The sequence below is a fragment of the Poecilia latipinna genome, unplaced genomic scaffold, assembly GCF_001443285.1.
Source record: "Poecilia latipinna isolate Pla-1442-1.1 unplaced genomic scaffold, P_latipinna-1.0 Scaffold1774, whole genome shotgun sequence".
Taxonomy (NCBI): domain Eukaryota; kingdom Metazoa; phylum Chordata; class Actinopteri; order Cyprinodontiformes; family Poeciliidae; genus Poecilia; species Poecilia latipinna.
Window position 1 is genome coordinate 25145 of NW_015114390.1, and position 67729 is coordinate 92873.

At 40.1% G+C, this 67729-nt stretch overlaps 3 long non-coding RNA genes across 5 annotated transcripts in view; all 3 read left to right on the forward strand.

Moving 5' to 3' along the window:
- LOC106965140 (uncharacterized) overlaps positions 1 to 466 on the forward strand; it is a 5315-nt gene extending 4849 nt beyond the window's left edge. For all 3 annotated transcript variants that reach the window (XR_001428560.1, XR_001428561.1, XR_001428562.1), the window contains 2 exons: positions 158 to 259; positions 330 to 466. This is a non-coding gene — a long non-coding RNA (uncharacterized LOC106965140). The remainder of the gene's footprint in view (positions 1 to 157; positions 260 to 329) is intronic.
- Positions 467 to 15143: 14677 nt separating this feature from the next.
- On the forward strand, positions 15144 to 22575 carry LOC106965142 (uncharacterized). The gene is made up of 4 exons (XR_001428564.1): positions 15144 to 15154; positions 15928 to 15929; positions 20871 to 20957; positions 21294 to 22575. It is a non-coding gene; the product is annotated as an uncharacterized LOC106965142 (long non-coding RNA).
- Positions 22576 to 32245: 9670 nt separating this feature from the next.
- Positions 32246 to 50075, forward strand: LOC106965143 (uncharacterized). The gene is made up of 3 exons (XR_001428565.1): positions 32246 to 32347; positions 33964 to 33967; positions 50065 to 50075. It is a non-coding gene; the product is annotated as an uncharacterized LOC106965143 (long non-coding RNA).
- Positions 50076 to 67729: the final 17654 nt, after the last annotated feature.

The window sequence follows — 67729 nt, forward strand, 5'->3', positions numbered from 1 at the left end:
GTAGTATAAGAAATCTGAAAAGTTTGATTCCCCTCCCCCACTTCACACTAATAGTTTGTTGTGTCAGTGAATCTCATAAAGCATCAGTAAAATATGTTGTTGTTTATAGTTTCAGGATATGTTTCAGTGAACAACCACATTGTGTAAAACTCCCCAGGTCACAATGTGAGGCGCGTTATGTGGGTCCGTGTTTCTGTTGAGGGTCACAGGGAGTTTGCTCACCACACTGACCCCAACCAGATCAACCCGTCTCACCGTGGTGAGAAGAACTGCAAGTGCTGTTATTGTTACAGTAAAATTACGTTACTGACATGCTGCCTGCATTCTAGCTACGCCGGGGGAAGCTGTTCCAGCTGTTCAGTTCAGACTCAGGGTGTAAAGCTGGGCCAGTATCACTTCAGGTTTGAGACAGACCAACCGCTGGGGAAATGGACCTCACCTGACGCCATTACTCTGGATGTAACAGGTAAAGCTGCTCAGACATCTCAACAAAGTTTCAGTATTTAATGACTTGTGTTTGTCTCTGTGTTTCTAAAATTTGTTCTGTTTCCTCAGCTCCTCCACTCTCCTGTCAAAACATCAATGACTCTCAAAACGGACAGTAAGGTTTCTGGTGCCTGGCTGGAGACGAGATTCTGATTATTCAAATGCCAAAACAAAATATCAGAATAAATAGTTAGAAGGCAGATTTGTTTTCTATTCATTATTGTTTTCATTATCGATGGTCCATAACGCAGCTTTACGGCCTGCTGCTTTTTCTTCAGTTGCTGTGAACCAGAGTGACAAACAGGATCAGTGAGCAGAGAGAGACGGCGCCAGTCAGGACGGCTTCCACCAGCAGCACCGTCCAGCTGCCCAGCATGAAGACATGAACCAACAACCTGCAGACACGAGAGAGACGGACGTTACTGACAAAATAATGTGTCACAATAAGAGTTTGGCTGAAATATTTTTGAAATGATTGAGAAATATGAAAAAAAAAGCAAAAAAAAAAAAAACAATCAGACTTAATCATAAAATGATAAAGCTACACAATGGTCAACAAACAACCAAGACAGGAGCTACAAACCCTTAAGTCATTGCATTGTTATATATTTTATGTGGATTCTTTCAAACTAATATGTGAAAATAGATTCCTCTCATGAGACCAGATGAGACATGATCATGGGTTTGTAAGAACAAGGCAGGAAGTTAGCTAAATTGGGAGAAAATTAGAAATCCCCACTTTTCTGCTTATGTGAATAGAATTACAGTTTCACAAATCATTTTTTTTTTTTTTTTACAAAGAATTTATAATCAAACCATAACTCAGTCCAGGTTTGAGGACGGTGGACTCTTAGTATTCACAAGAGTTAGGGACCAACATGATCAGCTGAAATCTGTGAACACCTGAAACCACTTCAGAAAAAACATTCATTTAAAGCATAAAAATATAATTGAATGGTAGTAAGTTGTTTTTTTTCCTTCCAGCAGTCCAACCATCTGTCTCTCATCTTTTGAAAGCATTTACCGTTCACTTCTCGTCTCACTGCAGTTTCTCTGTGGGAGACTGAAGTGTTGATAGAGAAATTATTTGTGTTACTGATTCCTTATTTTGCCAAACTCATCATCCCAACCTCAGTCTTTGGCCTGGGGAGTCGGAGCCGTGGCCAGACTGGATGGACACACAGAGGGAGGTAAGAAGGGAAATCTTCTTCATTACAGAGAAAATGACTTTTCTGAATCGTCTCCAGAATTCAGTCTTGAACTTTTATCTTTTAATCAGAAAGCCACCAATTAAAAAAACAAACAGCATTTATAAGGTGCCATGTGAAACATATCAATAATATACTGTCATAAACTCATATCATACATTAACATTGGCAAATATCTTAAAATAACTGTCCTTATCATTTCGTGTCTTGACATTATTTTTATGTATTTATTCTTTATTTACACTGGTTGCCAAGGTTACTTGTACCTCTTCAACTTTTTCACATTGTTAAAACCACAAGGGACTTCTGTGAAAATACAGATTCCAGAATATGCAGAAAAGCTGCTATTGCAAATTGTTTAATACATCATACCTAAGATACTCAAAAGATTGCAGCTTTGGAAGATGAAATATCTCTGTGCAATGCTACTTCACATCCGATTGGCTGGAGTTTGCAAGGCAGCCAATCTAGAACCGCCACTTATTTTTCCTTTGTGCTGATTGACTGTATCCACAAGACCAGAGATACCGGAGAGTTTACAAGCGTCATGGTGGGATGGGTCAAAGCCCCTGCTGACCAACATGAATGTTAAAACATGACTGCTAACACCCAATCACCCATGGGAAGGTATGAAATACAGATATTGTCAGAATTCTAAATCAAGACTGACCACCAAAACAAAATGCCAGCACAACGTAGAAGAGCAAAAAACCTCTGAAGTCTTAAATAATAGCCCAGCCCTCATGAGCCAGCTGGCCAGCATCAATCTGTTGGCGAAAGTAGACGAAAAGCCAAGTATTTCAAATGTAAACACGTTAATTTTACTGTTCTCCCAAGCATGACAAAGGAAGGGTCAACTCAATGCTCACGCAGCACCGTAGTGAAAACCTTGACCTGTAGTGATGCACACAGGGTAAGTGTCAGTCTCTACATGGCTACTCAAATGACCACTGACAGTTTATGGAGCAACCATTTCCTTTGTGGTGACGTCGCACAGACTCGAGCCTTTAGATGACTCAGCACCAGACGTGAAGCTTTCATTAATTTGGGCCACTTAAGGCGATTTTCCAGTTAGGCTTGTTTTCTAATGAGGCAGGGCAGGGCAGTTAGGTGATTAGGGTTATGACAGCACTGTGCTTTTTTAGGCATACAGAAATGGACAGAATCTACCTCTCTGTCTAAACTGTGAAGGAGTCATTAGATAAATAGATGACAAACTGGACAGAGTCATGGACTCCGCACTTTTAAGGAACCGTTAATGTTTTATTTCTCCCGAGTCTGTTTTACTAAACGTGTGGTCGCAATCATCATTTTAATAACACTTCCAGCTAATAGGGAGGCTTGAAACTGTCAAATGTGAACAATTTCCTTGCCTAAACTGTGAAATAGAGGCGAGGACTGACTACATACCCAGTCGGTCCCCGAGAAGCATGTGAAAGAATAAAGAAACAGCAACAACTTTCTCCTCGGTGTCCTAGCAACCTGTATTTGTTACTTTTCCCAAGTATGCCTCAGTTCTGTGGCTTCCAGCCGTCCACCTTGTAACCCACTTTCCCTTTTCACCACCTTGTGAACACGTCTGGACCTGAAAGGTGAAAGCAGTCTTCACTGCGTGTGTGTGTGTGCATGGCGCTAGCCAGTGATTCAGTTTAGGATTGTTGTACCGAATGGAAACATGGTGCTGGAGGGCAATGGTTGAGGCTATGCCGACAAGCTGACCCCAGGGTGGTGCAGTGGCACTAACCATTGTCTATGAATGCGTATTAATCCCTAGTGATCAGCTGAGCAACGTGAGGATTTGTATTATGTTTTTATGTGTAGAAATACACTCAGCAAAATTATTAAGTCCACCTTCCTATTGCTTGTTAACACAGAGAATGAGGCAATCACATGTCAGAAATTCAATCTATACATGGTAAAAACAACTCGACGTTCACAACAAGCACCAGAATGGTATAGAAAGGTCAAGGAACGGCCAGTACTATGTAAAACTAACTTTTTTGAGCTCTACATTATGTTATACTAGTCCCTCATCAAAACATATCTGGAGTGTTGCTTTGATTCTTTCATACATGTTTGAGAAATCCTTTAATCTCCCGTGGCAACCGTTCAGCTGTGCAGAACACCTGGGTGGAACAGTTTCCAAACTTCTGCTTCCCAGAGCAGCTTTCCCTCGCGACTCCCCACACTCAGCTCCTACAGACTAGCTCCAGCAATTAGCAATCACTTGGTGGACCAGCACATCCCTGAGCTCATTATAGGAGCTGCTTCTCAGTGCAACACCGATAAAAACGTTGTTAAAGGGTTAACAGAGGAGCCATGTTGTGATGATGTGATGACTTCCTGAAGGTGGAGTTTCAGAAAGAGCAGGAGTTTTTAAAACAGCAGAGGCCCAAATTCAAGGCATTAAATTACAAAGTCAAATTTCTTTTAAGTCATATTTGATATATGTAGCATATTTTTACCAACTGAAGTTAAAATAGTTACATGGATGGCTATACGATGTCCCTGGAAAACCCATAATAATTCAGGTATTCTCACATTTGATAGTCTGGTAGACTTTATTTGATTGGGGAACAAAATTGCATCATTTGTTCCACTTTCAAATGGTGAAGTTAGCTTTCACACTGCAATGTGTCAAACGAACCAAACCTTGTGAAGAACTTGTTCACCAACTCGCCTGTGGTGGCGCTGCATCAAGAACCACTGAAGGAAACGACTAGAAAACTTCTGAAGACGACACTGTACGCAACTTCCTTTTTTCTTTGGAAAAAATAAACTACAAGCCATTTTTAACACTAACACTAGACTTGCACATTTGTTTTGGTTGTATTTACCCAGAATGCCCTGCTCTATATAGAATCGGTTTCCTGCTTATTTCAATTATGCACCATTAAAATCTAGAGTGGCTAATCTGTCAATGAGGATACTTATTGTTTTTAATTCTTGGAACAATTAAACTTAAATTCGAGAAAAATGTACAATCAGATCATTAATAAAACTTCCTCCCATTAAACCGGGGATAAAGAAAACAGGGCCACATCACAAAGGCGACACACTTCATAGACAACACTTAAGTTGTGAATGAATTACTTTCTTCACATTAAAACCCATGTAGTGTAAGTAGAACAAGACAAAACTGTTTGAAAAATACAGCAAACAAAAATAAATCAGTAAAAGACAGGTGGCAATCAGAGAGCAGAAGACAAAAAGACAACTCAAAAACAAAAGGCCGACTTTCAGAATTTTTTTTTTAGTTCTTTCACTTTTAATCTCGAAACCTCTTCTGGTAGCACAGCCACTTTCCTGGGCCTTGCAGGAGACCATTTTGGTAACGCAATTTGCAAACAGAACGTACAGCACTTAGAGCACTTTAGAGACTTAAACAGCAACCGTGTCAAGTTTCACAAATACCTGTCAGTCTCTACATGCAGTCTAACCCACTAATGGACCTGCGTTGGTTGGGTTTTCAATCTACTTACACCAGGTTCACATACCGACGGTTTGATAAAAACTGCATCATAAAACAAAAAGAAGCTCACACTAAATCACTTCACTGACTAAATCCACGTTCTATTTTAAAATGAGTTTTCAGGTCGGTTACGGACCATGGAAATAAACTGCAGTCTCCACCACCGCAGCGCGGCCTTGACGGAGTCCTTTCACTTTCTGCAGCCGTTGCCGTCACAGAAAAACTCAGGTAAGAGATTTACTAAACAAAACAGTGTCCAAATAGGAGAGCAAGGAAAACGAAAAGAGTGAAACATTACGAGAGCTCTCCCTGTGTTTACCTTCGCAATTTTGTCCAATTTGTCTAAATTGCTTTGCTCACTTCTATGAAAAAAAAAAAATGTTTAATGTCAAAAAAAAAAAAAGCAGCAAAATATGACTGATCACCTTCATTTTTGTCCGTTTGGCTCCTTGGCGTGAGACTCTAAATTGTGTATTCTTTCCATGGCGCCAAACCACCCGCCCTGCATTTAATTAATTTCCTCTTCTTTTATAGGCCGTGGCTACGACTCTACAGAGCCTTTCTGCAGGTATCGTTGGCTTTCCTCTCTCTGGAAAAGGCCCGGCTGTTGGTTCATCGCTATTTAAACCCAAAATTACATCTTTTTTTTTTTTTTTTACCTGTCTCTCGTTTTGTCTCTCCGGAGTCGTTTTTAAAAAGGCATGAGAAGAAAAAACAAATGGATTAGTTGGAAGATGAAATTACTGCCATCAAAATCAATCAGAGTAATGTCTGAGAACGTCTCTTGTGGCACTAAAACGGCTTCTATAAGTCATTGGAGGAGGGCAAAGATCTAGCCCAATTTCCCTGTTGATTTGGCTTCCCATGGATCACTGCTCAGTCGTTCTGCTGAAGGCAAGAAAGAGATCTCAAATCACTTCCAGGTAGCGTTTGGGTTTGAAGCGCCCCATCGAGAGTGCAAGTTTTTAGATCTAATCTTTATGTAATCTGCTAATTTAGCAAACCGGTTGGAACACGGATGACGAGGGCACGCTGACATTTAAAGATGGAGCCTGGCGCGGGTGAAACGCTCCTGTTAACACACCCTGTCAGCTTCAGCTTTTAAAGCCTGCAGCTCTGACCGCATTCTGGCCTCGTTTCCGTCTTAGCTAAAAGGTTGAATGTGTTTTCTTTCTCTGCTCCGTATTTATTATAATTCTGTGCTTGTTTATCTGAAGTTTTTTTTTTGTTTTTTTTGTTTTTTTCTAAAAATGAGTCACCACTCCATCATGTCCGGGATGGAGCCAAAGCTCGTTTCCATGAGGGTAACAAGGCCTTCTCTGGAGGGAATGCAATTATCGACCAACTTACATCTTTTCCCCAGAAAGTATTTGCAGCGACTCCACAAGTATGTTCCATTTTGATTCGAAAAGGGATTAATAAAAAAATTAAAACTACTTTTTTTTTTTTTTTTTTTTACAAAAAGGGCAGCATTATGTGCTTTCCAGGCACATTGTGTCATTTCATACCACAATCAAGTAACTATGTTAACTCCAGTTGCCATGAAATGCTAAATATATCAAATATGACTAAGAGGAAACTTGACTTTGTAAGTTTTTAAAAACTCCTCTTTCTGAAACTCTGCCTTCAGGAAGTCATCATAACGTCACTTCTCGATTAGCGCTGTAATGACGTTTTCACCAAAGGCAAGCAGAGGAGGGCTAATCATTTTTGACTTGTCATTTTTCAGGTCATCACCTCAATAAGACATACAGCATATATGAAACTTTGCAGGAATATATGAAACTTGGCACAAACCTCCATCGTTTTATCAGGAGAGCTAATAAATAAGTTTGACCTCGACTGAAACAAATGCAATATTAACCGGTGAATATTGCATTTAAATATCACATTCCTTACTAAATGAAGGTAATTTTACAAAAGAAAGCCTATTATGATGAAGAGTTAGACTGATATAGAAGCTCTTACTATGTACAACAATTCAGCTGATTAGAAAACTAAAAGCTAACGTAAAACATATATGCTTACTCTTCAGGTGTCCAGAGGAATGTAATGTTTTAAGGCAGGTAAAAGGATTACTGTTTTTCTGACTCATACCTCCACTGGGCTTTGATCTGAAAATAAAAGACCAAGACAGAGTGTAATAGTGAGACAAGTACATAAAGCCAGAAACAGTTCTCCCTTCCAGTGGAAGGAGGCAGAAACATGTTGGGGACCATCAGAGTGGCCCAGCTGAGCCTGCAGCTCTGTGTCCTTCCAGAAACAGCACTGAGGCTCTCTGTTTATTAAACTCAAACCTGATGTCTCTATGTGTGTAGAGGACACAGCACACACACGCACACACACACACACACACACACGCGCACACACACAAACACTCAAATATTACAGGAGTTTTCCTGCACTATTTTGGGCTTGGCACTGATTCAGCTGTTTGTGTTGAATATTTAACCACAATATATTGCCTCAGGCCACGAGTTTTCTTTTTTTCTTTTATTTTTGTGTCATGAACTTCACTTTAACACCTGTGATTAGTTCTCAACACAAGTCCAGTTTGTTCCTGTTTGGATGTAAAACCTAAAAGAACTAAGCTTTTTTGATGAGGTGAAACTGTTCCCAAAACCAAAAGGAGGGAGTTTAACCAAATATACATCTTGTAAGGATTGTGTGTGTGTGTGTGTGTGTGTGTGTGTGTGTGTGTGTGTGTGTGTGTGTGTGGTGGTTAGTAAGTTGCAAAGTTACACTGTCAAAAATTAACAGCAATTATTTTGGTTCTTTATCCCATCATAAGAGGAAAACTATGGGGGTTAATTTTACAAATTCACATTTTCACTATGTTAATCGTTTATAAATGCCACAGTTTAAAACAAAATATTTAATTTGCAAGTCAAATATGTAGTTTGCAATTCAAAAATTTTGTTCCAACTATTTAATTAGCAAACTAAATATTTAGTTCCAAACTAGACCTAGAGCAAGTGACATAAATATTTAGTTAAAAGCTAAATGTTTAAATCTAAGCTAAATATTTAATTCTGAACTCCGAGATAATCCTTGGTATTGCCGTGAAAACAGCTCAGTCTGTGTTTTAAGCTAAAATGTTGTTCATGTCAAGAGGAAAATAAACAATAATGTAGTAAAATGAGCAACAACTGGAGCAAATCAGTCATCAGCAGGAGTTTATAAAAAGATTTGCTTTTATTTTGGTAGTTTGCTTCCTTTTATTGGCAAAAGAATTAGCATATCGGAAAAATATCCAGCTGTGTCAAATATTTAACTTGAAGCTAAAAATTTACCTCACAAGCTATATATTTACCTTGAAGCTAAGAAAGCTTAGAAACTAAATATTTATCTTGACACTATAAATTCAGCTTACAAACTAAGTATTTAGTTTGGAGCTAAATATTTAGCTTACAAACTAAATATTTAGTTCTGATATATTGCAGAAGCTTGGGAATACAGACGCTCCCAGCATTCCCTGTGTTTCCAATGTTCTTTCTCAGCACCTCAACATGATCAGGTGATGTAGTTGAAATGTGTAAATAGAAACCTGCTAGATTTTCTGAGTTATGCTACAGATTAAAATTTTATCGGAGGATGATGTAACTGCTAATTTAGGACAAATAATTTGCAGACCAATTACATCTTTTGGTAGTTTTCAAAGACAAACTCGACTAATCGAGTATCGGCAAGTCAACGAGATTCAACAAATTGCGATTAAAAATAAATGTCAAAGCAGTGCATCTGTTACAACCAACAGATCAGCAATAAGAAATATCCATAACCAGAAACTGTATATATATATTTTTTTATCTTTATTAAATTTTATAAAGATTTACATTACACTTGTCTGTTTAAAGGAGAGCTTCATGATGTCATTTATTTTCTGAAAAGTGAGTCTTTCATGAAGAGACACTCACCCGTCCGCTTCTGCCTCGTGGTTTCCACACGTTCGCTGGACCGAGCGCCGCAGACCGAGCGGCTCATGCTTCTTCTCATGACAGACACGGAGTGACACTCGGGACATGCTCGGGTTCATCTCAGTAAGGCCTGGACTGTGTGGCCCGTCAGCGCGAATAACAACCCGCTTCCCAGCGAAAATATTTACAGCGCGCGACCGCGTCCAATTCACAGTGGACGCAATTATCCGCGCCGATGACGACGCCGGCGACGCCATGCATCATGTCGGTGGCAACGGGGGTTTGTGCAACATCCAAAGCGAAAAAGAAAATAATTCAGAAGTAATGCTGTTTGCTTTTCTGGTGGGGATCGGTGGACAGACGTGCGTGGAGCCGACGTTGAACAGGAGAGTTTCTCCGCAGCGCTGCCTTGTTTTCTTCTTTGTGATGTCCTTGTTCATGATTTCCATACGATGTGATAAATCACGGCGTCGGAGCCGGGATGGTTTTATGACATCATTCACGCTACATTTCCAACCATGAGCCACTTTCTGATTGGGGCTGTAAATCTCTTTCACCACCTTGTGCCTCTAAACACAAACAAGCACAAATGTTTTGATCCGTACTGATTTTCCATGAGCCGCAGAAAAGGGCGTTTTCAAACGTCTCACCAAACTGCATTATGATTGACTTTTCATATTGTTGTGTCAATCTAATGAGTCCGAAGTTCTTTTTAAAATGGATATGCATATTTTTCCACCTTTTTCTTTTTTTATCTGCATTCACACTGTCTGGGGGAATTCCAATTAAAAATAAACACATCAGCAGGTAATGGTGATGTCGACATTACAATAAATACATTTTGTTCACATTGTCTGCTGCAGGCTCTGATTCTGGTTTGATGGCTTGAAATGAGGCTCAACTCCAACTAAAACATCACAAATGTAAAGTCCCTATTTTTGCTAAACTCAGTTATGATTTTTTCATCCTTACGTAATCATGTCACTTTCAGTTTTTACAAAAAATATATGCACAAATATATTTCTTTAAATATATCTGACATGTATAAAAGTGCTACCTATATCAAAAATGTGAGTTAATAGAAACATAACTTGGTAATTTAATGCCTTGGAATTGGGCCTCTGTCTCTTTAAGAAACTCCTGCTCTGTCTGAAACTCCAGCTTCAGGAAGTCGTCACCACATGGCTCTTCTATTAACCCTCTAACAACATTTTTACCAGCGTTGCCTCATCAGTAGCTTGTCTGATGAGCTCAATACATGCGACGTTCCACTAAGTGTTTGCCAATTACTGCTGGCTAGTCTGTAGGAGCTGAGTGGGGAGACTTAAAACTATTCAAAAAGATTGCATTTATTGCTTCCCTTTATTAAAACACACCTTCCTTTACTGCCTTTGATTAATTATGAGTTGTCACTTATGTTTTATTAGTCTTTGTTGGATGTCTATGTTTTGCTTTGCTTTTATTTTTATTTTAATTTGTATGTACAACCCTTTGGCAAACTTGGCTCGCAAGTCAAGAATGGCACAAATCTGGTTTAGCAACAACAGGTGGTTGATGTAGCTAAGTGCAGGTGTGCAATTTTCACTAATGGAAGTAATTAAAAAAAAAGAAATTGCATTAACCATGTTTTTTTGCATCTAATTTAATTTGATAGTAAACAGGACTTTGACTGAAAAGCAAACTTGGGCACACATATTTATGGAACTTGGCTAAATAAAACAAGAATGAAACATTCTGTTCTTGTTGCTGAAAAAATACGCACACAAGGAAACTACAAAACATTGAGGATATTGTGGGATTTTTTTAATTTTTAACAGGCAAACCTGTGGAGACCCTGGTAATGTTTCAGATCTACAGTCATTTACAAATCCCTCTCCTACGTAGAGGCTACTTGGCTTGTTTCAATAGAATATTGTTTGTTTTTGTTTATGACTGAAGAAAAGAAAAAAATTAAAAAGCAATTAGGATTTGAACATTTCTGACCGCGGTGGTGAACAGATTGGACACCACTGACCTAGATCAAGAGTTATTTTCCAAATGATTCAGAAATTAGAATAAGCTTGAAACTGAACATTACCATTTCCTTCCAATCTGGGGTCACAAAATGCATAAATATTTTTATTTCCAGCTTAATAACCATGTCAATATTTCCACTAAGCAGAGCTCAGTGTTAAATGTTACTCAGCGGTCTCATTAGTCATAATGAGTGAGGTGTCGATGTTGACACGTTGGTGTTTCAGGATATGAGTCCATGAACTCATTTCATCGTTACACTGTCAGGGGTGAGGGATTCCCCCGTTTCCTCCATGTAGGTGCAGAACAGGTGAGGAACTGTGGTGAGTGAAAAACTCCTATCAGTCTGACGTGATTCGCTTCAAGGCTGAGCGTTGGAGTACGTTTGCATGTTTCTCGTCGTAGGACACACTGAAAGTTTCCACCTAATTACAGTTATGCCACTTTATTACCACTTCCCCGGTTTCTCCCTCCTTCATTACAGAAATCAGAAAAGCACACCCAGAATCCCGGCGACACAAAGCACTTGGTGGGGGGGAGGGAAGGAGGGAGGGAGGGGGGAAGGATAACCCCTAAACCGTCCCGACGTGTCTCAAATTCAAATTCCTACTGGCATTCCCGTTTCCCTCGTCTCTCGGCTCAGGTGTCAGGAAATAACGCGGAGTGCTCTGCTCCGGCCGCGTTATTCCGGGTATGGAAGGTAAACACAATGAGGAGCAGGTGGTTCAGGGGGATTTCTGCACAGACTTTTCTGTAATGTCTGGTGGCAATTAGGTGTAATACAGGATGTCAAAGCCTGCAGCCACTGGCTTCACATATCTGCTGCTTAGTGTTAGCTTTACAGATTCACTCTGGCGTACGGCTTCGGCTGCTCAGCCCAGGGCCAAATTAGCGTTACCTCCTTTCCCCTTTGTGGCAAAGGGCACAGCCAAGAGAGAAACTATGGGAGAACATGGAGAAACTTCAGCCACAGTCAGAATAGATTTGTGACTCACTGATGTTGAGCGTGAGGTGAACAAAAAGTGTTGTTCATCATGGAACTAAATCTGTTATCCAAAAAGCATTAATGTAGTAATAGAGCCAGGCCAAGAAAAAATATAGTAAAGATAGAGTAATAGAGTAAAGTCACAAAAAACACAAAAATAGTTGTAATAGTCTGTAATTTTACTAGAAAAAGGTTATAATAAAATGAGAATAAAGTTGTATGACAAAAGTAGTAATAATGCAAAAATATGTTATAACGTAAATAAAATCGTAATAAAGTGGAAATAGTTGTAATTTTACCAGAATAGTCACAACATTATTAGAATAAGGATGTAATAAAACAAGAATGAACTCATGATAAAAGTCACAATGATGCAAAAATAAAATAATATGGGAATTAAACCATAATAGTACCAGAACATTTATGTTATTAGGAAAGGGTAATAAATTAGGAGTATGGTGTAATTTTATGAGAATTAATCCAAGAATAAATGTTTAAAAATTATAAACATCTTGTGATGATACTTCAGTATCAGCTTTGTGAGGAAGGAAATACTCTGAAATTGTATTTCTAGATAATTATCACAGCTTTGCTCTCGTTAAAAGGACTTTGCTTGTAATTGTCTGACATTCTTCAGTTCATATTGCTTATTGGTTTTCAAAAAAGTACACAAGAAAACACTGACCACTCTTTATCTTCTTTTTCCCAAATCTACCCAGGCCTCAGACGCGTTTTGAGTCCATGCAAGAACTTTGTGGAATATTTATTTCACAGCATCGACTAAATTTTAAGAAATTAGACGAGCCCTTCAAATATGTTGGAGAATTAAGAAAGTCTTAATGTGGATGGAAATGATAAAAAAAAAGTCTGGTGGATTAAACAACCTATCACTTTATTATTATTGTGACATTATATTTTCAATACACAAAGTTCTAAAGACTTCATACAGGATGTATTAAATTCCACAAGTTATTTTTCATCAAACCCTTTCCTAATCTAAAACTGGATTTGATAAAATGTTTCTTCTTTTATTATATATATATATATATGCAGATAAATAATTAGAAAAGATGACTGAAAGATCTTTAACATTCACAACAAACTGTAAAACTCTAGGTGAAAAAAAAAAGAGCCTCTTCAGGCTTTAAATCTCAAACATTCATCAAAGTGACGATTATCCACAAATTTCATACACATGTTTCTGAAAAACTCAGATCTTCTTGATGTAAAGCTCCATTAGTCACAGTGTAAGAAAGTGTACACATTCACCAAGGCCTGCTTGAGTAAATAAAGGATTTCAAGAAAAATTACCTCCACTGTGTAGGCAGTGAATCATTTCTAAAGGCTCCATTCGCTCCCCGACATAAATAGTCAGACTGCAGAATTCATCAATTTCCAAAGATCCCATAAACCATCGGTTGGAGGTAAACGGCCATCATAGGAGCTTCTGTAGTTCAGGAAGTGTTGCTGCATTAAAGGCGACAGCCAAAGAGGAGTTAGGCTGGGCGTCCACACCCTCACTCTCATCCATATCTCAGTAAAATCTCCTCTGTCACAAAGGTGACAAAGCAAAGCTAATGGTTTGGTCTAAGTGCAATTATTAAACATTTTAATAAAGTGGAATTATTTTGTTACACATGACGAAATCTGAAAATTTCACAAAACTTTCATGTTTCGTCACGTTACAACCACAGTCTTCAACGGATTTTATTGGGACTCTATGAAATAGACTAACACAAGGTGTAAGAAAAAAAAATCAAATCCTAATAAAAATCTGACAAGTGTGGCATTAATTTGTATTCAGCGTCCCTGTCAAAATTGTGTTATATAAATTTTTTATGCGCGTTTTGTAGTGTCGGGGAAAATTTCAATTTTCAAAAAAAAAGAAAAAAAAAAGGTTCCACTTAAGGTGGTTTTTGGTTTTTCAAAAAACCCCCAAAAAAAACAAAAAAAAAAAAACGTCAATGCGCTGTTAACAGTTATTGGGGAAATGGAAACATATTTGTCAAATATGTATAGCTAGCTGGTTTCTGACTTCTACATCTTATTACAGCCGTGCTTCACGTCAACATCTGACAAATTAGCCTGTCAAACAAGGAACGTCAAATAGATATGAACTTACACCTTTACTGTTGAATGTCTCAATCTTTTATCAAACATTCCAGATACGGAGACTCAGCTTTGTCACTTGATTTCCAATCACAGCAAAAATCAGCTGAATTCCATGAACAAGGTAACCGGATGTGCTACTTTTTTTTTTTTTTTTTACATGTCACATGATGAACTGCATTGAAGTTTGTAACAATTTGTGGAAAAGTTAGAGGAAATAAAAGTCCAAGGCACAGTAATCATGATCATCCTGATCCACACTGGCTGCATGGAAGGCCATTGAAATGTGTTTCTGGATCGGCGTAAACCACAGAAGGAAGTTGGGAGTTGATGTCCTCCTAAACGTGAAAATGCCAGAACGCCTGTAAGGATGTCAGCACCAATCCATACGAAGGCAGTGTAAGGAGTGTGCCTCAGCGGGGTCTCACATGGTCTGCCACGCCCCTGACTGAGCCGTGTGAAAGTGATTTGACACGCCGCCAGGTACAGTGGGAGGGCATCTGCACAGCCTGACGGAGGGGCTGCTGACCAGGTTCCCAAATGTTTGGCAGGACCGCTTTATAACCATCTCAGAGCGATAAACTCAGGTTACAGGTCACCTGCTCTCCATTGGATACAATCAAGTGGCATTTAGTCTGAACAGACATGGGCTGTTATTGCAAACATATGTGCGACAGAGAGGGGAGTGTACGTGTGTGTTTGGCCTTGAATCTAACACACTGCTAGGACCATTTTCCCAGCACATGCGCTGTGGAGACCTACTGCTCCTCATGAGGTCCAAAGTCTGGGCCCCATAAGAAGAAGAGCTGTTTTTGAGTAAGGTTTAGGACTAAGATGTGAACTGAGTTTAGGTTACGTTTAGGATTAGGTTTGCACTGGTAACGGTTAGGTTTAGGGCAAAGGTATCATCAGGTTTTTTTTACTGATATCTAAAACATTCAGAGTGAAACAACAGGACCATGCGGTCTGCTTCAGTGGCCCTGACACCCGATCTGTCAATCACGACAAAAAACATCAAATTGGATCGGTTCCATCTTTTGTTGTGAACTGACAAAATGTGAAACATTTCAAGGGGAATGAATAGCTTTGCAAGAAACTTTAACTTTGGATTCTTCTTTTGTTTCAGCAAGTACACGTCTGGTATTCAGTTTGACTCACTAATGTCTGTAGCCAACACCACAACCACAATATTTATTGTGCTAAAATTGCCAAGTAATTATCAAGATCTGGAAGCTAGAAACTCTAGCTGTTAGATGATGAGATATGCTTGATATAGTCCAACGTTTGGAAGGAAAAACTGGCGCACTAATTCTCAAATTAGGATCTTTAAATATCAATTCTGCCAACCTGATTAACCAGTGAACTGTTTCACTTAAGTTTGGATTGGACAACAGTTTTGTTAAGAATATAACCAAAGCTCCATGAAACACTGTCCAAACGGAAAGCTAGACAAAGGTTCAGCCAAACCACAGTCGTCTTACCCTGCAACCCAACTGTGAATCTTGACAAATCGGGACATCTCAAATTTGTTTCAAATGAACCAAGATCTTCTCAAACATAAGCAGAAGATGTGCAGAAAAGCAGAAAGTAAAAAAATGAACAAAAGGCAAATTAGGCAAGAGTGGAGTTTAGACATTGGACACCTGAATCATTTGTTGGCTTTCATCATTTTAGCTCAAAAAGAAGATGCCATGATTTCTTTCTGCCACGTTGCATTTTGACTGGAGATGCATGTAGAAGTCAGATGATGATCAAAATGATCATCATCAACTGTTTCAGCCAGTAAGAAACTAAAAAATGCTATCTTTTATCAATTAGAGACCACACCGTACCTAACTGCTAAAAAAAAAATACAGTTTGTAAATTTATATGATTCAAGCCTGAAATATAAATATGGCTGAATGCAACAACCCTTTCCTGTTATATCTTTTGAAGGGAAAATGGTATTCCTATTTAGGTTATATGGAGTTTACAGTTAGACTAAGCCATCATAATGCAATTAGTTAATAAAATGATTTGCTTGAAATCCTTGTCCTGCATTTGATCATTATCAGAATCAACTACCTGAAGTCCAGTCACCAAATGATTTAGTATTTGTGTTTTTATTATGAATTTGCTCAAAACTTTATCAATGTTCTGCTAATGCTGAAGAAAATAAACTATTTTGTAATTGCAGCGTGCGTTTTGTGGGCTACAGTTTGTATGTGAAAAGAATTCAGAAAAGAAACAACCTGCAAACTACTGTTAGATTAGCTAATAGCAGCGGTAGCTAATCTACCACAACAATCACTTATTAATAAAACATTAAACCTAAAACATACCACTGCAACAGACTGAATGTTCTGTTCTTTGTGCAAAATATTTTAGTGTTTTTTGGTGTTGAATCCTGGAACACAGTGGTGTTGTTGACAGTTGCTATGGCAACGAGTCTGCGTGTAGCTTGGCCGACACAAAGGGCGGGAAAGAAATGCTTTCGAGTTGTACTTCCGTCTTTTCCTTTGCTATGGAGCATAGCGCGAAATGAATACCTGCATTTCCAAGTTTCATTGAATTAACAGAATTATTCTACCACAGCAGCGTTGCTATGGATGGCATGTAAAAGGATTGTCTTTTTGCCCTCCAGCGTTGTCTGCATGCGCGACATTTCCGTACGTAAATAATAACGTGTGGCGTCTATTTATAAATCGGACCAAGTCAGTGCCTCACCAGCTATGAATCTCACTGCACGTCACTGCGAGTTAGGCATCACATCGATACCAAAATTCACAGCATCATACAACCTTTTCAGCCAGTCAAAACCTTACAAAGCAGATCTGAAGTCGACCTAAATATTCTGATCAATGCATGTCCGATTATGTTACAACAGTTGTAGAAATTAGTACAGCTGTCCTCTAAACACACCCAAACGGTCCTACACATACTATTTATTTAAAGCTATGGACACATGGTACATTTTATGTGAAACCCAGCACTACTCTAGATGGATTTAGCTTTAATGCACCTTTTACTGTACACCTCTGCAGTAATACTAAGACAAATTGTGTATCTTAACCTAAAAATGGAAACAAATTGTGGGCTTTTTGTAGGTAAAAGTTTATACAAATTGAGTAAAGGCAGAGCGGAGCAGCTTTTACCGTTTTATTTTTGAAAACACATGGAGAGTGCCGCTAATGTGAGACCGCATCATGAAAATGGATCGAGTAGAAAAGGGTTTCTATGCCCACTTGCCCACGTCTGTGTTACGAGACCAGACAGAGGGTATTTTAAATAAATACAGGATGCCACAGAAATGTACACTTCCCTCTGGAGGATCGGGAGCCAGGACTGGATCTGCACACCTAAACACTATATTCATTATACCTTGGCTTCATAAAGTGATTACAGTAGAGCTTGATGATTGGGGGAGAGTTCGCTGCCAGGGAGAACTTTCCAAACAGAAAACGGTCACCCTTAATGGATTGCTCGCCAGGTTTTCCTGTTTTATCACTCTCAAACACCCAATTTCATTGTCAGTGTTGCTCTTTCCGCTAATATACTCGCTCTCTGTAAAAGTGTCAAGACGCACCCAAGAAGTTTTAAAGCTCAAAAAAAAAAAAAAGGGGGCTATTCAGAGGAAAAATCACCATGTAGATTTGCTTATAATGTTAGTTCTTGTTAATCTGTGATATTTTAGAGTGGTTCAGCAATTACTTTGTGATGAAGTGGCGTAATTTTGCTTTTTAGTGTAGACGCTTTCCATCCACCCGTCTCGTATGTTCCTGTTTAACTTTCATGCATCTGGATGACGGAGCGCCATTCGTTCAGCGTTGAATGAATGGAGGGCGTGCAGGGAAGTTGCACTTATTGCAGTCGTGTGGACAAACTACCAACATGACTGGGCTTTACCTCCCTAACACAAATGTGATATTTTACTGTTGACCCTCAGTTGTAAAAACAATAATTTTGTTCCAGGCTAAAGTAATTTGGTTTTTGTCTGAGTGCCTTTCAAGAAAAGCAGTCTGGAGTCGCAAAGGCTTGACGGCCAGCTTCACTAATGTTTAATGGAGATGGTGACGTCATAGCAACGATGGTGTACGGACAAAAGAACTTTGCTTTATAGTCTTCAAGCTTGAATGCAGATGAGCCTTCAATCCTATCCATCTCCCACATCATCCTACTGTCACTCATGAACAATCCAAGAGGGAGCCATCCACTTGCCTCAAAGGTACGAGTGGACTCCTCTTGCGTCTTTAGTCTAAACCACAATCCTCGAGAGCAACTATCCTGCAACTTTTAGATACATCGCTTCTTCAACACCAGAACCTAAACTGTGAACTACTGAAGTGTAAGCTGTAGGTCATGGCTTCAAAATGTCAACAAAAAAAACTATGTAATGCTTGAGATCTTGAAACTCTGGCATTTTAACAGAAAAATTAGTAAAAAAAAAAAAAAAAAAGGGGTCAACCTTTACGAGGCTAAACCCACACAGGGCGAAAGCTCGACTGTGTCTCTGGTAACTAAAAAGTTAGTTGCACTAATCCTAAAGCACTAATTACACACACTATTTCTGCTTCCGCTATAAAGCACTACACAAACATCACTTCAAAATCAGAGCATAAACATAAAGGTGTATTTGAAAAATTCCTAACAGTCAATAACCAAAACTTAAACACAAAGGTTGGCCTTTAAACTGTCAGCTGAAGATACAACCAAGTAAATTAACGCTTTAGACTTTAGAAAAATGTTATTAGTTAAAACTTCTAGACGTTTCCAAAGTTAGCAAATGCAAAGCAAAAAGTTAGGATATTAGCAAAAATGTACCAACCACTGAATTTGATTGCATAAAATGAATAAATTGTTTATTTTCAGGGCAGGTATATCTCCAATACCAGGTGTCATTGTCAAAGTTAGCAAAAGGGTGAAATAAAAAGTTAGCAGAAGTGTCCCCACCACTGGATTCGATTATGGCAATTTACTTTAAATCGTTTGTTGTCAGACTCATGCAGCAACTGTCCTGTGGCAAACAGCTAAATGTCGAACTTGAAAAAGGTAGGTCTGAAAGGACCAAAATGTCAAAGGTGTGAAACGGCAAATAAGTTAAATGAGAAGCAGCCTGACATAGCTTGTGTTCCTCTGCCAGTTGTGTATTAAGACAGTTCCAGATGTTAACTATAAAAGGTTTGCATGCGAGTTTTGTTTGCAAATTCCTTGTAGAATCTTCAAAATCCTAGCAAAGTTCTGGAAGCGACTAGTTCATTTGTTGTCTCCCAAAAAAAAAAAAAAAAAAAAGACATAAGTCTGGTGTCGAACTCACCTGACTGCCTCCCACTATGCAGACCTGCCACCACTCAACTGTTACTCCTGACCTAATCTTTCATGCATACACTAACACACCAATAAAGGTGCAGCTGTTTGTCTCGTGACAATAAAGAGCTTGTTGAGGGGAAACGTGATGGAGTGATGCCTGATGCACTCCCTTCTTTTAGCTTCACTGGTGTCAGGACTGGTTGGGATAAAGAGTCACAGAAGGAGATGGAAGTGAAACTTCACAATTTCATTTAGTTCTGGACTTTGACTGGGTCACCCTAGCACACAAATATGCTCTCTTTGTCGAGCTGGATGTATTTGTTGAGTTGCTGTCCTGCTGGAAGGTGAGCCACCAGCTGGTTTTCTTCTGGGATTATCCTGTCCAATTTTCCATCAAGTCTGAACAGAATCAGCTCAAAAAAATCCAGTCCTGCTGAATAAAATCTCCTCGACAGCATGACGCAGCCATCACCGTGACGATGGTGCGTTCTGGGAGTGTAGCGTTAGTTTTCATCCACGTATTCTGCCTCCATGTAGGGCAAAGTAACTAGTTTTGAAGCCCTGATTCTGTTGGGTGCTTCTTTTGTTGCCATGACAGCCGTTCATCTTGTGCAATAGATGCTGCACTTGCATTGCAGATGGACTTTTGCAGCTGTGTTATAAGGCGGTGACTGTCTTCCACAGGTGTCTCCCTCATAAAAAATGCATCAATGTCCATGCCTACTCACACACACACACACACACACACGCACACACACACACACACACACACACACACTCTCTTTTCCTCTGTTCATGGTTAAAATTATGAATAGACTCATTTGCGTGAGGGAGGAAGTAAACCATTAAGATTCAGTTTTTATACGATGTAGATTATAAGTAGTTTTATGTGGAATTTGCACATTTCAGCCAATGGGACTGAACGCTGCTGCCTCAGCCTTTTCCAAAAACCCATCCTCCCCCCTTCCTCTCGATTTTTCTAGAAAGAAACAAAAATTGTTTGCTGAAAAACGTTTTCAGCTTCCCTGTTTTTGCTCTGCGGTCTTCAAATCAAGCGTCTTTTTCGCTTTTTTTTTTCTTTCTTATTTTTATTTTATTTTCCTCAAGCCGCGTGCCAGACCTGTCGCCACCCGCCGGCCTGAATGCCTTCTTTCATGGGCCAAGTGAGCTGACCAGGGAGACTCTTTTTCACCGTTTAATATACTTTGCCTTCTATAATTTACTTTTCTAACATAAAAAAAATAAATAAAAGCATATACTGAACATTGCAAAGTATTCATAGCCTTTAAACTTTTTTTCTCCCAATTTTATGACATTAGAACCAGAAATATATGACTTGTTGACCAACAATTAAAGAAGTAAAGCTCCATCTACTGATCTACTGGTTGTGACAGATTAAGGTTGAGGAGATAATGACTTGATCAGAAACTGTGGCCGACAACTGCAAACATGCAGCAAGCAGGAAAACGAGCTGCAAACAGGTGAAACGGCACAGGAAAAGCTAAACTTAATTATCTTTCTACATTTTTTGTTTCATTTCATTGAAACCACAAAAAATGTTTCCAGCATAACTTCCAATTGTTCAATATTTTTTTTCTATCAAACTTTGAGTAGTGAGCAAGAATTACCCAAACATGCCTTGACTTTACTGATCCCAAAGGGAAATTAAATGTAGTTGTAGCTCATTAATTCAGATTCTTCAAAGAGTTATTGCAGATGGCTGATTGCTGTTGGCAGGGAAGATCTTTTGTAGCGGTCTGTATTTCAGCAAATCTGAAGAAACCTTTGACTGATGATACTCTGTTTTCTCCATACAGACTCATGAAGAGGATGGCCAGAGTTGTCCATAGCTTTTTTGACTCTTATGAAGAATCCTTCTTGGCATAATCTCCAGAGGTTCCACAGTCGTCTCCAGAACAGAACCAGAACAAATCCAGCCTTCTTCATCAGATTGTTGAGCCCTTTGAGGTTCCTGGCTCTGATGCTGCTGGACCAACAGATGATAGCAGAAGAGACGACCCTTTCAACAGCAGGCTTGTGGATCTGTAGCATCGTGCTGCAAACCTTGAAGGATATTAGCTTTCTTGAGAAGTGCAGTCTGCTCTGTCTCTTTATAGACGACTTCACTGTTGCGTCTCCAGTCCAGTCTGTTGTCAAGGTGACCACTGAGGTATTCATATTCCTGAACCACCTCCACATCTTCTCCCATGATGGAAATAGGGTTTGATCCAACCCTGTTTCTTCTGAAATCAACAACCATCTCCTTTGTTTTGTTTACAGTCAATATTAGATGATTGTTCCCACACCAGGCCACAAAGCGCTCCACCAGATCTCTGTACTCAGCCTCTTGTCTTTCTCTGATACACATAACTGCAGAGTCATCTGAGTATTTCTGTAGATGACAGAAGTTGGACTTGTGTTGGAAGTCTGAAGTGTAGAGAGTGAAAAGGAATGATGAGAGTACAGAGCCCTGTGGTACTCCTGTGTTACTGACCGCCTGGTTGGACACACAGTCCTTCAGTCTTACAACCTGTGGTCTGTTTGTCAGATAGTCACAGATGCAGGCGATTGTTGAAGCCTCCACCTGCGTCTTCTGGAGTTTCTAACAGAGCAAATCAGGCCTGCCTGCTTTGTCCAGATGACTGTGGGTTTGTTGAAGCAGGTGTCTGATGGCATCATCAACTCCAACTCCACAGCGATGAGCAAACTGCAGGGGGTCCTGATATGAGCTGCTTTCATCTGCTTTCTCAAGTGGGCCTCCAGGAGTCTCTCCAGGACCTTCATGATGTGGGATGTCAGGGCAACCGGTCTATAGTCGTTGATGACTGAAGGGTGATTTTTCTTTGGTACCAGAACCTGGCAGGATGTCTTCCACAACAACAGAACCTCCGCTTGGGTCAGGCTAAGGTTGAAGAGATGCTGCCGAATCCCACAGAGGCACTCTGGGACTGACACCATCTGGACCTGCAGCCTTGTTCCGGTTCAGCCTCTCCAGCTTCCTCTTCACTTCTAGATACAGAAAAGCTGGAGGTGGAGGCAAAGGGAGCAGCAGCGTTTCCTAATGTGGTTGAAGATTGAAGACAAACTTGTGGAAGCAGAAGAGTCCATGACTGAGGTGGAAGATGGAACATCTGAGGTTTGACAGGAACTTGGTCAGAGGAGGATCAGATATCCGTTTGGCTGGAGACAGGAGAGGATGATGAGCTTGTTCCTGGATGGAACCTGTTGGAGAATGTGTTCAGCTCATTTGCTCTGTCCAGAAACTAATATTGTTATTTTTATTTTTTAAAGTCATGATGGCATGTTTTATGTAATAATGTGTATGTAATGTTTGGAATGAAGAAGATATGCTGCATAATCTGATGTAATTGTGGCTCAGTGCAAAAACACACATTTTGTTGGCTTCTGAAGAGTAAAAATTGAACAAATGTATACACTTAAGGATTAAATTTATATTTCTCAGTCATCACAATGCCAAAGAAAATTCTCACAACAGTGTGAAAATCATGGTGTTTATTTACAAGACAAGAAGCGGGAGGAAGATATTAAAAAATGTAATAGATTTCACAGTGTCATAGGTTATTTCTATGTATTATGATGTAATGATACATGTATTTTTGGACTTATTGTATTCTGTTTTATACTTGTGTGTAACTTTCACTTGATTTATGAAAGCATGGAAAGTAATTAAGCTGATCGTAGAGTAAAATAATATTAAGTTGTGAGCAAATTCAATAAAAGCTTGTTTGGGCTTATCACATGCTATCCCAGTACATCACTATTTCAATACAAGGTGACAATGTGAAAATGTTCAAGGGGTATGAATGTCGTATAATCTTAATTTTACCAACTTTTAAACGTTCAGCTTTTCTTTGCATTTAAAATACTCCACACGTCTGATAAACTTGCAGACTCTTCCGGATCTTGCGTCTCTTTTTTCCCCCTCATCCGACGTTCCTTCCTCCTCTCTGTTTGTCGACCTCAGGTCAGGAGCCAAATTTATGGTTGCTGGTCTGTGGTGAGGCGCAAAAAAAAAAAAAAAAAAGGGCGTAGCATCCCTCCTCTCAAACCAGGTTTGGATTTCAAACGCATGCCAGCTCGGTCCAGTTGTAGGGAATGGCAGGAGTCGGACCACCTTGCCCCCCTATCTAAAAGCTCCGTCTGTTTACCGGACGAGGTTAGAGCGTGTGTGCATCTCGTGGGTGGTGAGTCCACCCACCACTTGACTTTTATATTTAATTTGGTTCTTGACGTTGGATGCTATTTCGATCATGGCCAATGAAGGGCGCTTTCCCGCTCTCTGACTTTTTAAGGTTTTCTTGACACCCGAGGGTGACATGCAGAGTCTGACCGTCTGGAGGTTTGCGGTGGGAAATGAAATGCGTCGCAGGACAGCAGAAGACAGGCACCATTTCTGTCTTTAAAAGCTTCGTCATGGGAGAGGCGGACTGGGGCTGGGAGGGTGAGGGGGATCTCCGCCTAGGTGGCCTGCGGATGGAAGCGTTGTGGTTAGTTGATTTGTCGTCCCAAATGTTTGCTAAAGCTTGCTGAAGGTGGAAGCAAAATTATTGCAATTTTTCATCGGGAAACACCAGTAATTGGCACAGCCGTGCTGCCAAACACCACAGAGGTTCCTTCAGATCCAGGCCTGGTGTGACTGTCGCCTTTGGAGTCCATAATTATGCAAATCGTAGTTAGAAGAGAGTCTCCGAGGGCGGCGGTTAAATCTGAGTTTAAATCAGCAACGCCCCATAAAAAGGAAGCATTCACAGCACCGATACTCCCCGTCAAAAGCATGAGGTGTCTTGGAAAGTGTTCACACCTCTTGGTCTTACCAATATTCTGTTAAGTCACATGCACAAACTCTAAAGCATTGTATGGGGATGGTTTATGGCGAAACAACAAAAGGCAAAGTGTTATTTTTTTTGTACAAAAATGTAAAAGAATCTTAGAGTGGCTTGAATTTCCTAAATTACAGCTACATGGTCTTTAGGGTTTGTTTGTCTCTACCAGTTTTACACATCAAAAGTCTGGAAACAAGATGAAAATCAGATAGGATGGAGACTTCTTAACCTGATTTAGATTTAGACATTGACTGAACCATTGTAATGTCCATTTAAACCTTTATTGAAAAAACACTGCAATAATAATAATAATAATAATAATAATAAAAGATGTTTTTTTTACATTAGTATGTAATGTATGCTCTTTGTAATGTCTCACCTGATGTCTGGTAAAGTTTGAGTATTTGGATTTTTAGGAAAAATATCTGTTCACTTATATGTTAAGCTGGAGGGTTTAAGGATTTTAATTGGCTGGTAGCCAATATTTGACAGGAAATGGGCAGAGAGATAGAAGGGGGGGCAAGACATGCAGCAACGGTCCCAGGTTCAGAAATTAAACTCTGGATGGCAGAGTCAAGCACTGACAGCCTGTCTATAAATTGCACCCGCTCTACGGCTACACCATGTGCCACCCCTAGGTTGTTGGCTTACTTGGATGTTTTGTGTTGTCACAGTTCAAAGAACAATAGTTTTGCAAACCTCTGTGCATGCCTTTTCCTTTCCTTCCCCTTCCTCCAAAATCTCTCCACTCTTCCTTTTCTGTCTCCTGGACAGGGCTGTAGCTGGCTAACATCTTAGGCTAAAGTCCTCCAGTCGCTGGGAAGTCTGCTAGAAACAGTGCCGGCTCTAACCCATACATCTCTGCCTGGTCGCCAGGCCAGGAAGAGTCACAGACCATTTAACTCACGTATTAATGACCAACAAGAACCCAGTGCCTCCAGAATGAGAGTATAGGAACCTACCAAAGTGTGTACAGAGGCCAAGCCAGAGGAGGCGCAGAGGTGCCAAGGCAAAGAGAAATGATGTGTGGGGAGGCGAGGCAGAATAAAAACAAAACACTGAAAACTGAAAAAAACAGATAAAGACTGAATGATTTTTTTTTTCTGTCTTAAAAAAAGTCATGTTTGGAGCAGAGTTTTGAGTTAAGGAAATAAACAAATGTCAGAAATTACATTCAGCAGTGATTCTCTGTCCAAATGGCCCCACAGAAAAGCAAAATAAAGATACCTCAAGATACTTTTCAAGTATGCAATATTCATGACTTGCAAAAGATGTGTGAATACCTCAGAAAATAAGCAAACTGAAAGCTACAACAGCTCATGTGAAGGTTAATGACAGGCTGTGTACAGTTCATCCATCGTATTAGTCAACTGTGACAATTACATTTTTTTTAAATTGAAATTAAAGCAGATTTACACTTCAGTGCAAAACAACATAAAATGTTCCCTCAATACCAACTTTAGCAAAGTAAAAAGTAAATAAGGTATGAGTATAGGGATAGCGTGGAAAAGTTTCAAATTGATACAATTCTCAGAATCTTCATACAGTTTAAAGGTCAGAGCTGCTGCACTTCCTCCCTCTGCTCCTACATACTGTTATAGTTAAGCCAAGGAGCTAAACGCTCATCATCTATCAGCTGTCAAAGGAGACGTCAGCATCTTACTCAGGTGTTGGAGGGATTTTACAGAATACGTTTGAAAGACACATAACTGTGATGTTGTGAGATTTCTGGTGGAGCCAGCTGCACATCATCTGAAAAAACAAACCATAATCCTCCTACCACTTCCTTTTGTCTTCTTTCATGTTTTTGCCAGTAGTAGCCTCCTGCTGGTGATCACATAACTCGTGCAATGCAAAAAAGGGGCTTCCATTGTGGTTTTGTGAAATACATCTATGTCGATACGGCTGACAAACCCCTGAAAAATGTGCTGCTTTTTTTTTAAGCCAATTTATTTTCGCTATTTCAATTTGTGCAATTTTGCAGTCAATGAAAACGAAGCAAGTGTGTGAAAAGTTCAGTTGGCAACAGTGGGGGAAAAATATGGGAGGTTTGTTGAAACAGTTTGGAGGGTCAGCTCCTCTCTGTGTCCAGCTGAGTCAGAGAGATGAAGGCACCTTTTAATCAGCCTCTCTCTGCTGGAACACTGACCTCTGACCTCTAGGCCAGACCACATGCTCCCCGCCGCCCCCCGCCCCCTGAGCAGTTCCACTGCTCAACAACAGACATAAAGGGCTGCTGGTTTGGCAGTGTTGAAGGGGTCACTGGGACCACTGGGGGCCATCAGAGGCCTGACGGCTCCCCACCGGACTGGGACGTCCCCTCAGGTGAATCCCAAACAAAGTAACTCAAACCTCTAGACATTTTGTCAGATTACAGCCATGAACGTTAATCCGTTTGCCTGGGATGTGATAGAGCGACACAAAGTAGAGCATAATTGTGAAGTGGACAGATCCATGGCTTTCACAGGTTTTTACAAATCAAAAGGAAGGAATAAATTGGTATTCACTTGTAAGTCTTGGGCTGTACATTTCTACCATCTTTACACATCTATAGGATGAAATTTATTGTTTCTTCTATGCAACATAATTTATGCTCAGAGAGATTGGATGAAGAGCATCCGTCAACGTCAATTTTCAAGTCTTGTATCATCTCATCAGGTGGATTTAGGTCTGGCTATACGAACACATGATTATGCTTTTTTGTAAAGTCGTTTCTCTTTGAGTCTTAGGATACATTCACAGCAGGTGAATGAAACCCAAATGCCAATGTTTTTGCCCATGTGACTTTTTCATGGCAGTCTGAATGGCCCAATTCTCATCTATTCACCCCATCAAAAAAATCTGATTTTCCCATTTATACTTTACTAAATTGCATACGTACCCGAAAGTTTTCAAAGCATCTGCAGTGAAAACTGTCGTGACGTGATTTACGTTTTACGTGATTGACAAGAGACAGGTGTCTAGAAGAAACCACATGGGCTAAACAACGGCTGGAAATTCTTATTCTAGAAATAAGAGCAGTCTGTGTCACTGAAATGGATCCCATCACAAACCCACCACTACACATCCAAACAAACGTCTCTGCAGAAGTTGGAGTCAATGCTCCCCAGAAGGCCATAACTATTAGTTGTGCTGTTTTTTTATTAGCTTCCTTTGTGTTATGATCTTGTAACAATACTGTTGGCTCCGAATAACTGAAATGGATCCATAGGCGGGGAGCATTCATTATTACTGTGGTAAACAGTGCTCTGCTGTGTGACTTCAATGCTTTGAGGTCGTATAGCATTCACACAGAAGTCTGATGGCAGTCGCATTCAATTTCTAGTATGAATGATCACGCTGAAGAAAAAAGATTGGAATTGAGCCTCAAGACCCGCGGCGTGAACGTACCCTCTGGATCAACTCCCTTTGTGTTCATCAGTCTCTCTCCTTTGGTTTCCATGGTTTCCTCCTGCCACATCTCCTTTATGTAGCTCATCTGGTCCTTCTGTCATTTTCTCAGGATTTCAGCTTCTGATTTTTCTTTGTCTGTTCTACTTGATGCCAGTTCCACTTTCTGTACAGTACCGTTTACTGTAAAAGTCTCTACTTCACCTTTCTGACTAAACGATTAAGCTGGTCTCTTTGGTCTTAAGTATTTACTGTAATTGTACTTCAATTACTGATCAACACAGAGACGGATTGAATCTACAATGAGACAACCTGTCAGGCCCTTTCTGAAATGTTACTGGAGCTGCTGCTGTGTAAGTGCAAACAGTGACACCAGCGTGCCGCACGTGACCCAGACACTTTAAATAATCACACACACACCTATGTGAATATGAAGGTGGGCCCACACGCAATCACAGCTTCCTGTTTCACCATCTGAGCCATGGCGCTGTGATGTCACTGATGAGGTCACCAGCAGCAGCAGCGCTCTGAGGCCACGTGGCCCCAGACAGCGATTATGACTTTTGTGGATCAACTCACAGTTGCAGCCACTCATGAGCAGGCACAGCGGCTCTCTGGGTCACCTTACAGAGCTCTCTCCATGAGTCTGAGAAATCTTCACAGCAGGTGTCCAGTCAGATCAGAACGCTTTGGGTGGAGAGTCGGGGGGTCAGGGAACTACTTCCACATGGCTTTAGTGGAAAAACTTGACAGACAGTATAATTAGAGCCAATTGTTTTGGCACACACACTTTTTTTTGTTTTGGCTGTGAGAGTTCAAATTATTCAATGTATTTTCATTAAGGCAGGTACTTGAATGCATTAATTTAAATTAATTTCAAGCAAATTTTAACAATCTATCTTTTTTTTTTAACATACAAAACTCCAGAGTAGGAACCTTTGCTGTGTGTTTCTGAGGATGAAGCTGCTTCTCTTGGTAAACTGGGGATTCATTTTTGCGTCAAACAATGATGTGATGAGACGCTGATGAAGGAAACTGTTGTGTTCAAGTTGTGCTAAAAGGAGTTAGCCCATCAGCGAAGCTATTCAAACCTAAAACAGCATCTCGATGCTGAACACTCATGTTGCAGCAGCATGGACGTCCCCACTGCTAATGTTAGCATCTACAGCTTTTCAAAGGTAGTTTTTTGGTTCTATCATTTTTTTCCATCTTTGTGTCCATCTTTCTTCCCTCATGTCCTTTATTTCTTGTTTTCTTCCTTCCTCTTCATTTTCCTTTTTCCTTCCTTCCGTTCTTCTTTTTTTCCTTCTCTTCGTTTTTCTCTCTCCTTCCTTATCTACGTACCTCATGTTTTTTCTTCCTTTGCATATTTCCATACTGAAAATCTGACAACTCCAGAAATATTTGCCATAAACTCACCATAAACTTTTTTTATTTAATATCTTAAGAACACCCATAGAGGACTATCGTCTTTGAGTCTGTAAAAAGTAAGAAAAGATTTGGATTTAGAGCAAAGCAGGTTCTGGAGACAAGCCAAGTTTTTCCTACCTCAAACAGTGGACCACCAGTACGCAAATATGTGGACTTCACATAACCCATTTACTCTCTCTATGGAGGCAGCTGGGTTGTGTGTGTGCGTGTAGTGGGGGGGGTGTGTGTGACATGTCCTCTGTGTGGCCGCGTGTTCCCAGCGGGGCCTCAAATGAAAATGACCTCTGAATGCAATCAGGCTCCGATCTGCAGTAATGGACTTTGTATTAGGCTGCCCCCTTGCCGTACCCTAATTACACACAGGAGGCTGCACGCTCCCACTCTATACCGCCCCTACTGTACAAGCATCCATGCATGTGAGTGTGTGTGTGTGTGTGTGTGCGCGTATGACATCATGGTCGATTGCAGATTAAACTTCTCAGGGAGCATAATGCGCTGTGGAAGCGGAACATGTTCACATGCACACAACGCGACCATAGAGTCATTTATCTGCCTTCATGCAGGTTCTACAAACACACTCAGTCATTTTCACGTATCAGTTATCGGATCATCTCTCTGCTCCTTCTATAAAGTTTCTTAGATGCTCTTTTGTATTTGTGTCCAAGAATTCTTTTTTTTTTTGTATATTTTCTGTTGTATGTTTATAGAAAAAAGATTTGCCATGTTTTCTGGTTCTAGCCGTGTGAGGAAAATGGTTATAGTGTACGTCTGGCAGCCGTCCCACTCAGGACATTTGACCTTGGGGGAAAGTTTTTTTTTTTTTCCTCCACTTTTTTTTTTTCGGCCCCTCTTTCCTTTTCCCCTCTCGCAGAGGCTAAAAGGCTCAAAAGGGTGGAAAGCTAAATATTTTCTTTAGTCTCCTGGACGCCAGGTTGCCTAAAAGGTTCCAAAGCCGTTTGCATCAAACCTCGACCGTCAAAACCACAAATTCTGTTTTTGTAGCCATAAAACTCCCCCCACCAAAAAGAGGAGGCAAAAAAAAAAAAAAACAGATTTCCATTCAGTTGATTCTTATAAATTCAATAAAAAGAAAACTGGTGTACACCTCATGGGAAACACGATGTTACATACATGTTTCAGTGGCTCTGCTAGTGAATGCTCTCATTCTCGTAACACTTATCTTTAGTGAAATATCACTCGGAGAGATTTGGAGTTGCAGTTTTAACCAGTTTCTCAGAAGTGAAATTAACACATCAGCACTGAAAGTCACTTTACAAAGTTTCTGAATGGGCCAGTAGATTAACAATTAGAGCCAGAGTTGGGTTTTCTGTATTGTTTTTTTATTTTAATAGAAGAAATGATCATTTTAGGTCTGCCTCAGAGAATCTATAACAGAAGATCAAGACATGTCAAGAAACATGCAGTCCTGGTCACCAGCACTTTTACCAATCCGTGTGCAGTTGGATCATATTCACAGAAAACTGCAAACGCTAAGTTGAGGAGAGGTCTGTCACTTTAAAGTCTGATGGACAACAGATTGTCCCAGGAATTACTGCGACAGACATTTTCAGACCATTATTAAGGAATAATGGAATAATAATAATCATATCAGCTAGTTTTTCCTCTCAAACACTAAAACTTTAATTTTGTAAAGAACACTCCACTAGAAACTGGAAAACATTCTAAATAAAACCACCAAAAACAATAAAGCAGGAATAAAAAGCATAAAAAAGAACCCACATACAACCAAAACCATAAATAAAATGAATTATGATGGTTCTGTAAACAAAATTGCTCTTAAAAAATATTAACCATCATAACACATATTATCGAGCTCATTTTAATTTATCATGCGATTAACCGACTAATTGTTTACAGGTTTAGTCGAGGCCACATAACATTATTCCGAATCCCACAGGAGGAAATTTTATCGGAGTAAAAACAGACGACAGCGGCTGATGTAGGACTCTAGAAACTTCTGGATGATTCTGGTATTTCCTGATTGATCAATATTACAAACGACACCAGGCCTCGTGGATCTGTGCGCAGACCTGGGTGAGACGCAATGCAGAAAGCACATACGTTGCGTGGCATGATGCATCACACACGCGTGTCTCCAGCAGTGACGTGTTTACAGAAGGACCACACGTAAGTGAAGGACTCCTGCCAAAGCTGTTAAATATCCAGCTACAAGTGTGTCAACAGGCGCACGCGCACATATTCGCACGCAGCACGGAAAGCCACAGAAATGTACCTGGCAGTGTGCTATATTTTGCTGTAAGTGCCTCTCCCACCCATATAGTTTGTGTTTGTCAATATAAACTATTTGGGCAAACATTCGCTGAGGTCGGCCGAGCTGTCACTGCCCTCTGACTCACGGCCTCCAGGTATGCGCTGTGGTGGTAACCGGCGCTGCTCGTTGGAGGACGTCCACGGCCTTTCAAATAAGGTGAGTCCGGCAAAATAAACACTTTTTGCACTTTAAACATTTTTTTGAACAAGGATATGGCTTTTCCTTTAACGTGAGCCGGGATCGTGTTGCGTTCAATTTATCATTATTTCTAAACACTCGAAATATCATACGTCGGGTTTGTTGGATTTATTTATTAAGGGGTCACTGAGGTGTGAAATTCAGAGCAGTTTCCCTCATAATAGTAGCAGCTGCATGTTCCAATGTCTTCCCTCAAACTTACTGTACATTTCTATACGTAGTGTGTTTAAAAAAAAATCTATAAAATATGAACAAATGGGTAACATTTAGTGTTGATCTGCAGAGAGGAAGAGAAAGAATGGTCACCTTCCTAAAATAATGGTCTGTTATTTTTTGCCAAAAGTGATTTTGGAAACTATTACTGCAGTATTACAGGCTGATCTCCAGCCTTCAGGAAAATGATGGAAAAAGCTGCATTTCTAAAGTCAAATAGTGTCTTAAGAATGACCTGCTACTCTGATGTCTTTCAGTCTGGTTTCTGTGCTCACCACGGTACTGAGGCTGGCCTAGTCAAAGTGTTCAGTGGCATCCACATAAATACAGACTGTGGAAGAACCACAGAGCTGGTTCTATCGGACCTCAGAGCAGCTGACAATTTTGACCTTGACATATTACTGAAACAACTGGAGAGTTGGGTCAGACTGTCTGGTCCAGAACTCAACTGGTTCGAATCTCACATAAAGAACAGGGATTTCTTTTTTTCAATACTTAACTTGTCACAGTATACATACGTCATATGTGGAGTACCCCAAGGGTCAGTCCTGGAACCCTTTCTGTCTAATATCTATAAAGACTAATGAGATTAGATATCATAACTATGCAGATGATACGCAGCTCCACATTACGATATCACCAGGTGACTCTAAACACATCCAATCAGAACAGATCAACCCATGGATGTGCCAAAACTTTCTCCAGCTGAACAGAAACAAAACTCAAGTTAACTTTTTTGAACCAAAATAGGAAACATCTACATTCAACGCACAACTTCAGTTACTACAACTTCAAACTAGAGCTCAGGTCCAAAATCTAGGTGTAGTGATGAACTTTCAGAGCTACATAGAGACAGTTACAAAATCAGCCTTCTATCACCTGAAGAACAGCTGCAGCTGATGCAGGAAGACAGAGCACATCAACTCCCGCTGGCTCAGATAACAGACTTTAAAATTCTTTGTTTATAAATCATTGAGTGGCTTTGCACCAAAATAAATTAAAGATATTTCACATCAACCTTCCAGACCACTCAGGTCTTCTGGTTCTAGTCTGCTCTACATCCCCAGAACCAAACATGGAGAAGCAGCGGCCCTTTAGTCAACTGAGCCTTGTAGGCAAATGTTTATGCACAGCTCTGTTAAGGGTTTGAAGCACAGCACTGCAATCAGTTCAAGGTCTAGCCTTTTTCCACTTGTGTGGTAGGTAACTACCACATTCTGCTGCCGATTTGCTGCTGTTCCTGGGAACTTTTGACCAAATCTAGACCAGATTCAGCTGTTTGACAGACGGCTCCGGCCCTGACGTCTGAACGTTTTGTTACTCAGACGTGTCCGTGGTTCACTTTCTAAACACAAGGCGTTGGTGCAGGACCAAAAAGCTTCACTTTAGTTTTGAGAAGATAAAGTGTTGGAGAAGGGCTGTCAGTAGATAAATCAGGTTTCAGAAAGTAACTCCTTGATCATTTCTTCTCGTTAAATAGACCAAAAATCCCACAGAACTCTGTGGCACATTTATTGCACCTAGATGATCCTTGTGTTGAAGTAGAAAAATGACCCAGAAGGGGGGGCAGATGCCTATAGAAGGGTATGAATACTTTTCTAAGAGCCAATTTAAGAGGACAGGACTTTGACAGATAACTGGCCATATTATGTCTCTGCCCTACACCAGCAGGTGCAGAGAGAAGATGGATCCCTCTGTGCATATTGTCCTTAATGTACAGACAACGTAAATCGATAATGAAGTGTGTCAATGGAGTATTCATTTAAAACACCCACCAGTCATGTCATATGTGAATTATGCCATCTAAGTGGGTGTGGACCATATGTGATGCATAGGGCCGCAACGCCAAAATGATGGCAAAAAAATGAATTGTAGTTATTTTCTGAATTTAAATGCCGTTTGTGCTGATTAGGCGCTCCTCCACTTCTTCCCCTCCTGTCGCTCCCTTAAACACACACACTGAAGGTGCTAAATCTGCGCATCCCTTTGAGAACACACCAGATCGCCATTTTTTTCATTTGAATCATGTCGTTATCTGATAACATGAGGAGTGTGCTGACATGTGATGCTCCTAATAAAAGTCCAGAGAAGAATCAAGTAGACGCCTGAGATGAAAAGCTCAGTTTTCCAAGTGTTGGTCACTATAAGACCAACTGCTTCAGGAACATTTACTGGGAATTCAACTATGCCCCATTGTCATCACTGCACTTAATATGCTAAGATAAACACTCTAATATTTCCTGAGCCGCCGATGATAAAAGCATGTCTCCATGGCAGAGCACACCACGACCTGGCGTCAACTCTGACCCCTGACCTCTCTGTCTGTCGTCACCCAGCGGACTTCGAAATGAAGAGGAACGATGTGGACCGGCGGGAGAGCAGGGTGGGTGTCATGTCCATGTGTTGACAATGATGGATCGTCAGTCGGGCAGCTGCTGTTGTAGCTACACCCACCTGTGTGACGACCAGAAATAACGAGCCGCTACGTTATTCTGATTTCTGAATTAAGCACCTTCTCGTTCTGGTGTTTGTGTTCAAATTTAAAAGCCCCAAGAACTGCCTTTCAAAGGACTAGCAGTCCAGTGTTATTAATAACAGCTACTTTAAGAGACCTGGGATTTTGTTCTACTTCCATGATGAATCCTGTTCACCACGGACATCAACAGCTTACATACTGACACTGACCTATCGGAAAGCATTCATTCGTATTAAAAAGATATTTTATAAATATTCTGACAGATAGTGATCAGAAAAGACACTGCTCCAACTTCTGGAGATTCATTTGAGAAACGATTCTGAATGTAACAGCAAATTCTTACCTCCAAATCAAAGGCACAACCACCAGGAAGAAATGTACTCCTGCCGATGTGGATTTTTTTATGGCACAATGGGATACAGAGGCACTAAATAAATGTATTAAAAGGCCTGTTTATTAGTATAAACAGGCTTTTCAAACCTATTTAATACCACATAACATCAGTAAACACAAAATGTTATTTTCCAATCAGGAATTATTTTAGCAATGAAAAAACATTATGTAAATGTGTCTGAAAAACTAATTTCCCCCTAAACATAATAACTGGCAGAAGCTTATCAAAGGTTTGCATTAACTTGCATGAATGAGTCCTTCACTTTTAAATGAGCTGCATTTTTGACAGCACTGTTCACTTCTAGTCTCGATATGAAGAATCCCTTTCCTTTTGCTACCAGGTTTGATGACTTTTTATCATGTGGCAGAATAAAGTTTGTTTTTCCTACCAGAGACCCATAAGAGAATTTTTACCTCTGTGGTGTCGATGATGACCTGCCCTCTGTCTCTACAGGGTTTAATCTAATTTAAAGCTTGTTTACTTTCGAGAGTCTGCTGTGAAAGATGAAAAAACTCAAAATGTCAAATATGCCAACTAAATGAGTAATGTAAATAGTCGAGACACTTTTTAATAATCTTGTCTTGTGCAAAAATCACCGGCATGCAAAGCCAAATAACCAAGCTGCATGATTCCTATTGGCACACAGAGCATCTTCATCTAACTGACCTGTATGTGGCAAGTTAAACTCAACTAGTTGGATACATTTTGTGTTTTCCATCCAAACTGTTACTTTCAGCGTGTGCTTTAATTTCAAAGCCAGTTCTTAAAAGAACATATTTTGCACTGATTAATTTAACTTTTTGCTCAATGTCATGGTCAGCCGTGTTCACTAAGAAACTAAGAAAAAAAGAAGAAACAATCACTTTGGTCATATAAACTGTGTTGTCATTGTGTAAATTGGAAATGCAAAAATAAAGTTGCCTAAAGGAAACACGACAAAAATGATTTTTTTGTATAAAAAGTTATTATGCTAGGATGAAATGTTTTTCCAGTCTTTTAAAAACAAACATGGAATATAATTTTTTTTTAAATCCCAATCAGCTAATTACTTCATCAAAAGTTCATATTATAACAAAATTATGAACCATAAACTATGACTAGTGATTTTTTTCAACACAGTGAAAATGTAGTTAGCTTCAGCATTAGCTGTTAACTTAGCTTAGCCTGTCTATTAGCTCAACAGTTTCTCTCACCATGACGCTTCTAGTGTTCAGCACTGAGAGGGGATTTGGTCCACTTCATCCGCACCCATACCGACCTATAACATTTGAAGTTCAGCCATTACATTTTTCATTAGCTGCTAATGAAACGGTTAGCTTGACAGTTGTCCCATTTTGACCTACTGTGACAGTACCAAGACTTAACATATCCACCAACAGGTTGGTTCTGCTCCTCTGGTCTTCACGCAGCTTTACGGAGCAGACACCAGCTCAATTTGTCTAGTTTTCAGTTTTTTTTGTTTTGTTTTTTGTTTCAACAATTAGCTTTCCAGTTAGTAACTGTCCCCCATGCATTACTCTGTGTCTTTGGAGGCAAAGGGCCCAGAACAGCAGTGGGCGGGGCTTGTAGTTTAGGTCCATTACTCTCCTCTAGGCTCCCTAACTTACTTTATAAAGCGAATGATGTCAGAGAATTAGTAATATATATTTATCCAAAAAGCTAAACTGAAATGGAATTTATGCTACAACGAAAGTTAGCAAGTTTTTATAACTTCTATTTTATATTAATAAATTTTTTCCACAAATTACATCAAGATATAACTTTTGTTTTAATAGCATTAACTTAGTTTTAGTATGACTTCTGTTGTGGCTTTCACATTTTTTAACCCATCTTGGCCACCACATCGATTTAATTCATCTATAGTTTGACCAATAAGTACTGTGAGTGGTATTCATAAAATTGTAAATTACCGTATTAATGGTACAGCCATGTGTAAACCCATTTTAGCATACGCAGAAATAGCAGAAATTAGATTTTTAAAAAAAATCTGAATACCACATTAATGTGAAATGCTTAGTTTCACATTAATCCACTATTAAACTGTGCCAACGTCATTCTAGCGTTTTCCTTACCTTCACAATAACATTAACAAATTTACCTACACCAAACAAACACACGCAACTGTACGTGTTTTTGTGTATCTCTGTGTGTGTGTGGACTCAGCTGGATTTAAACTACATGACCTTTCACTGCCCTGTTTCCTGCTGTAACCATACCTCAACCTGAATCCACCAGTCGCCTCCTCCCATTACCATAAAGCAACACAGCAAGCACAATTAAAGATAATTTAAGACTTAAGCAATTAAGGTCACATCTTCCCTGGAAACGTGCCCCCGCGGCGGTCCTGGTGTCTGTCTTGCACAGGGTGAACTTGGACAGGTTTGCAAGTTTATGATTGTGCGTATGCAGTACGCCTCTGTAATTGCAGCTCAGGCGCACGGGGTCAGCCAGGGCCTGCATGGCTCTGTTTTTGGATGAATTGCCCAGGAGGAGATTAGGACAAAACGGCATGCTCTGTGCCTACTTGCGCTCCGGTTACAATTAGGTAAACACGAGCGCACGCGGCGATAAAAGCACAGAAATCGACACGTTCTTTTAAAAAAACAAATAAATAAAAAATAAGATCATGCCGTTTCCAAGCACACATGGTATAAATAATCCCGTCTTCGTGCAGACCACCAGCAGAACGGATTAACAAGTACAGGCCACCGAGAGGTTCAGTTTTAAAGGCCTGAACTTCGGCTGATGTTATATCAACACAATTTTATTGAGTGGGAATCAAGTGGGATTTTCTGGAGGAGGAGGACTGTTAGAACACCTTCGGTCTGCAGCTTGGAAACAGTCTGCACTCCGGTGCCCCTAAACTTGGTCCCATACACTGTCAGGAGCTTTTAACTTCCAACTGAGCGCTATCTGCTAACGTTCCCTGTATCTTACAAACACGTGAAGCACACCCCTTACTGCTGAGTCAGGATATTGAGGCAGCCATGGAGGACAGAGTCTTCCTGGGTGGTCCCTGCAGCCCTACAGGCACCAGGAGTGCCACCATAAGCATTTTGGTCAAACAAGACATGTGATTTTGTGTGTGTGTGTGTGCGCGCGTGTGTGTGTAGACATGGACCAATTTGAAAGATACCAAGGCTTTTAAAAATTTCACGGTTTCAGAAGAAACAAAAATTTTCCACCACACCACTCCTCTAGTTTAAAGCCAATTCAGTGAGATACAGAAAGGAGCCAGAGTATCCAGAAATTTGTTCCTTCTCTACATACTTTTCCTGATCTTGCAAAATTAAATCATCAGTATGTTTCTAGTGAGGGAGGATACGAGATGCGTGCCAGAAAGAGTGGAATAGAGATTAGAATACATGCAGGACAGAATGCATGTGTGCCAGTGAGAGGGGAACAAGTGGAACAGGGAGGAGAGGCAAAGGAGGTAGAAGACGATGTACTTAGGGTCAACCGTCCAGAGCAATGGAGAGAGTGAAAAAGAGGTGAAGAAGCATAGAGACAAGTTGGAAGAAAAGTGCCGGGTGTGATGAAAGAGTATTGAGAAGAATGAAAGGGAAGGTTGTACAAGGTAGTGGTGAGACCAGCCATGTTGACTGATTCAGTGGCATTGAGGAAGAGAAAGGAAACGGAACTGGAGGTTGCGTGGCTCTAGATGTTGAGGTTCTTTCTTTGAGTGACGAGTGTGTGTAGAATCATGAACGAGTTCATCAGAGGGATGGCATACAAAACAGTTTGATTTGATTGCCGTTTGCTGCAGAGCAGCTTCCTATGTGAGTCAGTGGGTCACAGAGTACCAGGTCCTAGAAATTGGCTTTTGTGCGAATTTTGTCCAACGGACATCCGCTTTGAGTCTGTTGGACCTCTGAGAAGTTGAAGTATCCTCGAGTATGCTCAGGGCAATATGAAACTGCTATCATGGACGTTATTTAGCAAGTTGAAGCTAGCTAACCAAAGAATGAAGGAGTTAGTTGATGCTACCAACATTGCCTAACGGGGCCGTGATAGGTTTAGTGGCTAAGACCTTTCCTCAGAGAGAATGCTCTTTGGCTCTGGACTGAAGGTCAGTGAAATAAATCAACATTCTATTGGATGTATTTTGTACTGATACTGATCATGTGTCTATTGCGACAGGTATCGTTGTTTTATTGCCCATCGTTAGTGGAGGATGCAAATGATAGCGACAAATGATTCGCTATGGTAAAATCTGAAGGGAAAAGTTGAAAGATAAGAAGAAGGCTTAAATAAAGTCCACAAAACCAGAAGCTACACCACATTTTTAGGTATTAGAAGCCTGCCTGAATAAAAAGGCATAGTAAGTAAACCTTGACTGTCTGACCACAGCAACCTGGTGCAACTAGGGAAGCTCAACAACTCGAAGAGACACAAAGCCAACCTTAGCTGGAGAATTAAGCTTATGACAGCATTTTTTATGTCAAAACTTACAGTAGCTTTGAAATGCCGACGAAGGCTTATTGAAGAGTGACTTATTTATTTAGGAGAACGCAATGCTTTGGAATAAAATATTTCAGGCAGCAAAGGAAGCAGCAGTGTCTGATCACGTGGCAAAGAATTTGTAACTCAATACACACGACTGGTTAAAACCTGTTATCCAGCTGGAATGTGCAGTCAGAAACAAAGAGAAAACACCCAAAAACACCACCGAGGTTATTTTAACTTTTGAGCAAATGCTGACAACTAAACATAGAAATGCCCAGCTGTCCTCTGACCAGACTGAAAAGAAAGGTTGTTGCTTTTTTACTAAATATGGAATTGTTATAAATCTATACACAGCAGTGGCAACCTGTAAAAAAATATGATTAAAATCCTCAACACACACACACAAACACACCATCTGTGTTATCAGCAACTTCATGTGAGGACAGGGTAGCCGCCACGGAAACCAGAGTGATGAAATGCCACCCGGCAGTAAAGTGAGGCAAACTTGCAAATGCCAAATATAACTTCCTTTGGTTCTAAGTGCCACAATTTCTCATGGAGCACACAATTACTTGGCAAGAATGTATTTTTGTTTTTTTTTTTAAAGACATTTTTTGTAACAGTTATCCTGATAGTGATAGCATGTAATCTTTTGAATTTGTGGAAAAAAGTTCCAAAAAATGCTCTGTTCAAGCTTTCTGGTATTTACCAAATAGATATAATTTTGGTAATTCTAAATAAACTAATACAAGAAAAATGTGGTCTGATTTAACGTCAGTCAATGAGAAAAGAATATGTTTGCATCTTTTTATTCAGTGTACGTAAATATCTGGTTTCAACTGTTTGACAAAATTTCAATAAGATGCATTTAAGTAAAGTGGCAAAATCATTCAGAACTTCTATTTCAAAATTCAATTTATTGAGTTTTTTTTTCTGTGTGGACAGAAAATCAAACTTTTTAAAACGGAAAACTTTCTAGCAGAACATTTATTTTTGTAGAACAAAATCCAAATAAAAACCAAACTCGGCATCTGTTTATCGATCCTGGTCGCATCCTTGGAGGCCATATGGCAGTCCCACAACAGCTGAAACCGTATGAATCTGTCAGCACAATGCTTTTGGCCCCCTAAGGTCCTCTGTAGGTGGAACAAAATCTGTTGGTACAGGAAATGTTTGCAGTCGCTTGCTTTGTGCATTTCAAGTTAGCAGCTATAAGGTGAAAGCAGCAGACTCTGGGCAAAACAAAAAAAACAGCACAAATACATAACCTGAGTTACTTTCCATAAACTCTCAGTGGAATTCAGAGTTACCAAAAAAAAAAAAAAAACAGCTATAAAATATGTATTAGATGCAATGTCACAAAATGAGAAAGTACGGTGGGTTGGAAAAGTTCAATTCTCAACAGTTGGAAACAGTAGAAACTGTTGAATACAAGCAACATAAAGCAACATAAATCATGGTTTATTTGACAAACAACACGAAGAGCAAAATAACCGTTGATTTCTATGCTAGTTTCTATGGAAACGAGAGTGAAACTATCCTCACTGTTTTTCCTAGCTTAGTAATTCCTTAGAGTTTTGTCATTTGTATGTCGGTGTGTCAGGGGCATTGTAGATAGAAAAAACTATTTTTGAAAACTTTCTTTTAAACTCAAAAAAGTCCATGCTTTTTCTCTCAAAATTTTGGAATTTGTTCCAGCAAGTTCTCGACTTTTCAAACTCAGAAATTTACATGTTTTTTCCTATAAAATTTATGGGATTACTCTCCAAATTTCTGAATTTATTCTAGCAAATCTTTGACATTTCAAGCTCAAATTTTCCAGAATTTTTTTTTTTGAAATTAATCTCTAAATCTTAGTTTTTCTGAGCAAGTTTTCGTCATTTGAAAGTTAGAATTTAGATGCTTTTTCTAGCAAATTTCTGAAATTATTCTCAAAATTTCTGAATTTGTTCTAGTAAATTTTAGACTTTTCAAACTCAGAAATGTCTTTGTTTTTTCTAGGAAATTTCTGACAAAAAATGAGCTCAATCTAAAAAAATCCTTCTCTCTCTTCTATCTACAATGATCCCAAAATGCTGTCGTACATCTGAAACCTCTAAAAGGCGATATCAGGTAAAGTTGAGGGCTGCTGTCTGTTATTTAGAAGGATCTGGAGGAGCTGATCTCCATCCTGGCTGCGAGTTGCTCCAGTGAAACCTGGAGACGACGGTCCAGTGAAGCAAACAGGACAACCTAACCAAACCGTAACGTACAAAAAAAATAAAAAATAAATCAGAGGAGGCCACTGAGGCCATTAAAAATGGATGCCCTAAACACCTCGGCTGCTCCTTGAAATTCTGTCCATAAAGGTAATAAACAGAATCGGTGACCGCTGCTGGCCGGAGCAGGACTGGCAAACTCTCTCTGTAAATATTATGGACGGAAACTGGTTGCTTTTTCCCGATACTCTGGCTGAATCATTGTTAGGACTTGAAGTTCATCCAACTTGTTAGCCAGTGATCTCACGCCGCCCATTATGATCTCTGCTGCCGCTCTGAATCGACGACGCTTCCTTCTCAAACTCATCTGGGATTTGTGGTTCCGGTTGAGTTATTATTTCAACTTTAGCAACGTTAATCAGCTGCTTCTAGTTCTAAACCACATTGTTGCTATGGTTACGCATCACAGCAAATAACCGAAAGTAAAAAGGCAAAAAAAATAAAATCCTTCCAGCTGCACAGCATCCAAAACCAGAGAATATAATCATCCAAAATTGTGTCGTTTCTGCCAGGAACGGTGGAGATGAAGTTTTTTTTTTTTTCTTTTTTAAAAGAGAAAATCAGAATGTGAGAAACAGAGTTTACTTCAACATTTTGCCACCTGGAGTAGCACAACTCTAGAACATTAATATCAATCTCTAGATTTAGATAACGGGACATCTGTAGGACTTCTAACATGAGCTTCCACCCCTATGGCTTGAGGGCTAAAGCAATCGGATTAATCGTGATGAATCAAATATTGAAATAATTGTCAACTAATTTAGTAACCAATTAATTGTTAACTGGAGTACACAGACTCTAACAAAGACTATTTGCTAAAAGAACAGCACAGTCAGAGCAGTAATTCAGTCAAAAATGTACAAAAATATATACATTTTGCATTTAAGATTAAAAAAAATCCTTGTCTGTAAATATGTTCAACCCAAAACTTCTCAAACTGCGAAGTTTTGGCTTCAGCTGGGTCACATTCGGTGAAAAACTCTTGTTAAGCACCTTTTGTTATCCAGTCATTAATCAAGCAATTTTTTTTAAAAAGTCAACAAATCAGTTCTACCCTGTACTGATGTTGGTAAATGGTCTGAACTTATGTTGCACTTCTCCAATCATTCTGACCTCTTGAAGCTCTTTATCTCAACATGTGGCAGGAGGAAGCTGGAATTGAACCGACAACCTTCCGATCACAGGAAGACCACAGAGCTACAGTCACACATACAACAAAAAGGCCTGAGATTTTCACATGTTGATGTTAGAAATGGTTTGACTGCATATTCACTGTTTGCTACAAATGATAAAGCATATTCTAAGAAAATGCTGTTATTGCATTTTAAGTGTTAAAATTTTTACTTTTAAATTTGGAAAAAGTAATTTTTTATTGGTAATGTTGATGTATTTTAATATTGATAAAAAAAAGATGAAGTGGTTTTATGAAAAATATGGCAATTAAAAAAAAAATCTGATTAATCAATTGATTATTTAAAAAATTGTTACTTGCAGCCCTAATTCTTTCCTTCACTGCTTTTCTCCATCTAGCTGCTGACTCACACCTTTCTCCCCATTTCCTCCTAACCTTCTCATTCATCACCCATTTGGCTTTCTTTTTCTTATTCTTTTTTTTGCTGAATCATGTCCACATAATCTGTCTTGAGCTTTCCTCTCTGTGGCCCTCTCAAGGTTCTTCGTGCAAAAACTGCTGACGCGCCTCCACCGTTTTCCCTCCTCCTTTTCCTTCCTCCCGCTCTTCTTGGCTTATCTCAGCATCGTGACCTTTCTGCCTGGAACCATTGATGGGGCATCGTCATGAAAATCTCCTCAGACAGTTCAACTTAAAACTGCTTGACTCGAGGCGGCCAAACACCGGGATTTAATCCGCCTCGCGCTCCCGTCTTTCCCTCCAGAACCCAGCTCGATAAACTAAAAATGTGTCGAAAACACGAAGAGTCACGAAAGTGGAGCTCAGACACCTGCTTAGGCATCTCACTACAACGCCTCGATGGAAGGGAGAGCTCAGACTCTCTCACACGAGCCAGACCTCTAACGTGGTCCAGATTACAAAAAAAAAAAAGAAAAACGAGAGGAGAAGAGAAAGAGCTGGAACTCATTAGCGCTTTTCCTTCAATCACCTGTTATTTTGTGAAAACGGACGAATAAAAACGCAGAGACATCTGGTACTGGAATCCACTTCGGGCAGAATCTGCTTCGGGGCCTGTGTTTCCCCCTTTTTATTTATGGTACAGAAACAGAACCGCACAAATGGACTTGAGGGAGCAGCTCCGTAACATATGCTCCTCGCCGCAGGAGAGGAAAAATAAATGTACGCCAAACCCTAAAAACCTAAACCAATATAGGAGCACTCTGAACACCAAATTGCACCATTGGGCTAAATAGCAGATTTTTTTTTTTCTTCTAATATGCCTTAAAGTACAGTAAGATTTTTTTTTTTTTTTTACAACATAACTCAGACTGTGGGTAGTGAGAGAAACACTGCCAACAAACAAAGTGTTCAAACCTCAGCAAGAATAAAAAGTTAGAGAAACGCCTTCGTTAACAATAACAGAAAAGACGTAGAAGACGAACGTTAGACACTGACAGAAATTGGCGGTCAAAATTAGAAAATTGAGAATGCAGTGAAAAAGTGACAGTGACAGAAATGACTGTAATTTATTGCATAATGTGGAAACAATTACCCCTTAGTGGAGGAGGGGCTGGCACAGAGAAGCAGATGTGATGTCCAGGTTTGCTACCCATGTGGACTTAAAGCACATGCTCTCGCAGTGTGTGTTGCTCTACTCCACACACACTGGCAGAAGGTATTTAGCTGAGGTGGGACAGACTTGTGTGTTAAAAGTAAGAGTGCGTTCACGCCAGCACTGTTTAGTCTGCTTTAATTGAAATTCTTGTTCGTTAGACGAACATTTGGGGAGTTTGGTTTGAAAGTCCGGTTCGTCTGGTCTCCCTAAAAACCTAGATCTCTGTTTGGTTGAGGTGAATGAACTCTGCTTATGTGAACGCTAAGTGGACCAGAGACTGCTCTAAAAGCAGCAAGAAGACTGTAACGCAGGGTATTTCTGGTAAATAGAACCAAAACAAACATGTGACTCTGGCGCTAGAGGGAGAAATGGCTCGTAGTCTTTTGCTAAAGACAAAAGAGAAATCCTACAACCGCTGAAGTGTCACACCGCTTCTCTTAAGGAGGAAGTTGAGTGTCATCTTTGGAGGTTTCTGTGTCGCTGCCTTCACATGTAAAATGTGAAAGAAAAAAATGACAACATCTAGTGGACCTATAATCTTACATCAGTGCAGGTTCCAACATGGCAAGGTTTGTTTTTTTCCTCCTAAAATACGTAGGCAAATCTACTAGCAAAAATGTTCCAGTTCATGAACAACTGGGTTCTTTCTTAATGTGTTAGCTCACTGTAGCTCCCTGTTTGGTTTCCATATTTGACTCTGGTCCACATGCAAATTCAGCCTTTGGCTCTTGGTGACGTTAGATTTTAACCACTAAAATATGACACCACTCAATTTTTGTTCTTATAAAGGAAATTGTGTTTCGTGTCGTCTTCTGAGGTTTTTTGTTGTTTCCTTCAGTGGTTCTTGGTGCAAAGCAGCGAATCCATGTGCTCCATTCGTTGTCCTTGCCTCTGATTGGCTGAACCCCCAGGAGCAAAGAAAGTCTATAGATGTTAGCTTTGGTGGTAGTGCTGAAATGATTTTCACTGTTCATATGAATGAATATTAACGTACATCATATGTTTAGACAAGTGGTGGAAAATTTTTAATGGAATTAATTTCAGGGACAGTCATATTTGTGTTTGGGACGTCTGTGCTGCTAAATTTAAATGCTTAAGTAGCATTGAGATGCTACTTTAGGGTTTTCTTCGCTGATAGGCTAACTCCTTCTAATACAACTTGTAGTGAAAATAAACCCCAAGAGGATCAGAGAAACAACTTTGTCGTCCATCCCTGTTTGTGAATGGTGCTTGTGCGTCAAATTTACGGGCGTACCAGAAACGTGTGAATATAGAGGTTCCAGCCGGAAATCCAGTAAGTAAACTTAACACATTAAAATTTTATGTAGTTAATTAATCAACATTAACTCGCTAAAATAGGTAGCCATAAGCCAGCAGCGTCACAAGTATCTTTTCATTCATGCTATTCCATTGGCTGACCAGTTGATTTCCTTGTCTACACTAAACGGAAGAACAAATATCTTCACGGCAAACATTAAAAAAAAAAAAGATTTTTACTTTTTTTTTTACCAAAAACATCTTGAGGTCCATTTTGCTAAAACTTGCAGATTTCCATATATTCCTTTGCCACAGGGGTTTTCAATGAATCCTTACATAAGTAGGTGTCGTTGAGGAATATGGTAAACAGAAACGTACTTCCAAATCCAAAGTGCTTTTTTTAATGCATAACTTGTGTGTTATTTCATTTCAACATGATTCAGGAGTTCTTGGCCTCTGTGCAGATATGACTCCTTAAAATTAATCACTCCACTAGAAGCTCGGACTCCACCCTACTCCAGTTGCCAGTACACTAGAGCCACGCATGTCGGCACACCAACAGCACCACTGCCGCCACCATTTCCTCTCAGGAAATGAATTAGGACTCCAATTGGCTTCAGTTGCAGTCTGGCTGGTGATAAGGAAAAATCTGATTGGCACAGAAGCGACAGGCCTTAGCCGAAGAGGGGGCGAGGCGGGGCGGGGGTGGCGACGCTCAAAATACAAAACAGTGCGCAAAACATCTTTTGCGCGCCGCCACGCATCCGGGTCACCCGGATCCTGATAAAGCCACCAGCTCAGGTGGCTTAAAGCAGCAGATTTACCTCATGAGAGCCACTTGGCCGGCGGACAGAGGCAAACATGCAGGGCGAGAGAGCGGAGCGTGACTAGTGTGCAGAATGCTGACTCATTTTCCTCTGAGAGGAACACAAACGTCCAATGTAAGAAGCTCTGGACTGGAAAGGAGGAATAAAATATCGTCGTGGTTAATTTCTTATTTATAACTTCACTGACAGTTTTTCAAAGGAATAAATATATATACAAGGCATACACAGGAGTAATGCTTAGATCACTTAATCGGCCAAACATTGTTACCATGACAGTCAACAGTGGTGATGTGTTCGTCTGTTTAGCCTGTCTGGAGGGAATACAGCAAAAAAAAAAAAAAAAAAAAAAAAGGTAAAATTACGTTCTAAATGGATGAAGTGAAAAAGTTTGGCAGCCGTGGGGAGTTTTTTTGGAGTTCAGTTGTTTTAATGGGGAGTTTTATGTAACAAGGTGGTTTTTAGTTGTATTTTAAGACAAAGTAGTGAATAATAGTTCAGGTGTTTGTCTCTGCCCTCTTTGCACATTTAGAATGTGTTCACACCAGCTCTGCTTAGTCCACTTTAACCAAACTCTAGTTTGTTTGCCTCGGTGAACTGGTCCACCTAGAAACCTAGGGCTCGGTTCAGGTTAAAGTGACCTCTGGTGAGGTTCGTATGCGAACGCCAAGCAGACCGGAGACCACTCCAACAGCAGGAAGCGGACTGAAGACTGGGGCATTGTGGGTAAATACAACCACAACAAATGCATGAATCTCATGAACTTTTACCAACAACAAAAGAGGTCGACAGGAAGTCAACAGGAAGTGGTAGGAGGGTGATGGTGCGAAATGTTTTTTAATGACTTATCAAGAGAACAAACTCATTCATGTGAGATTTTAATTGCATTTCTTATTTAATGGAAACACAGCAATTGAGAAAATGTGTTCTTTCGACTTTAGCTAAAGATCAACAAAGTTTGGCGAACATTTGCAATGGAAACGCAGCTGCTGCAGGTTAGCTTTCCAAAACAGAATTAGCATATTTAATGTAAATACTGAATAATGACCTTCAATTTTTTTTTATATGTATTTACACTTCTGCAGAATATGGTGAATATTATTTTTAAACTAATCAAGGGTGATATTTTACCCCATTAGAATCCTACATAGGCACTTTATGCACAAAGAAAAATAATGGAAAGAGATTAAAACCTGTTAATGTTGGCTGTCTGAATGAGTCAAAGTGTTATTTTTTTTTGTCTTTGTATTGACCCGTTTCACATTACATTCAAATCCCAACACACTGACGTGTCGCTGTTCATAAAGAAGTTCAAGGAGTGAGTACGAGTGTTTCTGCCAAGTTCTTCACAGGGTAGATCTCAAAAGGTAATCCTTTAATGGCAAATATACCAACAAAAAAAACCTTCCAGCTCATGAACAACTGCTTCCTTGCTTCAGGGTGTAAGCTGGCCGTGGTTCCCCGTTTGGTTTCCATCGTTGCCACGAGGCTTCGCGGCAAAACTCAGCATCGCTCTTCGGAGAAATGTTTCTCTTGCTAAAACTACAGACTGCTGACTCTCCCAGGTCAGAGGTGTAGCCTTACACTCTGGCTGTCAGACAAGCGGCTCAGACTCGCACAATAACGACGTGACGCAGCGTGGATGGAGGAACAGAAGGAGAACGCAGGGCGGTGGAGGGGGACCGTCTGAGTGTGAAAAGACAGAGGATGAGAGAGAAGGGAAAGTCGGAATAAGACAATAAGCATGACAGGTGGAAACCAAGAAATAATAGAAATATAAGCGACAATAGGTTTTGGGTTTTTTTATAATTCCGAGGCAAGGTGAAATATTACAGTCAGTGTGTTCCTCTTATTCGTTTTTGCACATATGGAGATGATTTCTTGCAGTGGTTCAGGCTTTATGAAATGACAGCCAGATGCGTTGACTTAAGAGTTATGTTTTGTTGGCTGAATATGACTCCCGGCTACAAGATGTTGTGGCTTACAAGGTATGCCCCGACAAACAGGCCGGCGTCTGAACCCTTCGCGCAGAGCTCCGCGCTCGCCCTCCGTCGCCGTCCCGCCATGCCGCCCCCTCGCTTGTTATTACTCTTTGGATGCCGATTGTCAATCACCGGCCAGTGACTTTTTAAGAGGCGAGCTGGAACGGGTCCGGTGGAAACTCAAGAGACTGACGTTGACTCGAGGCGAGCAGGCGAAGCGAAGTGGCCTGAAGACGGAGTGCGAAGCTGGACGGAGGCAGAGGAAAAGGGCTGAAGAGCTGAAAGACCCTCGCTGATCGTTTTAGAAGAAAAAGTCAACGTTCCGAAAATAAACCACAAAAATTATTGCAACCCCTGGGAAACTTGTTAAAAGCTCATAAAACTAAAGTCTGCTATAATACATGAGGCTGTAATGGAGATCCAGTTCGCTGGGTTTTTTTCTCTCGTCCCTCCACCCCCCTTCTTTAGCCGAACGGTGTTCTTAATTTTTATTTTCTTACCAAAAGAATGGAAGCGAGAGGTGTCAAAGGCCAAGAAGAACATCTCCTATGCACACGTTAGGTTAAGATTTAAGGTGGTGACTTAGAAAATAGTAATATGAAGTGATGCATGTTGCTTTGACAGATAAGAAAAGACATAAGATAATGAAAAAATAACCACATTTTTTTATTCAGAACTAAACCGTCTCTGGACACGTAGACTATGTTCTATCAATGTAGCTTATGATTATCACCATTAGCAAGAAAATGATAAGTAGAAGTACTTATCACAGATAACAGTGTTGTTTTTGTGATGAGCTACTTTTTAAGATAAAATATTTGGTTTTGTTGTAGTAATTGTTAAAAGGGTTTTCTAGTCACATAGTTTCACTTTATAGCAAAATCAAGTTACTATGTTTTTGTCTGTTGTAAAAATGCTGTATTTATATCAAATATGACTTAAAGTTGATTTTGTAATTTAACACCTTGAAATTGGGCTTCTGTCTCTTGAAAAACTCCTGTTCTTTCTGAAACTCCGCCTGCAGGAAGTCATCACAACATGGCTCCTTTATTAACCCTAAAACAACATTTTTACCAGAAGATGAAGCACCCTTCCTCCCCTGCAACTCCCTCACTCAGATCCTTCAGACTAGCCAGCAGCAATTAGCAAACACCTGGTGGAACTGCACATCTGCTGAGCTCATTATAGGAGCTACTTTTCAATGCAACACTGGTAAAACTGATGTAAAGGGTTAATAGAGGAGGGATCTGATGACTTACTGAAGGTGGAGTTTCAGAAAGGAGTTTCTTAAAGAGACATAGGCTCAATTTCAAGGTGTTAAATTACCAAGTCAATTACATTTTTTCATTTTTGATCTATACAGCATTTTTAAATAAAAAAAGAAAGTAACAGTTACTTTATTGTCACTATGTGCCTAGAAAATACATATTACTGCCCCTTTAAACAAGTAGTAAATAAATAAATAAATCTTTTGACTGTAAAATAAGTGTTCTTTTTTTGTGATAACTTTCTATACTTTTACCACATTTTCTTGCTAATGATGGATGGAACATACGTAGCACTGCCCCTTTAAGGAATCTCATATTATTAAGAGTTGCTGAATTCTTTACTCAAGCTTTCCTCTTTAAAACTTGTCCAAAAATAATGAAATAATGCAAAACAAAAGCACGCATTCTGCTCCGTGTCAACCTTTCACTTAAAACCGAACGAAATGGATTTGGTAGAAGGCAGTGGACATGTTGCATCAATCAGAACTCCCACCCACCTCTCCCCCAAACACGTAGCCACACACATTGGCCCATGTAGGGACAAATTGGAGCTGAGCATGGTCTGAGTCAGAGCGGTCCGAGGCGACTTGGCTACCAGGCCTGCTCTGCGTTCAGCCTAAACGCTTCTGATAGGCCTCCCTTGAAAAACGACATGGTGTTGAAGCGGTGGAAATCGAGAGCCGCTGGCACGGCGTGTTGTTTTAAGTAGCGGGCAGAAAAGGGGGTGGGGGAAGAGGAAAAGTTGAGGGGGCGGGGAGACTGTCTACAGGCAGAGCACAGAGAAAGATGAGACCCAAGAAATCGATAGATGGATAGAACGTCTCCTACTTTTATCAAAAATGTACTCCAATCTTGTTTTTACTTTACATTTGGACAAAAAAAAAAATTATATATATGTACATATATATATATATATACACACACACATCTATGGTTTTAGTTTCTATGTAAAAATGAGCCGTTTCTCCTGAGTTGATGAATTTATTGTTATATTTCAGTTCAACTGAAAGAGATGCAAAGATTAGCATCCGAATTAAAAATACATTTTAAAAAATAAAGCGTATGCGCTCCACCTCCGCGAGCAGCTCGGTTTCTTGCCGACACCGTGGCGATGAGAGCTGTGATTGATCAGCTTTTCCAACAGGAAATGAGAGGGCATCTCTCAGAGGGCCTGTTTAAACAGCCAGTTATACGGTTACTGAGTTGTTCCAGGACAGCCTGTCACGTGAGGCGGCCGAGGCGCCCCGCGCGCTCCGGCCGACGTGAGTCAACGCTTCCCTCCCGGGTTCGGACGTCTCCAAGGAGCTGCGCCCTCCCTCACCCCCCATCCCTGCATGCGTCTCCGGGAGGCGCTTCGTGTTCTTGTTATTATTGACTGTGCATGTTTGCAGTTTATATGACATTCCTCAGAAGAAACTAGTGCTTTGGAGTCAAGATTTGATCATGTATTCAGTGTCCAACTGAATGTATTTTTACTTTTCGGTTACAAGATTTAATGGCTTTTTTTCCTCCCACACTTTTGCGACTCCACGTTTGTGAATCTGCTCAGAGTGTCCAGATTCGTTCCACGTCACTTTTCCAACCACATCCAATTGTACATTTGATTCAATTTGCAAAAATCTGATTTCATGCTATTATTTGCAGTTGGGGTTTTTTAAGGTTAAAGTGGATATAAAGCATGGATTGGGTTTGGTAATCTGAACTGAACAATTTCTGAGAGTAGTTGGCGAAAAAAGTTCTACCAGGGCTGTTGTTAAATTACGTACTTCAGACGTGTGTGTATGTTGCATTAGAGTTTTATGTGACAGGTCCACAATATGTAATTGCAATATACCATATATATATTGTTTTATTTTGATAAACAAAACTCAAATTATTTAGTAATTGTTTGTATTTTAGCCTCTTTACTGTGATTCCAAAAAATCTTGTGCAGTCAATAGAAAGTAGAAAAGAACTTTGCATTATTAAAGATGCAGAGGCTAATGGTAACATTGAAGGAGCTGCAGAACTCCACCGCTCAGGTTGAAAAGTCTGTTAAGAGCACAACTAAATTGTACAATAGCCAAATCTTGCTTTTGTGGAAAAGGAGTGAAAAGAAATCTGGATGTTGTTCTGTTTGCAGTTTTGTTGTATGCCACATAAAGGACAGAGAAAAACAAATTTACCATAAAAAGTAACTGCAGACGTTTATCTAACTTCATCAAGACTATGCCAGAGACCAAATGGATAGATATACTAAAGCTACAGTGAATGGGCAAAATACTACCAACATATTGTCTAAAAATGCTCATAGCTGTCGACTTTAATAGGTCAAACACCAAATATACCTTAATATAAATCAATACACAGTGAAAACTGTCTTTGGTCTTCAGCAGAAGCCAATGAATGAAGGAAAATGAATAGCGTTGGATTGTCTTCTTTGGAATTGAAAGCCAATAGCGAGTCAAGCAGCATTTGCAGCTTCCCAACCTGCAATTTCTTTATAATATTTGGGATATGTTCTACAAAAAAATTATGAGAAAGGTAAATTTTCCCAAATTAAATTGTAGTTGAAATCTGTAAGATGAATTTGTGGATACCGAACCACGAATAGGCAGGTCTCCAATGTCGCCTTCATCCAAACTGACTGAACTTAAGATATTTTGATAAGAACGATTTAAAATTCCAATCTCTACATGTGCAAAACTGGTACTTTACAGTCAAATACATTTAAGTTTGTGGTTTCAACTCAAAAAACTGAAATAGTTCACGATGTGTCAGTCCTCTTGGTGGACACAGCATAGCCTAGCTGAAAGCGGCGTCAGTTGAAATCCAAGTGTTGGGAATGGCAACAAGGCATGGCAGTCTGACCTGAGAGTCTGCTTTACCTCCTCATGATAAATGGGCTTTAAACGGGGAAAACATATTTGCAGCCAGTTAGTGTCTCGCAAAAATTCATTATGCAAACTCTGGTGGAAGAAAACAGCCATTTATGTCCAAAATTTGCCCATTTAGCCTTGGCAGAGTGAGCAAAATCTTATTCTTGTGCAGCAACTTTCCTGTGTGCTGCAGCTGCTGGAAAGCACTGATATCATCCTCATCTGCCCATGATGCATGGTCAGAGCTAATCTGAAGATATTCAATATAGCTGGCATTGATCCAATGCCAGTGCTCACCTTCATATCCATAGTGTTGATATTTAGATCCAAGCGCCCAGCCCTGCCATTCAGAACATCCGGAAAGTATTCACAACACTTACATTCTTCTATATTTTATGTTACCTCATTCCAAATTGTTTTAAATTAATCTCCTTCCTTAAAATTCTACACCAGCGTGTCATCCTTAAAAAATCTTAATGAATGTCCCTAAAATTAAGGTCTATACATTTTTTTTCTTGAGGGATTTTTCTGTCAGGTAAAACTTTGAGTCACGTGCACACATCTTTATTGTGTTCTGTGACTCCAACAGTTGAGGCCATCGCTAACTAGCTGCTAATATACCCAGAACCGTAATCAGAACAAAACTCAGTAAACAAACCGAGTTTGGAATTCATATTTGATAGTTTTTGCCCTTTTTTTTTGAGAATACAAGCTGCCATTCTGCCAATCAAAACAAAATCTTAAGCGGGGCGGAGCCACTGAGAGTGAGAGCTGAGCAGCGAAAGGGAAATAAAAAGCAAAAGTCGCCTCACAAACTCCAGAATCAGATGCTTAGTGGATTTTAAATACAATGATCAAGAACCAGTCTGACAAATTTAAGAATTTTGTTTTAACAAAGTTATTACTGTGGAGAAGATGGAACCAAAACAGAACAGAGAAATATAAAATGTGATTTTCTTTTGTACATTTCTATTGCGATAGAAGTCTTAAATTTAATTCATAACGTTCTTTTAAAAAGGTCTTTAAAAGTCTTAAATTTGAGTTGGCTGAACATGGAGAAGCCCTGCACACAAAAATACCCCATTATAACAAAGTGGGACGAAAAATTTTTTAGTGTTTCGCAAATTTATGAAGAATAGAAAACAAAAAGAAAATCACGTTTACGTAAGCAAATAAGATGAAAAAAAAAGTTGCGAATAGTTTCCGGATGCACTGTGACATTTGACAGTTTGAGTCTTTTTTTTCCCTTGAGGAAACAAAAAAAGACTCCTTGATAAAAGAATGAAAAGAAAAAAATTGCAGTAAACCGAAGCGCTTCCTCTTAATGCAAACCAGACCGAGAGCTTCAGCTCCAGTCTGTGCGAAGTTGATTCCACCTCTGAGGCTCAGCCGCCGCAGCACAGGATGCAGGGGAAATAAAACCCTCAGTATTAGCCTACTCAACGCTGCATATTAATCAGCATTTAATAAAAGGAAAATAAATCGCCCTCCACTCCAAATATTATGAGTGACGCTAGCCTTGTTTTGATTTTACAGCTTTTTTTTTCATGCAAGGACCTAAAATAAACAACTCTAGTGAAAAAAAGGAAGGATGGAGCAGAGGAGGGGGCGGTGAATATATATACATATATATATATATATAACTGAGTGGTTACTGTATGGACACAGACACTGAAAATCTGACATGAAACAAACAGGAGGAGTTCTTACACCAGTTTCCTAATTATTGAGATCTTTCCTGTCCAGATGGCTTAATTTCCTCATGTGTGATTAAAACTAAAATGGAAATCACCTCTGATTACGACTACATGGGCGTTTAGAATATGAGCGCGGATTTGACAGGGACATAAATCAAAGCTACTATCCGCAGTTATATCTGTTTATTATTTCATGTTTTTTTTTTTCTGAGGTAAATTGTTTGCAACCACCATTTATACTCATATTAAATCCAAGCACAAGCAGAGCTGCCAACCAAATACAAAATGACACATTATATGGTAGCAGTGGAAGTGAGTGTCACGTCTTAATGGTACGGTACAGTGAGAATACTGTCTGCTACCGAGTATTATTACAAAGTAGTTGGAAATAATCTGAGATGAAAAACGAAAATTATAAAATTTTGATGTTGGGAGAAAAATGGCCACACTGTGCAGCTACAAACGAATGAGAACAGTGACGGTGTGTCCCCTCCTCATGCTACGTGGGCAAGTGGGTTTAAAATGACGGCTGGATGAGGACAAAATATGTAAAACATTTATTTATAAAGTTGGAAACGCCTCAAAAGAAAACAAAACAAAAAAAAAGGTATGGTTTGTGTTAGTGCACAATCAAAATCGGATGCTTCCAAAAGCAGGAAGTGGACTATAATGTAGGGCATTCCGGGTAAATAGAACCAAAACAAATGTTAGCAAACCAAACTAGCGCTGGCGGCAGAAATGGCTCGTGATCTTTAACAACTGATGGAATCTCACACTACTCCTTTATTGTTTAGATTTTGTAAGGAAGGAAGTTGCGCTAATGTCTTCTTCAGAAGTTTTCGTGTCATTTCTAGTTGTTGGAGCGGCGCCACCAAAGGTAAGGAGAGGAACAGGTTTCTCAAAGGGTTTGATTGTTTTGACTCAGTGCAGAGTGAAAGTGAACAGCTGCAGCTGAAAATGTGACAAAAGTTGGAAGTTTGGTCCCCAATTGAACCGACAACTTGGATACCTGGAATGATGACGAGAAATGATGTGGATTTTAGAAATGATGTTGAAGATAAATATTAATCTGCTAAATTTTAAATGATTGTATGCACAACAAAAAAAAATGTATTAGCCAGCTCTTGTGAAGTTTCCACACACGGATGGATGTTTAATTATGATGATCATCTAGTTATAGCTAATAAAAACATGACATTTAAAATTAGATTATTATATCAGACCGATAAAAAAGTACTTTTTTAAAAACAGAAATGTGCGCTTAATGCCACACTTAAAGGTGGTTATTTTCAAAATATACTTTTAATCTGACAAACAGGCCTCATCTGACAGCATGTTATAATTTATTGAATATGACTGTAGATGTCAGTATGCAGCGAGTTAGCAGAAAAGTGAACAAAACCTCAGAGCGGGGGAAGACTAACAGTGAGTCAGACGGGCCTCAGGTTTTAGCTGATTCCAGCCGTTTTAAAAGATACAGAAAATCCAACCAACCACCTTGAAAAAACATCTGTAAAGTCCTGACTAAAGCATGGAAAGGTTTAACAAATGAAAATGGGGTTTTGTGTTCAGGGGACTCGCATAGTAAAGTATGGCTGGTAGGGAGCAAACCACATGCTGTTACACATGGACAAATGATTTATTATTTTTATAGTAGTTAGACAAATAACGGATGAATCTCTTCATGCCGATGGCTGCTGCCACTGCTAGGGAAATATATGATAAAACTTGTTACCTGCAAATTTAAAGTTTTTTCTTTTCTTTTAATTTCTACCCCTTTGTGGTTAAAATCAGCCACTATAATAACACTGGTATGATGTAAGCCCATTACAAATTATATTAACAGTAGTTATGTTACACACATAAGAGTAGATGATAGATAAAGAATCTGGTGTTGACATGTTGGTATTGGGGGGACCAAATGAAAATCTGCTTCGGGCCCCAAAAAGGCTTGGACTGGCCCTGAATACACTTCTTTATTGGAAGTGGAACAATAAGTCCGGTGAGCTGGTTATGATTTCAGTCTACTTAACTGTTAGGAGGGACAATTGTTTCTGTTTTTTAGAGAAAACATTTAAGTTTAGACATTTGGCCTCTCAGGGAAAGCTGCTAACGGTAACTCCTCAGCTGGACCTCCGTAAGAACTGGTCTGTGACTGGACAAAAAAAACACAATTAAATTATAGATATAAAAAACTGATACAAGGGAAGACTAATTTTTGTGCTACCTCTGCATGCTACTAGAATCCAGTCCCCGGCTAAAAAGCTGCAGTTACGGCTCGTCTCGTTAACCCCCGGTGCCAAAACTAGGTGCAAAGTGTCTACGCAGCATTAAGGCTCAGCCCAAAAATACTACGCAGACACACTTCTCTTTATACTGTATCTGCGAGTGTGAACAAGTCCGGCGCACACACTCGCTCAGATGCCACGCCGAACACATGCTGACACACTGCAGTCCTTTTTACCTGCAGGCTCAGCTCTCGCCCCCCGAGCCAGCTCTCGGGTTACCTGTTTTCCTTCCAGTGAGTGTAAAGTGTATTCATATGCTCCTAAGAGGGCCGAGATTGGAAGGAGGCTGTTTTCCCAGTGATAAAAATCACTTGGCACCTAGCGAGGAGTCGGCATCTCGGCGCAGCGCGCAGTGGAAGGGCACCGTGTCCGAGTCAGCGGAGCGCCCGCTCTGGCACGGGTTCAGTGTACACAGGCAGGAGAGGAGGACAAGCCGCACATGGGTCTGAAGCAACATCAGGGCCCGGCTACTTAACCGCCGGGTTAATAGGTTTCATAACTTTATTTTTAAAAGGAGAAAAAGGCAAACACAGGAAATAAATAGAAAAATCGCCTCAAGGAAAGTTCTTACGGAGGTTTCGAAGTACAGTAGCAGCTTCTGTTCATGCGACGTGTTGTGCTTCCTCTTTACTACAATTCAGTAATGTTAATGTGACTATATTGATGTAGTTTAGGTGTATAATGGATAATTAGTAAGTATAATTTCTGAGCAATTTACAAGTGTTATCCAATTTTCTATAGGTGTATCAATACACCCAACTCATGAGGCTAGCATGTGTTCATAAGAATGATACACAGAGATTTTAGCTACTATTTTATCCAAAATGATATCCAGTATTCCATCAGGTGGTTTTCCAAAGCAAAGCTTCATCCCCAGCGGACCAAGGGAAGTGGTTTGGTCATCCATTGCTGCTGTGTACCACTGTTGCTTGTGCGTCAGTTTTACTGGCGAACCAGGAACACATGAACACCAACGTTCTGGCCTGTGACTTTGGTATGTAAAAAAAAAAAAAAGAAAGAAAGAAGCTTTTCATTAAAATTTTAACCTGTTAAAATTGACAAAATGAATTAATCCAAATGAATGTATTAAAGTAACAGCCTTAAATAAAACCTTCAAAAAATGAGTAAACAAAAACTTTTCTGAGACGATTGATTCATGACAGTTTGCAACTTCTACATCTTGTTTATTACAGCCATGCATGGGATCAGCATCTGATGAAATTATGCCTTGCAAAACCTGGTTGATTTACTCCGAAACAGTAAATCACTGGAAACACCTCTAAACGCATTTTCTTTTTACGACATTTTAAATGTACACTCAAAATTCACATAATAAATGGATGGAAACATACCTGGAGAAAAGTATGTTAAATCCATCCATTTTCTGTACACCTTTGTCCCTTACTGGGGTCAGGAGGGTTGCTGGTGCCTATCTCCAGCTAACGTTCCGGGCGAGAGGCAGGATCTGTCGCCTGGACAGGCCGCCAATCTGTCACAGGGCAACACAGAGACAGACAGGACAAACAATTTCTTAATTAGGAAGACTTGCATAAAGTCTTGAAAGTGAATACACCTCTACCAGGCCTTGCTTGGAAGCAGCAAACATGCTGGTTGCAAAGGTCAAACTACACGATAGCTGAGACAAACATATTCTCTGATCGATGGATCAGTTCTTAAATAACGTGTATACCTTCATTTATACTTATTTTCCATCTGGCTACGACAACTTGAACCTGAAATGTACTTGAAAACACTAATTTCACTACTACTACTGTTGGCTACAACATCACTAAAAAGTTATTTTCTGTGACTTCTATACATTCAAAGAGTTGCTCCTTGTGTCCCACAAAGATCGTCTGTGCCAATAACCTCCACATGTCCCCACTGCTATCGTATAGGAAGTTATCTAAGCTTCCTATAAGCCTATATTACCCAGAGAGACGTCAACGGGTGTTAGCTAGTGTTTTTCCTGTGCATTAACACTGTGTACCATTGAATTTATTAAAAAGTGCCAGGTCCAAGCAAACATCACGAAATGCCAAAATAAAGGTCTTTGATATGAAGCAGTGCTGATATATGTCTGGCTGACGAGGCCAGGAATGCCTCGTAGTTGGCATGTAGGCTAACTGCACCGCCGCCGTTCCTGGAAACAGACGTTCCCCTTCGTCGCCTCGGTCAGCTGATGCCCGGCTCTTTCCTGCTCTGCTTGCAGAAGCTTAGGCCTCGGCTTCCTTATTGGGGCTCCCAAAGTTGACTTGCAGGACAAATATAAGGAGCAACACAATGTCAAGTCTGGGCTAATCATGAGGGATTAGCTGCAGTAAAGCAACACTTTCACCCTCGCACACTGAATCAATGTGTAATGTGTCTTAATGGTGGAGGTAAACTGAATACTTAGTTTCAGCACACATGGGTCTCCATATCATCATTGAAAGCCACCTACATCGCTACTCGCATTGCCAAACCACATGGCTGAATGAGCCTATGAGACACACAGAGTGTGTACTGTATGTATGGCCTTCTGGTCTTCCACCGCTCACTCACCACAGTGGGCTGGGACTTGACAAGGGGGTCCCAAGGATAGGGAAGGCAGTGTTACCTTCAGTCTCAGCCCACTGGGCTATGGCGGATTTAGGTATTATTCTATCAGGGCTAAATTTACATCTGAGTCTTTGTCACTCCCTCTCTGCGATTCTCTTGCGTTCTTCCTGAAAGTAAGACCTCTGATTTTAACCTCTTTCCCCCTGAGTGGCAATATTTGAATCCTCAGATGTCCTCACTGTATCGGTTCCTTCCTGATGCGAACTGACACTTTCCACCCGCCCCACCTCGCCGTCCCGTCCTGATGAGAAAGACGTCAGTAGACATTCCTTCATTCCTGGGTACTGGATCCTGCTTTAATAACAACCCCAGAGAGAGAGAAACACGATCCTTCTCAGTGTGTCTCTGGCTCTGTTTTGCCAAGTCTCATCTGTTTGTCTACATCTTTGTTTTCTCACCCACTGCAGTCATTCTCAAGCTTTTGCAATCATCTCCAGGTACCAACCCCCCACCCCACATAAGACGGCGTGGGAGCTTCGACACAGTAGTCATTGCTCAGTTGTTGGCCCGGCCTGCTCTTTGTCGATATCCACATGCACCCACCCTCTTCACCGTTGAGTCAACATCCCATCACTTTCCAAAGTCATCCAACCTCCATCCAGCACCCAGGCCAAGTTCCGGCCATGACTTTCCGAAGGCAGCCCGTTGGACTCTGGTGCGACTACGCCTCGAGGCAGGGGTCAACAAAGTTAAGGAGGAAGTAACTGGAGATTTTTAATTATGGGCTTCAGTGGTGCGATGAGCAGCTCAGCTAGTGGCTCCGAGTTAAAGAAGACGGGGGGAAAAAACAGAGTTTAGCAAAGATCTTGAGTTTCAAAGGGCACTCTTTAAATTGCCACCTGGCAATGGTTTGGTATGAAAGAAGTGGCCATCATTTCCAGCTAAATCACAAATTGAGGCAGCTTAAGAAAAGACTATGACATTCTCTGTAATTAATACCCTGTGGATTCACCCTATTTGCTTAGATTATAAGTACAGTCAATGGCTCAGAGTCTAATTGGCAGAGAGTAGATGGTAAATTAGACATGGCAAGCAAGTCTGTTCCTAAAGCAGAAATCAAGTCATGTGCTGTGCAAGAAAAAAAAAAGACTCCAAGCTTTTATAGATCGACTTATTTTTTTCTCTGTTGGGTAGTTTCTAATTCATTTTGGATGGCTAAAAGGCCCAATTTTCAGAACTCCACTCGTCCTCAGTGAGGAAAGCTGCTATTGGCTGTTGAAAGTTACTAAATGACATTAAAGGCTACTACACACTCGGATGTATTGTGCGTACCAAGTACGCTAAGTAAGTATACGCAGCGAAAAAAAATGTACCTGTGTGTGGATGTGTCCAGTAGAGTTTGCCTCGACTACGCACGAACCTCTGCGGGGTGAAGTACAAACAACGCGACACCTGCTTCGATGTGTATAACAGCTGGACTGTGTCTGTTGGGGAAAAAAAAACAAAACACATGCACAACAGTCACTACGCTCTCACCTTGAAGGGAAAGTGTTGCTGCTTTTTTCGCTGTATAATTTTAAAAGCTTGCAAAAGATAGTTCAGACTTCCCTTCACTCCTGAGTGGATTGCTGTTGAGTGGATTGCTGTTATATTATTGCAGGATGAAGTCAAACTATTTGCAGTAGTGTAAAAAACAAAACAAAAAAACCCAGTTGATCAGTTTGTATCTCTTAAAAAGGTAACGACTATTCCTCAACACCTTTTTGTACAACACTGAATTTTGGATTTTGAGGATGGTATTAGTGAAAAATATCAACATTTTCTGCTTTTAATTTTCAAAGGGCCTTAGTCTTTAATTTTGTAATATAAAACTTTCAAATCTAACACAATGTAACATGTTATTAAATCAAGTAGTCGGGTGCTGTCGATACGTAAGATTGTTTTTCTCCTTTTTCCTTGTGTTTGAATGACGACACCTCAAACTCCAACTCTTTTTGTACCGTTTCATGGTTGTACATGGAAAACCTACTATTACGGTGGTAATAGCTTGAGAAGCTATGAAGTAAGATATTTTGATGGCAGGAAATCAGACTGAGCAATTAATTACAGCAACCTGTAATGTGGTCTCAGGGATTGCTGAGACGAGACAGGTCAAAACTGGGTGGGAGGAAATCTGGATTATCATTGAGGCAAGACGGATTGGATTTGGCTCCTCTCCAGCTAAGGATCAGACGTTTTGAGCTAGAATTTCCATGGTTACCGTCTTATTTCCCCTCCTCTTCTTACAACACAAAGTTGTAAGACAATCATTATGCTGTCATTTCTTTCGGGGGGGCTTTTTCTCACAAGTGATGTTCATGTCATGTACCAAGTAGGGAGCTCTTCAGAAGTCGTGTATAATTTTGAACTTCAAATCAAACCTCACAGACCAGTTACTCGTTTTGAAATGGTAACAATAGACCGTCTCCTCTGTCCACGACTTCCATCTGAACCCCATTTAGCGCAGAGCTACGAGTCATGGGCACAATCACAAGGAAATCTGCGAGATAAAGCCTGCTCGGAAAAGCTTAGTTGGGAATTAAATGATCAGTGTGCCGCAGGATGACTTTGACAGTGAGGAAGCTCTGGAGGTGAAGAGTCCAGATGTAACAAATCAAGCCAGGACACAGTGCTTCGGCCGCTTTGGTTTAAATAAAGCACATGCTCGAAAAACCAGACAAAAGGATCACACATGATCATCAGTGTTTCATAAATTTCAGATGGATTTTGAATTTTACAACAAAAAACATGTATGGTTTAAAGATGCAAGACTGAACATATCAATTCTGAACAGTGGGAGGTTAAACCAGGACGTGGGTTAATCAGGAGGAAGAGGAGAGAAGTAGATGCTTCCTCGTAGAACGCCCTGAACGAGCCGTCAGCAGTAAGGAAGGCCAGCGCCAGACACGCTGAAGCTTTAGCATTAGTTTATCCGTACTGCTCACCTGCTTTACATTTAAAGCCACGTGTTTCTGTCGGGAGCAGTTAGCTTATCTGAAGTTCAGCGCTCGGTCTGTAAGCAGCCTTGTTGGATAAATCTATACTTTATTTTTTTGAATGCACTTCAGAAGGCAGCTTAATCGTGGTGAGACAGCCGGCCACTGTAATCATAGAGCACTTCTGCCTCAGACATAGAGTAAACATTCTTGAGCTTGACCCATAGCATGTGTTCTGAAATGTCACGTTTATTGGTCCAAATCTGATATTTAGAACAACCTGTGATAATTAAATCCCTTAAATTTCCTCATAACCAACAAACCAAAAGAAAAACTGACTAAAAGGTCTATTTTGCAATGAACACTCCAGTTTCCTACAAAATATTGACTTTAATTTGACCAATTTTAATCACTTGTAATGCTTTAACATTACAACTGAGCAACTGAGGTATGGCGCAGTTTAAGGATGGCAAATGAGAAGGAAACTACTCACTTGTGTTAATTTTAGACAGGCTAACAACTAGCATGCTAGGCTTGTCACCCAGTGGATTGCTGTTTTGTGCATTTATTTTGTTTGTAATTAATTTGAAAGCTGCTATGCATTTAAAGTTTTCTTTCTTACTTTTCTCTCTCTGATGGCCATTAGCATAGACAGGTTAGCATTAGCCCTTTCGCCATTAGCCAAATTGTAAGCCTCAATCAGAAGCTAACTTCTGCTCTGTGTAATACAGAACTTTAATGCTTGGTGTCACACTGGATTACAGTAAACTCTGTCAAGAGAACTTTTGTAAAAGCCTCTAATGTATGGCATTTACAGATATAGATAAAAGTTTTCTTTGAAGAGGAAAGTACGAGCTTATCCCAGGCTAATGCCTGCACATCCAAGGCTAACGCTATTATTTGTACCGCTTTGTGCTGTGTAGACGCTCATTTTGATTTTTCTTTGAGTGTAAATGTCTTTTTTTCCCCCTCTTCAAATGAAAAACCAAAATGATCAAATGTTTAAATCATAATGTAACTATTCTTCAGAAAAAAAAAAACAATATGCCCTTCAAACCCTACATTCTCAGTTTAGTTTTTTTCTTCAAACTTGCAAAAAGATCAATTCAAATTCCATACCTTTGCAGACGAAGAGCCTTGTTTGATTTTTTGTGTGTGCATGTGTGTGTAGAGTCTCGACTCCTGTGTTTGCTCTGGAAAGTCAGAAAGCCAATAAAAATAAGCGTCCCAGACCTTCGGTCGTGAATATTATGGTAAGTGCGTTTGTGAACACTACGTCGCAAATATTTGCTTTGCAATTCTGATGGACTTTTCAGGCCGACCCGTGTCACTAGAGCCTGCTTGTACAGCTCAAAAATGACAAATTGTCTTAAGTTGTTTAGTGTCCAGACAAGGGGGAAAAAAAAAAAAAAAAAAAGTCACACTCTCCCAAAAAAAAAAAAAAGGCACCGATGGCTTTATTTTCCGCCAGCAGCTTGAACTTTGACTACTTACGCCGTTAAACCTTCCGATGTCTCCCTTTCACCAAAAGTGTTCTCATAATCCGGATGGCTGCGGTCGAAGCAGGATGGAGCTCTGAGTGGAGCGTTCCAGCCAAAGTACTGAGATATCATCACCGTTTCATTAAACGAACATCTCCGTGGTTCCGAGCAGGAAGAGTCTAATGTTTTCTGACGTGCCAGGAACCGGGGGGAATGGCAGGAGGAAGAGGCCTTCGAACACACTTCAGAAGCCTTTTAAATTATTTTTAGTTTATGACTGCATTACACATCCACTTACTTTTACATCATAACGTGCTTTAAGCTGTTCTGGTAAGTGATTAAATGGATACGCGATAGCATTCACATGAAAAAGAATAAAATAAAAAACATGTTTATTCTTCTACTTTGATTCATCTGCTTCTCGAGGAATGCCACAATGGAGGTTAACTTGGAGAAAACACACCTCAACTGTCTAGCCGCTAAAACGTTCCAGATGGAGCCGTCTGAGCAGACAGAAATGACATTTCTTGCACAACCCGGTGAAGTTTTAAAACGCACTACTTTACAAAATCTCTGCAGGTTTTTGCAACAGCAAAAATTCACACCAAAGTGGGGAGGACGGAGTCCGTCGATGCTGCTGGAGTCTGTAAGTCAGCATCACAAAAACTCTCCAAACAAAAAGTACGTCAAACAAACCTAAATTTCTCTAGTAAACAGAAACCGCTCAAACATTCACATTGTAGTTAAAAGTTGGCCAAAGCCGATTTTTTTTCCCCTTTCCCAACATGTGGTCCGTTTTTTTATGATCTAAACAATAAAAATGAAAATAAAAAATGTCCTTCTTTCAAATCTGAATGTGGCCCTAAGTTGGAAAACTAATTTGTTTTGAAATGGTCGTGTTGGATTTGATCCAGTTTTTGCGTCATTTCGACGTGAAGGAAGCAGACATGGTTGAATGACAGTTTTGATGGTTCCAACTTCAGCATTTAAACACAAGCGGCACAAAAATAGAAATTTCAGAGCTTATCACACAGAGGTAATGCATTGCTGACCACAAGATGCAAAAGCAGTATGACACAAAGTGGCAAAGATTGTATTCATTCACCATTTGTCCCTTAAACATGTTCATATTTTATGAATTCCATCTTATTTTAGTTATTTGTAATGTTTTAGTTTAACATCGCTAACTTTGCTTCACGTTATTGTGGAATAGCTTGGGGTAGCATTCTGTTAGCTTGCATCCAAGCATGTTTTTAAAGCTAAAGCTTCTGAGCAAACAGGTCATTTATAAAATGTCTATTAAAATGTATGTTTCTGTTAAGTTACATTTGTTAATGTTTCTTTGTTTGCCGCTTCGTTCAGATCCCACATCCAGAACAGGTGTAGGTAAGGGGCTGGCCCAGCACTTCCTGTTGAAATAGGTCCATGATGTCATTGATGACATCACTGGGTTCAACCAAATGAAGGGTTTTTTTTTCTTTCTGGAAAGCATTGGTTATTCTCTTGAAAGTAACCTTTTTAGTTAGACTGTATGAAGTGTTCAGCTTTGCAGTTCATTTTACCTTGTAGATGAATTTGTAAAATGTGGTGCAGACAGACGATATACACCAACTATTGCACTATAAGACTGTAGTTACGGTTATGGCTGTAACAGATTTGATGAGTTTGATACCAATATGTTAGCTTTTATTTTTAGACAATATTTAGCACAGTTTTATCCTGACCTTTAAGAGCTGACATGCATATTAACCAGTAGAACATATTCAGTGGGTTCTTGTCGAAAAAAAACATCTGCTAACAATTCTGTCCTGTTAACCTACGTTGTCTTAAAGGAGCAGTATGTCTTTTCCAGTCATATAGTGCCGTTTTATAACGCAATCAAGAAACTATGTTACCTACAGTTGTGTGCTACACATATCAAATATGACTTAAAAGAAAATTGAAATTGTAAATTTAACTCCTTGAAAGAGACAGAGCAGGTCTCTGTCTCTTTAAGAAACTCCTGTTCTTTCTGAAACTCCACCTTCAGGAAGTCATCACATGGTAAAAATGTTCTTAACCATTTAACAACATTTTTACCAGTGTTGCACCGAGAAGTAGCTTGTATAATAGGATGCTCAGTTCCACCAGGTGTTTACTAATTGCTGCTGGCTAGTCTGAAGGGGCTGAGCGGGAAATTAGGAGAGGGCTGCTCTGTGAGGCAGAAGTTCGGAGGCTTGGAACCTGCAGCTCTCAAAAGGCGGGGCTAGGTCCAACCAGGCATTTCACACAGCTGGTTTCCATGGGAGATTAAAGATTGAAGGATTCCTCAGACATGCATGAAAGAACACACTCCAATTATGTTTTTGATAAGGGAATAACATTATAACACATCATGTAAAGATTAGGTTTGCCTTTACTTTAAATCAAATAAGTCTTATTACATCATTCAAACTTCACCCCACTAATTTTAATGACTTGCAACTGTGAAGACGAAGAGGGACCCAAACAGGAAATGGAGCGACCGTGCCCAACGTGGACAGAATTCGATATGAAAACAGTAGAAAACAGTACGAACCATCTGCCCTCCGCCTGCCTCCTTTTACAATTTAATAAAGTGTAAAAATGTGCTGCGTTATATTTGGACCTCCTGTGCCGTCCAGAGTAGTGTTTCGCTGCGTCAGAGCTTCTCTCTCTCCGTCTCCGCGGGAGTGGAGGGTGCTGCTCTCCGTCCAGGCTGAAGGAGGGAGTTTTCCAGTGGCACGAGCCACACGCTGACAACTGCTGTTCTCTTCCTCCCCCGAAACCCGCCTCCTCCCTCATACACACACTCGCTCACACACACGCACACACACGAGATGTACTGCGCCGCACTAAACCCAAACAACTGCTCAGCATTAAGGTGCGGATCTGTCATTAGTTAGCTTGGCCTAGCTGGGTGAGACCGCTGTTATTGTTAAATGGAGGGCTGTTTGCACAAGCCATATCTTTGGAGGGAAACGGTACCGCTCTGTGGCTTTTTCGCCTCAGCCTGAGCGGATTGTGTTTCTGCTCTCCTTTCAAACTTCTCTTATACACTTGAGCACTTGATGCGCATATTTTAATCAGCTTAGGCTGCTGGGAGATAGGTCCAGACGCACAAAGTGACGGGCGGCTACGTTGGAGGGAAGTACGGTGGGCATCTGTCAGCCGGCATAGCACGGCATACAGCTGAAACAAAGCGACAAGAAAATATGCATCATGTAGAACATCTAACTTCGTTCTTTAGCTGCAGCAGTCCCAGTTCAGCGCTCAAGAAGAGCGAGGCAGATGGCACGGTCAGACAAAAGGGAAGCTGTTAGCACGATGTAGAGTTAGAACCACGCTGAAAAAATAATGAAATAAAATTACGGGGTTAAAGCTATAACATTATAAAAATAAAGTAGTATGAGAATAGAGTCAAAACACGAGACTGAAATTGTAGTATCACGAGAATAAAGTTGAAATACGAGAATTAAGTCACAGTATGATGAGAATAAATGTCTTAGTTGTTGTAATACTTTGACTTAATTCTTGTATATCAATTTTATTCTCATACAACTTCATTGTCTAGATATGACTCAAATTATGTCTTTAATCTCATTTTATTTTAACTTTTTTCTTTAATACTACAACTTTTTTCTCATAATTGTCTTTTATTTTTACACAGTACAGCCCCAACACTCCGTCGCACATCAGCTCCAAAAACCACAGAAAACAAAAAAAGAAAAAGAAAAATTGTAAAAGCGAACGCAGTGTCGGTGCGACCCCGCCGGGACCGCGCTCAGGGTGAAAAGCTCAGGCGGGCTCCACTCGTCCCCTCCCAGGACTGCAGGAAGGCTAAGAAATAATAAAAGAAAATGGAAGGCATTCGTATGTGTCGGAGGTGGACGGTGAGCTTCTCCCCTGGAAGGTGCAGCAGCCTTTCCTAAGTGTTGTTTAAACATCATGGAGAGCCCAATGACATTTATTTGACGAACACCCAGCGCTCAGGCCGTCACATCAGAGTGGAAGAGACACAGTGACTCAGCGCAGAGATTAATCACCGCAAACTTTCCAAGAACGGCACATCACATCTAGCTAATGACTGCAGTCGCCAACAGACAAATATGCCTTTTTCAGAGTTTCTCTACTTCTTTTGACACTTGGGTGGGGGGGGGGTGGACGGCTTTCCAAGCCATCCTGGCCTGATGTAAAAATACAATCGCCCCGTTTGTTAATATAATGAATTAACTGTGATTAATCATATATCAGGGTTCAATTTTACATGCCAAACCCAGACCTGATTACTGCCGGACCAGTTCTATTTTACATGACTAAGAAATCATCTAAAATTGAACTGGTATACAACAAGAAGGCACCTGAAAAAAAAATAAAAATAACATATATATAAAA